A 72,089-nucleotide genomic window follows, 5' to 3' on the forward strand; every position below is an offset into this window, starting at 1 on the left:
TAGTCGGGTGGTCGGGGTGTAGTCGGATGGTTGGGGCTTAGTTGGGTGGTCGGGTGTTAGTCGGGTGGTCGGGGGGGTAGTCCAGTGGTCGGGGGGAGGTAGTTGGGTGGTCGGGGGTGTAGTCGGGTGGTCGGGAGTTTAGTCGGGTGGTCGGGTGGTTGTTCGGTGGTCTGGGGGCTGAGTTGGGTGGTCAGGGTGGAGGTAGTCTGGTGGTCGGGGGGGGGTAGTCGGGTGGTCGGGGGGGGGCTAAGCGAGTGATCAGGGGGGTGGTCGGCTGGTTGGGAGGATAGTCGATTGGTTAGGGGGGTAGTTGGGTGGCGGGTGCTTATTCGGGTGGTCGGGTGTTTAGTCGGGCGGTTGGGGGGGTAGTCGGGTGGTCAGCCGGGTGGTTGGGTGGTCAGCCGGGTAGTCGGGTGGTCGGGGGGTGGTAGTCGCGTGGTCGGGGGGGTAGCCGGGTGATCAGGGGGGTGGCTGGAAGGTCGGGGGTGTAGTTGATAGTCGGGGAGTTAGTCAGTTGGTCGAAGGGGTAATCGGGTGGTCGGCGGGAAGTAGTCGGGTGGTCGGTGGGGTAGTCGGATGGTCGGGGGGGTACGCGGGTGGTCGGGTGGGTAGCAGGGTGGTCGGGGGGTAGTCAGGTGGTCCGGGGGTAGCAGGGTGGTCGGGGGGTAGTCGGGGGGGTTGTTGGGTGGTCAAGGGGGTGTTAGTCGGGTGTTCGGGGGGTAGTCGGGTGGTCAGGGGGGTAGTTGGGTGGTCGGGGGGAGGTAGTCTGGTGGTCGGGAGTTAGTCGGGTTGTCGGGGGTAGACGGGTGGTTGAGGGGGTAGTCGGGTGGTTGAGGGGTAGTCGGGTGGTCGGGGGGTAGTTGGGTGGTCAGGTGGTAGTCGGGTAGCCGGGGGGTAGTCCGGTGGGTAGTTGGGTGGTCAGGGGGTGTTAGTCGGGTGTTCGGGGGGTAGTCGGGTGGTCAGGGGGGTTAGTCGGGTCGTCGGGGGGAGGTAGTCGGGTGGTCAGGAGGGTAGTTGGGTGTTTGGGGGGTAGTCAGGGGGGTATTTGGGTGGTCAGGGGGGTTATCGGGTGGTCAGGTGATTAATCGGGCAGTTGGGTGGCTGGTAATCAGGCGGTCGGTGGTTAACCAGGGAAACGTGGGTGTTTGGGGGTTAGTTTAATGGTCGGGGGTGTAGATGGGGTGCCAGGGGGGCAGTCGGGGTGTCGGGGGGAGCTAGTGTGGTGGTCAGGGGGGTAGTGGGGTGCTTAGGAGGGGCAATGGGGTAGTTGGAGTTGTAGTCGAGTGGTCGGGGTGTAGTCGGGTGGTCAGGCGGTTAGTCGGGTGGTCGGTGGGTAGTTGGGTGGTCGGGGGGCTAGTTGGGGGGTCGGGTGATCGGGGGGTTAGTTGGGTGGTCAGGGGGGAGGTAGTCTGGTGGTCGGGTGGGGGGGGTAGTTGGGCGGTCGGGCGGTAGTCGGGTGGTCGGGGGGATAGTCAGGTGGTCGGGGGGAGGTAGTTGGGTGGTCGGGGGGGGTAGTTGGGTGGTCGGGAGGTAGTCAGGTGGTCGGTGGGGTAGGCGGGTGGTCGTGGGGTAGTCGGGTGGTTAGCCAGGTAGTCGAGTGGTCGGGGGGAGGTAGTCGCGTGGTCGGGTGGTAGTCGGGTAGTGGGGGGTTGTCGGGTGGTCGGGTGTAATCGGGTGGTCGGGGGGTAGTCAGGTGGTCGGGGGGGTAGCATGGTGATCAGGGGGGTAGTCGGGTGGTCGGGGGGTTAGTTGGGTGGTCAGGGGTGGTTAGTCGGGTGGTAGAGGGTGTAGTCGGGTGGTCGGGGGTTTAGTCGGGTGGTCAGGGGGTAGTCGGGTGGTCAGGGGGTAGTCGGGTGGTTGAGGGGGTAGTCGGGTGGTCGGGGGGGTACTCGGGTGGTCGGGGGGTAGCAGGGTGGTTGGAGGGTAGTTGGGGGGGTAGTTGGGTGGTCAGGGGGGGTAGTCGGGTGGTTGGGGGGGTAGTTGGGTGGTCGGGGGTGGTGGTCAGGTGGTCATGGGGGTAGTCGGGTGGTCGGGGGGTAGCCGGGTGATCAGGGGGGTAGTCGGGTGGTCGGGGGGGTTAGTTGGGTGGTCAGGGGTGGTTAGTCGGGTGGTAGAGGGTGTAGTAGGGTTGTCGGGGGTTATTCAGGTGGTCAGGGGGTTAGTTGGGTGGTTGAGGGGGTATTCGGGTGGTTGAGGGGGTTGTCGGGTGGTCAGGGGGTAGCAGGGTGGTTGGGGGGTAGTCGGGGGAGTAGTTGGGTGGTCAAGGGGTGGTAGTCGGGTGGTTGGGGGGGGTAGTTGGGTGGTCGGGGGTGGTGGTCGGGTGGTCATGGGGGTAGTCGGGTGGTCGAGGGGTAGTCGGGTGGTCGGGGGGGGTAGCTGGGTGATCAGGGGGGTAGTCGGGTGGTCGGGGGATTAGTCGGGTGGTCAGGGGGTAGTTGGGTTGTCAGGGGGTAGTCGGGTGGTTGAGGGGGTAGTCGGGTGATCAGGGGGGTAGTTGGGTGGTCGGGGGGTAGCCGGGTCATCAGGGGGGTAGTCGGGTGGTTTGGGGGATAATCAGTTGGTTGGGGGACTAGTTGGGTGGTGGGGGCTTAGTCGGGTGGTCGGGGGGTTAGTTGGGTGGTCGGGCGGTAGATGGGTGGTCGGGGGGAGGTAGTCGGGTGATCGTAGGGTAGTCGGGTGGTCTGGGGGGGTAGCCAGGTGATCATGGGAGAGTGGTCGGGTGGTCAGGAGGGTAGTCAGGTGGTCAGGAGGGTAGTCGGGTGGTCGGGGGGTAGTCGGGGGGGTAGTTGGGTGGTCGGGGGGGTTAGTTGGGTGGTTGAGGTGGTAGTCGGGTGGTCAGGGGGGATTAGTCGGTTGGTCGAGCGGGTAGTCGAGTTGTCGGCGGGAGGTAGTCGGGTGGTCAGGGGGAGGTGGTCAGGTGGACGGGGGGGTAGTCGGGGGATAGTCGGGTGGTTGAGTGGGTAGTCGGGTGGGTGTTGAGGGGTTAGTCGGATGATTGAGGGGTTAGTGGGTTGGTCGGGGGTTAGTTGGGTGGTCAGGGGGTTAGTTGGGTGGTCGGGCGGGTAGTCGGGTGGGTAGTCTGGTGGTCGGGGGGTAGTCTGGTGGTCGGGGGGTAGTTGGGTGGTCGGGGGTAGTCGGGTGGTTGAGGGGGTAGTCGGGTGGTCGGGGGGTAGCAGGGTGGTCAGGGGGGTAGTTGGGTGGTCGGGTGGGTAGTCGCGTGGTGGGGGGGGGTAGTCTGGTGGTCAGGGCGTAATTGGTTGGTTGGGGGGTAGCTGGGTGGTTCGGGGGATAATCGGTTGGTTGGGGGGTAGTCGGGTGGTTCGGGGGATAATCGGTTGGTTGGGGGGATAGTTGGGTGGTGGGGGCATAGTCGGGTGGTCGGGGGTTTGGTGGGTGGTTGGGGGTGTTAGTCGGGTGGTCGGGGGGTATTTGGGAGGTCGGGGGTTAGTCGGGTGCTCAGGGGGTCGTCGGGTGGTCGGAGGTTTAGTCGGGTGGACGAGGGGTAGTCGGGTGGTCGGGTGCTCAGGGGTGTAGTTGGGTGGTCAGGGGGCATTAGTTGGGTGGTTGGTGTGGTAGTCGGGTGGTTGTCGGGGGGCTGGTCGGGTGGTCAGTGGGGGTTAGTCGGGTGGTCGGGGGGTAGTCGGGTGGTCGGGGGGTGGGGTAGTCGGGTGGTCGGGGGGAAGTAGTCGGGTGGTCAGGAGGGTAGTCGGGTGGTCAGGAGGGTGGTCGGGTGTTTAGGGGTAGTCAGGGGGGTAGTTGGGTGGTCAGGGGGGTTAGTCGGGTGGTCAGGGGATTAGTCGGGCGGTTGTGTGGGGGGTAATCGGGTGGTCGGTGGTTAACCAGGGAGTAGGTGGGTGTTTGGGAGTTAGTTTATTGGTCGGGGGTGCAGCTGGGGAGCCAGGGGGGCAGACGGGGTGTCAGGGGCGGTGTAGTGTGGTGGTCAGCAGGGTAGTGGTGTGCTCAGGAGGGGCAATGGGGTAGTCGGGGGTGTAGTCGGGTGGTCGGGGTGTAATTGGGTGGTCAGGGGGTTAGTCTGGTCGTCGGTGGGTAGTTGGGTGGTCAAGGGGACGTAGTCGGGTGTTCGGGGGGTAGTCTGGAGGTCGGGGGTTAGTTGGGTGGTTGTGGGGTAGTCGAGTGGTTGGGAGGTATTCTGGTGGTCGGGTGGTAGTCGGGTGGTCGGGGGGTATTCTGGTGTTCGGGGGGTCACTTGGGTGGTCGGGGGGTAGTCGAGTGGCCGGGGTTTAGTCGGGTGGTCAGGGGGGGGTAGTCGGGTGGTTGGGGGCTAGTCGGGTGGTCGGGGGGGAGGTAGTCGGGTGGTCGGGGGTGTAGTTGGGTGGTCAAGGGGGGTAGTCAGTTGGTTGGGGGGTTAGTCGGATGGTCGGGGGGTAGTTGGGTGGTCAGGGGGGTTTAGTCGTGTGGTCGGGGGGTAGTTGGGTGGTCGGGGGTGTAGTTGGGTGGTCAGCCGGGTAGTCGGGTGGTCGGGGGGAGGTAGTCGGGTGGTCGGTGTGGTAGTCGGGTGGTCAGGAGGGTTAGTCGGTTGGTCGAGGGGGTAATCGGGTGGTTGGCGGGAGGTAGTCGGGTGGTTGGGGGGTAGTCAGGGGGTAGTTGAGTGGTCAGGGGGGTTAGTCAGGTGGTCAGGGTATTAGTCGGGCGGTTGTGTGGGGGGTAATCGGGCGGTCGGTGTTTAACCAGGGAGTAGGTGGGTGTTTGGTGGTTAGTTTATTGGTCGGGGGTGTAGATGGGGAGTCAAGGGGGCAGTCGGGTTGTTATGGGGGGTAGTGTAGTGGACAGGGGGTAGTGGGGCGCTCAGGAGGGGCAATGGGGTAGTCGGGTGTGTAGTCGGGTGGTCGGGGGGAGGTATTCGGGTGGTCGAGGTGTAGTCGGGTGGTCCGGGAGTTAGTCGGGTGGTCTCTGGGTAGTTGGGTGGTCGGTGGGACGTAGTCGGGTGGTCGGGAGTTATTTGGTTGGTTGGAGGGTGGTCAATTGGTCGGGGGATATTCAGGTGGTCGGGGGTTAGTCGTGTGGTCGGGGGGTAGTCGGGTTGTCGGGGGGTAGTCGGGTGGTCAGGGGGTAGTTGGGTTGTCAGGGGGTTGTCGGGTGGTTGAGGGGGTACTAGTGTGGTCGGGGGTTAGTCGGGTGGTCAGGGGGTAGTCGGGCGGTTGAGGGGGTAGTCGGGTGGTTGAGTGGGTAGTATGGTGGTTGAGGGGGTAGTATGGTGGTTGAGGGGGTAGTATGGTGGTTGAGGGGTAGTCGGGTGGTCGGGGTAGTCTGCTGGTCGGGGGTTAGTCGGGTTATCAGGGGGGTAGTCGGGTGTTTTGGGGGATAATCGGTTAGTTGGGGGGCTAATTGGGTGGCGGGTGCTTAGCCGTGTGGTCGGGGGGTTAGTTGGGTGATCGGGGGTATACTCGGGTGGTCAGGGGGTAGTAGGGTTATCGGGGTGTAGTCGGGTGGTCGGTGGGATAGTCGGTTGGTTAGGGGGCTTAGTCGGCTGGTCGGGGGGTAGTCGGGCGGTTGAGGGGGTAGTCGGATGGTCGAGGGGCTAGTCGGGTGGTTGGCAGGAGGTAGTTGGGTGGTCGGGGGTTAGCCGGGTTATCGGGGGTTAGTCGGGTGGTCGGGGTTAGTTAGGGGGGTAGTTGGGTGGTCAGGGGGGTTAGTCGGGTGGTCGGGGGGTAGTTGGGTGGTCGGGGGGGTTTAGTCATGTGGTCGGGGGGTAGTTGGGTGGTCGGGGGTGTAGTTGGGTGGTCAGCCGGGTAGTCGGGTGGTCGGGGGTGGTAGTCGAGTGGTCAGTGTGGTAGTCGGGTGGTCAGGAGGGTTAGTCGGTTGGTCGAGGGGGTAGACAGGTGGTCGGCGGGAGGTAATCGGGTGGTTGGGGGGTAGACAGGGGGGTAGTTGAGTGGTCAGGTGGGGTTAGTCGGGTGGTCGAGGGGCTAGTCGGGTGGTTGGCGGGAGGTAGTTGGGTGGTCGGGGGTTAGTCGGGTTATCAGGGGGTTAGTCGGGTGGTCGGGGTTAGTCAGGGGGGTAGTTGGGTGGTCAGAGGGGTTAGTCGGGTGGTCAGGGGATTAGTCGGGCGGTTGTGTGGGGGTAATTTGGCGGTCCGTGGTCAACCAGGGAGTAGGTGGGTGTTTGGTGGTTAGTTTATTGGTCGGGGGTGTAGATGGGGAGCCAAGGGGGCAGTCGGGTTGTTATGGGGGGTAGTGTGGTGGACAGGGGGTAGTGGGGTGCTCAGGAGTGGCAATGGGGTAGTCGGGGGTGTAGTCGGGTGGTTGGGTGGAGGTATTCGGGTGGTCGAGGTGAAGTCGGGTGGTCCGGGGGTTAGTTGGGTGGTTGGGGGGTGGTCGAGTGGTCGGGGGATATTCAGGTGGTCGGGTGTTAGTCGGATGGTCGGGGAGTAGTCGGGTGGTCGGGGGGTAATCGGGCGCTCGGTGGTTAACCAGGAATAGGTGGGTGTTTAGGGGTTAGTTTATTGGTCGGGGGTGAAGATGGGGAGCCAGGGGGGCAGGCGGGGTGTCGGGGTGGGGTAGTGTGGTGGTCAGGGAGATAGTGGGGTGCTTAGGAGGGGCAAATGGGTAGTTGGGGGCGTAGTCGGCTGGCCAGGGGTAGGTAGTCGGGTGGTTGGGGGGTAGTTGGGTGGTCGGGGGGACATAGTCGGCTGGTCAGGGGGAAATAGTCGGGTGGTCGGGGGGTAGTCGGGTGGTCGGGGGGGTAGCCGGGTGATCATGGGGGTAGTCGGGTGATCGGGGGTGTTAGTTGGGTGGTCAGGGGGGGTTAGTCGGGTGGTCGAGGGTGTAGTCGGGTGGTCGGGGGGTAAGTCGAGTGGTCGAGGGGCTAGCCGGGTGGTGGGGGGGAGGTAGTCTGGTAGTCGGGGTGGTAGTCGGGTGGTCAGGGGGGGGTAGTCGGGTGGTTGAGAGGGTAGTATGGTGGTTGGGGGGGTGGTCGGGTTGTTGGGGGGTAGTCGGATGGTCTGGGGGTAGTCAGGTGGTCGGGGGGTAGTTGGGTGTTCGGGGAGGTAGTCGGGTGGTCGGCGTGTAGTCTGGTGGTCGGGGTTAGTAGGGTGGTTGGGGGTTAGTCGGGTGATCGGGGGGTAGTCGGGTGGTCAGGGGGTAGTCGGGTGGTTGAGGGGATAGTCGGGTGGTTGAGGGGGTAGTCGAGTGGTTGAGGGGGTAGTATGGTGGTTGAGGGGTTAGTATGGTGGTTGAGGGGGTAGTCGGGTGGTTGGGGGGATAGTCGGTGGTTGAGGGGATAGTCGGGTGGTCGGGGGGTAGTCGGGTTGTCAGGGGGTAGTCGGGTGGTTGAGGGGATAGTCGGGTGGTCAGGGGTTAGTCGGGTGGTCAGGGGGTAGTCGGGTGGTTGAGGGGGTAGTCGGGCGGTTGAGGGGATAGTCGGCTGGTTGAGGGGGTAGTATGGTGGTTGAGGGGATAGTCAGGTGGTTGGGGGGATAGTCGGTGATTGAGGGGGTAGTCGGGTGGTTGGGGGGATAGTCGGTTGGTTGGGAGTTAGTTGGGTGGCGGGGGCTTAGTCAGGTTGTCGGGGGGTTAGTTGGGTGGTCGGGAGGGTAGTCGGGTGGTCGGGGGGAGGTAGTCTGGTGGTCGGGTGTTAGTCGGGCGGTTGAGGGGGTAGTTGTGTGGTCAGGGGGGTTAGTCGGTTGGTCGAGGGGGTAGTCGGGTGGTCAGGGGTAAGTCGGGTGGTCGGGGGGAGGTAGTCTGGTGGTCGGGGGTTAGTCGGGTGGTCAGGGGGTAGTCGGGTGGTTGAGGGGGTAGTTGGGTGGTTGGGGGGATAGTCTGTGGTTGAGGGGATAGTTGGGTGGTCGGCGGGAGGCAGTTGGGTGGTCGGGAGTTAGTCGGGTTGTCGGGGGCTTAGTCGGGTGGTTGGGGGGTAGTCGGGTGGTTGGGGGGTAGTTGGGTGTTCGGGAGTTAATTAGGTGCACAGGAGGTAGTTGGGTGGTCGGGGGGGGTAGTTGTGTGGTCAGGGGGGTTAGTCGGTTGGTCGAGGGGGTAGTCGGGGGGTCGGGGGTAGTCGGGGGGTAGTTGGGTGGTCACGAGGGGGTTAGTCGGGCGGTTGGGTGGGGGATAATCAGGCGGTCGGTGGTTAACCAGGGAGTAGGTGGGTGTTTGGGGGTTAGTTTATTGCTCGGGAGTGTAGATGGGGAGCCAGGGGGGCAGGCGGGGTGTTGGGTGGGGGGGGGGTGTAGTGGGCTGGTCAGGAGGGGCAATGGGGTAGTCGGGGGTGTAGTCAGGTGGTCGGGTGGAGGTATTCGGGTGGTCAGGGGGGTAGTCTGGAGGTCGGGGGTTAGTTGGGTAGTTGGGGGGTAGTTGAGTGGTCGGGGGTTAGTCGGGTTATCAGGGGGTTAGTCGGGTGGTCTGGGTTAGTCAGGGGGGTAGTTGGGTGGTCAGAGGGGTTAGTCGGGTGGTCAGGGGATTAGTCGGGCGGTTGTGTGGGGGTAATTTGGTGGTCCGTGGTTAACCAGGGAGTAGGTGGGTGTTTGGTGGTTAGTTTATTGGTCGGGGGTGTAGATGGGGAGCCAAGGGGGCAGTCGGGTTGTTATGGGGGGTAGTGTGGTGGACAGGGGGTAGTGGGGTGCTCAGGAGTGGCAATGGGGTAGTCGGGGGTGTAGTCGGGTGGTTGGGTGGAGGTATTCGGGTGGTCGAGGTGAAGTCGGGTGGTCCGGGGGTTAGTTGGGTGGTTGGGGGGGGTATTCAGGTGGTCGGGTGTTAGTCGGGTGGTCGGGGTGTAGTCGGGTGGTCGGGGGGTAATCGGGCGCTCAGTGGTTAACCAGGAATAGGTGGGTGTTTAGGGGTTAGTTTATTGGTCGGGGGTGAAGATGGGGAGCCAGGGGGGCAGGCGGGGTGTCGGTGGGGGGGGGGGGGGGTAGTGTGGTGGTCAGGGAGATAGTGGGGTGCTTAGGAGGGGCAAATGGGTAGTTGGGGGCGTAGTCGGCTGGCCAGGGATAGGTAGTCGGGTGGTTGGGGGGTAGTTGGGTGGTCGGGGGGGTAGCCGGGTGATCATGGGGGTAGTCGGGTGATCGGGGGTGTTAGTTGGGTGGTCAGGGGGGGTTAGTTGGGTGGTCGAGGTTGTAGTCGGGTGGTCGGGGGGTAGGTCGAGTGGTCGAGGGGCTAGCCGGGTGGTGGGGGGGAGGTAGTCTGGTAGTCGGGGTGGTAGTCGGGTGGTCAGGGGGGTGTTAGACGGGTGGTTGAGGGGGTAGTCGGGTGGTTGAGGGGGTAGTATGGTGGTTGGGGGGGTGGTCGGGTGGTTGGGGGGGTAGTCGGGTGGTTGAGGGGGTAGTCGAGTGGTTGAGGGGGTACTAGTGTGGTCGGGGGTTAGTCGGGTGGTCAGAGGGTAGTCGGGCGGTTGAGGGGGTAGTCGCGTGGTTGGGGGGTAGTATGGTGGTTGGGGGGGTGGTCGGGTGGTTGGGGGGTAGTTGGGTGATCGGGGGGTAGTCGGGTGGTCAGGGGGTAGTCGGGTGGTTGAGGGGGTAGTCGGGTGGTTGAGGGGGTAGTCGAGTGGTTGAGGGGGTACTAGTGTGGTCGGGTGTTAGTCGGGTGGTCAGAGGGTAGTCGGGCGGTTGAGGGGGTAGTCGCGTGGTTGAGGGGATAGTCGGGTGGTCGGGCGTGTATTCGGGTGGTCAGGGGGTAGTCGGGTGGTTGAGGGGGTAGTCGGGTGGTTGAGGGGATAGTCGGGTGGTCAGGGGTTAGTCGGGTAGTCAGGAGTTAGTTGGGCGGTTGAGGGGGTAGTCGGGCGGTTGAGGGGGTAGTCGGGTGGTTGAGGGGGTAGTATGGTGGTTGAGGGGATAGTCAGGTGGTTGGGGGGATAGTCGGTGATTGAGGGGATAGTCGGGTGGTCGGGCGTGTATTCGGGTGGTCAGGGGGTAGTCGGGTGGTCGGGGGGTAGTCGGGTTATCAGGGGGGTAGTCGGGTGGTTGGGGGGATAGTCGGTTGGTTGGGAGTTAGTTGGGTGGCGGGGGCTTAGTCAGGTTGTCGGGGGGTTAGTTGGGTGGTCGGGAGGGTAGTCGGGTGGTCAGGGGGAGGTAGTCTGGTGGTCGGGGGTTAGTCGGGTGGTCGGGGGTAGTCGGGCGGTTGAGGGGGTAGTTGTGTGGTCAGGGGGGTTAGTCGGTTGGTCGAGGGAGTAGTCGGGTGGTCAGGGGTCAGTCGGGTGGTCGGGGGGAGGTAGTCTGGTGGTCGGGGGTTAGTCGGGTGGTCAGGGGGTTGTCGGGTGGTTGAGGGGGTAGTTGGGTGGTTGGGGGGATAGTCTGTGGTTGAGGGGATAGTTGGGTGGTCGGCAGGAGGCAGTTGGGTGGTCGGGAGTTAGTCGGGTTGTCGGGGGCTTAGTCGGGTGGTTGGGGGGGTAGTCGGGTGGTTGGGGGGTAGTTGGGTGTTCGGGGGTTAATCAGGTGCACAGGAGGTAGTTGGGTGGTCGGGGGGAGTAGTTGTGTGGTCAGGGGGGTTAGTCGGTTGGTCGAGGGGGTAGTCGGGGGGTCGGCGGGAGGTAGTCGGGTGGTCGGGGGCAGTCGGGGGGTAGTTGGGTGGTCACGAGGGGGTTAGTCGGGCGGTTGGGTGGGGGATAATCAGGCGGTCGGTGGTTAACCAGGGAGTAGGTGGGTGTTTGGGGGTTAGTTTATTGCTCGGGAGTGTAGATGGGGAGCCAGGGGGGCAGGCGGGGTGTCGGTGGGGTTGGGGGGGGGGGCGGGTAGTGGGCTGGTCAGGAGGGGCAATGGGGTAGTTGGGGGTGTAGTCGGGTTGTCGGGTGGAGGTATTCGGGTGGTCGGGGGGGTAGTCTGGAGGTCGGGGGTTAGTTGGGTGGTTGGGGGGTAGTTGAGTGGTCGGGGGGTATTCTGGTGGTCGGGGGTTAGTCGGGTGGTCGGGGGTAGTCGGGTGGTCGGGAGGTATTCTGGTGGTCGGGTAGGTAGCCGGGTGGTTGGGGGGTAGTCGGGTGGTTAGGGGGTAGTCGGGTGGTCAGGGGGTAGTCGGGTGATCATGGGGGTAGTCGGGTGGTCGGTGGGGGTTAGCTGGGTGGTCAGGGGGGGTTAGTCGGGTGGTCGAGGGGCTAGTCAGGTGTTCAGCGGGAGGAGGTCGGGTGGTCGGGGGTTAGTCGGGTTATCAGGGGGTTAGTTGGGTGGTTGGGGGGATAGTCGGTTGGTTGGGGGTTAGTTGGGTGGTTAGTCGGGTAGTCGGGGGGTAGTCGGGTGGTTGGGGAGTAGGCGGGTGGTTGGAGGGGTTAGTCGGGTGTTCAGGGGGTAGTTGGGTGTTCGGGGGTTAGTCGGGTGCTCAGGGAGCAGTCGGGTAGTCAGTGTGGGGTAGTGGGCTGGTCAGGAGGGGCAATGGGGTAGTCAGGGGTGTAGTCGGGTGGTCGGCTGGAGGTATTCGGGTGGTCGGGCAGGGGGGTAGTCTGGAGGTCGGGGGTTAGTTGGGTGGTTGGGGGGTAGTTGATTGGTCGGGGGGTGTTCTGGTGGTCGGGGGTTAGTCGGGTGGTTGGGGGGTAGTTGAGTGGTCGGGTGGGAGTCGGGTGGTCGGGGGGAGGTAGTTGGGTGGTCGTGGGGTAGTCGGGTGGTCGGGAGGGTGGTCGGAAGGTCGGGGGTGTGGGGTCTAGTTGGGTGGTCGGGGGGGTTAGTCAGTTGGTCGACGGGGTAGTCTGGTGGTCGGGGTGGTAGTCAGGTGGTCGGGGGGAGGTAGTTGGGTCGTCGGGGGGTAGCAGGGTGGTTGGGTAGTTATCGGGTGGCCGGGGGGTAACAGGGTGGTCGGGGGGAGGTAGTCGGGTGGTCGGGGGCGGTAGTCGGGTGGTTGGGGGGAGGTAGTAGGGTGGTCGGGGGGGTTAGTCGGGTGGTCAGTGGGGTAGTCGGGTGGTCGGGGGGTAGTCTGAAGGTCGGGGGGTAGTCGGGTGGTTGGGGGGTAGTCGGATGGTTGAGGGTGTAGTAGGGTGGCGGGGGGGGTTAGTTGGGTGGTTGCAGGGGTTAGTCGCGTGGTCGAGTGGTAGCCGGGTGGTCGGGGGGGTTACTCGAGTGGTCAGTGGGGTAGTCGGGATGCCGGGGGTTAGTCGTGTGGTCGGGGGTGTAGTCGGGTGGTCGAGGGGTAATTGGGTGGTCAGGCAGGTAGTCGGGTGGTCGGGGGGTAGTCGGGTGGCCGGGGGTGTAGTCAGTTAGTCAGGGGTAATTGTGTGATCAGGGTGTAGGCAGGTGTTCGGGGGACTAGTCGAGTGGTTGGGAGGGTAGTCAGGTGGTCGGGGGGAGGTAGTCGGGTGGTCACGGGGGGGTAGTCAGGTGGTCAGGGGGGTTAGTCAGAGGCCCGGGGGGTTTAGTCAGGTGGTTGGGGGGGGGTAGTCGGGTGGTCGGGGGGGTTAGTCAAGTGGTCGGGGGCTAGTCGAGTGTTCGGGGGTTAGTCAGGTGGTTGGGGGGACGTAGTCGGGTGGTCTGGGGGGTAGTCAGGTGGTTGATGGGTAGTCGGGTGGTCGGGTGATTTAGTCGGGTGGTCGGGGGGGGGTAGTCGGTGGTCGGTGGGTAGTCGGGTGGTCAGTGGGGTAGTTGGGTGGTTGGTGGGTGGACGGGTGGTTGGGGGGGTTGTCGGGTGGTCGGTGGGGTAGTCGGGTGGTTGGTGGGTAGTTGGGTGGTCGGGTGATTTAGTCGGTGGTCGGTGGGGTAGTCGGGTGGTTGGTGGGTAGTCGGGTGGTCGGGGGGGTAGTCGGGTGGTCAGTGTGTAGTCGGATTGTCGAGGGGGTAGTCGGGTAGTCGGTGGGTAATTGGGTGGTTAGGCGGGTAGACGGGTGGCCAAGGGTAGTCCATTAAGATATCCATGAGAATAAGCTAACAATAGGGGATAAATTCTCGGCACGGTATAACTCAAGTAGATTCCCCAGAACTTTCTCAAATTATTATTGGCTAAAATTCAAGGTTACCATATTTCTGTTGTTGATGATGAACTTCCACACACACAGCAGAGGCTGCCCCATGTGATCATGTGCATGGCTGCCATCACTATTCTTATATTGCTGCAGCTAGTTAAAAAGTTGCTTTCTTGGACTGAGCAGGAAACTTAGATGATTAAAGATAAAGATGGCAATGTAATTGGGGGTCCTCAACAACACACTCCCACATTTTCTGATAAACCCTTTAGGTAATTGCTCCATGCAGGGAGGCAAAGCAGCAATGCACCTTTTAGCATTTGAGGGAGCTTTCTACAACAACAACAACTTGTATTTATGTAGCACCCTTAACATATTAAAAACATCCCAAAGCACTTCACAGGGGTGTTAAACAACATAAAAGAGTTGTACAAAACACTTGTTAGCAAGCACCAATGGGGTGAATATCGTCTGAACACCCAAAAAGATTTGGTTGCTAATGAGGAAGAAATTGGCTGACCTCTAGAAAGCTGCCATGGTAAAACTACCCAACAATTTCTGGTACCAAATGGCTGTCTGGGGCCAGATTTTTGCAGAGGAGGTATGAATTGGCAGGTGGGCTCATTTCCTTGTTGTGAACCCAACCCCAGTGCAGACTGAGAACTGATTGGGAGCATTGTCGAAGCGGAAGTCTATGGAACTGGGTTGGGTCTGCCAGCCAATTAGTAGCCGGGGACACAGGAGTGGAGGTGGGGCATCAGGGAAGCAGGCCATGCTGTGGTCTGACTTGGCAGCCATTGCTGTAACTGCTGCCTGGGAATGATTTCAAAAATGGAAAACATCTCATCTTTAACTCGCCAAGGCAGATGGAGGACTGGAACCCGGGATAAAGTAAGAAAGTGTTAGTGTTGTTAAAATTTGTTTGCTGTTCAATAGATTTTCATCAATATTTCCATTTCTTTAAATCACATAAAACTTTTTCAACTCTGCCAACCCTGTTTCAGGCAGGCTGGAGCTGATCCACTTTACATAGCTCCCAATGGCTGCCTGCTCCCATAAAAATCTTGGGATGTTGTACTATGGGATGTCTTAACTGTAGACTAAAGGGTTAACACCAGAAGCACATGATGCTGATGTAATAACAATGCAACACCAAATGATAGAGTAACAGATCTGGAGGGAGCAGAATTTTTGACTGCCTGCTGAGATCCCAATGTGTACAGAGTAGTTGTAAATAAAGAGTAATAGTTTTAACAAACTACAGTCTCAAACAACTTATTTTGGGAGAATAGACAAGTCTCAAAGAACACTGAACACATGACAAAACGTGGTGGCAGTGGACAGTGAGTAAAAGACTCAGAAATAAAACTTCTAGAAGTAGTTACAGACCTAGCAATTCAAGGGATCCATAAATGAAGGCAAAGGAACAGATTTGAAGCTCCCCAAAAAGATGAAGCATTGCGGGTACAGCAGATGCAAGCTGAGACATAGACCCAGAGTCTGGACAGCAATGAACACAGACAAGAATCAACAAGCAACACCTGTGAAGCAGCAATTATTCCAGGGCTTGATACAAGCATGGAGCCCACACTACCACTCCCAGAACCATTCCAGAGTACTAAAGGGTCACTATAGGCTCAGCATTGGGACAGCTGGAGAAATAAGTTTTCCAGATTTAGAACCACTTCTGATTTGCACAAAAAAAACAAAAGGATCAGGTCAGTACATTGCTCTATGCAGTTGGAGCTATTGCTGACAATGTAATAATGAGGCAGGGAGTCAATGAACCTTCAGCTTCTTATGAAGAAGTCCTGCAAGCATTTGATTCATATTTCAGCATTCACAAAAATTTAATTATAGGAGGGGCAAAATTTAATAAGTGAAAAGGAAAACCAGATGAGAGCATGGATTCGCTCATCAACAATCTATAGCGGCTGGCAGAAAATTGCAACTGTAGAACATTGAGGGAAAAATTGATTCATGATTGTATAGTAGTTGGGGTCTGAGATGAAGTTCTATCAGATCGCTTGCAAACGAAAGAAGATTTAACATTAATCAAGGCAGTCCAAATTATGAGACAAACTGAGCTCAGAGAGCAAAATAGAGTGTTTGTTCACCGAGAAGGTGAGGTCTCATGATAAAAATGAGTGAAGTTATTCAGTACGTAGGCCAGAAGAGAGAAAGCGCGCCAAAGCAGGATCCCGCCAAAACAGGGAAAAGTGCGCCAACCGCCATCTTGAAATGCTCTTGGTGTGGTGGGAAAAACTTGCACAAGTGGGAAGAATGTCCAACAGGGGGAGCAGAGTGCCACAACTGTGGAAAGTAGGACATTTTAAAATGTCTGCCAAGCTAAAACACAAATAGTCTGCAAAAGAAAGGAAAAAGCATTAAAGCCAAATCACATACAAGAGGTGGAAGAAGCAGAAAAAAAGGGAATAATTTTCCATGGGGAAGTAAATGAAATGGAAAATAAATACTGGAGTATTAAACTTGAAGTGGATGGACACCCCACAGTTAAAAATTAGACACAGGGACAGGAGTTTCTGTCTTACCCAACAAAGTAAAATGACTTAAACACATTACACTAGAGCCTTCATCCATCAGATTATCAGGTCCAGGTGGGACTACACTAAAAGCGTGGCAAAAATGAAGTACGAAGATAGAGAAATCATTGAACCATTTCCTGTCATCCAGAGTCAAGAATCTTCTTCACGATGCAGGAAGGTATTCCATAAAATTGAAGCTAACCTATAAAGTTGATGAAATTACTGATGAGCATTACAGCAATACATTCAGGAATGAATTTCCAAAGATTATTTACAAGCTTGGGAAAACTGAAGACCGAGTACTACATTACTCTAAACCATTATAATAAGCTAAGTTGCCTGACACTGAGGAAAGTCCTTCACCCACGCTTAGACAAGGTCAAGGGGGAAATTGAGAACATGCTACAACAAGGGGTTATCTCATCTGTAACTATGCTAATAAAATGGTGTTCAGGAATAGTCACAGCCCGAAACCCAAACAGCTCTGTTAGAATCTACATGGGTTTATCACAACTAAACAAATCAGTGGAACATGAGATCCATCCAATAGCCTCAATGGATGAGAATTTTGCCAAACTATCCAAGAGTACTTAATTCACCAATCTGAATGCAAACAGTGGTTTTGGCAGTTGCCCCTGGACAAAGAATCCAGACTGCTGACCACTTATATAACACCATTCAGTCATTATTGCTTTATTAGATTACCATTGGGAATTGCATCTGCTCCTGAAATTTTCCAGGGAACAATGTTTCAAACCCTAGAAGGCTTGGGAGAAGTAATATTGACAGCGCACTTGTACGTGGCTCCGTGAGAGGAGAGCGTGACCATAGATTTAGAGCAATCCTGAGAGCCTAACATGGAATGAAAAATGTGAGTTTGCCAAACCTATGATTAAATTTCAAGGTCACATTGTGCAAGCTTCTAGAATAACAGTTGACCCACAAAAAACAGAGGCAATCAGTGAGTTTCCACAACCCAGGAATATTATTGAATTTCAGAGATTCCTCAAAATGGTCAACCAAGAGGCAAGTTCCTGCCAAATCTGGCAGAAGTCAATGAGCCTCTGAGACAACTGTTGAGACAAGATCAACAGTGGCAGTGGAATATGGACCAGAAAAAATGTTTTTGAGAAAATCAAAAATCTTTTAATTTCATCTGAAATTTTAGCACATTATGACCTAGAACTACCAACCATAGTAGCAGCCGATGCATTGTCTATAGGTCTGGGTGCAGTATTATTTCAAGCACAGAGAGAGGGTAAAACTAGACCAGTTTACCACACCACAAGGTCACTCACAGACACAGAGGAAAGACATGCTACAATTGAGAAGGAAGCTTTGGCAGCAACGTAGACATGGGAGAAATTATCTGACTGCATGATGGGATTGCGGTTCAAAATTGAAACAGACCATAAGCCACTAGTCACTCTTCTGAACAGGAAAGAGATAGCAAAGATGCCGTCTAGAATCCAGTGGTTCAGATTAAGAATAATAAGGTATGACTCCATAATAGAGTACGTTCAAGGGAAGTACCAGACTACAGCAAATACGCTATCGAGGATACCAGTTGAACGAACCAATTTAGAGGATTTACATTTCATCGAGTAGGTGGAATCATATACATCTCTCATTACTCAACACCTACCAGCTATTGCAAAGAAGTTGCAGGAAATAAAACAAGCACAGCAGCAAGATGACAAACATGTCCAAATAAGAAAATGCTGTCTGGAAGGATGGCCAGACTATACTCCTAACAATCCAGTACTACTACAGTACTTCAAACAGAGAAAGGACCTCACAATCATTAATGATCTCCTAGTTTTTAATGACAGAATAGTAATTCTGTGAACTCTTCAGCTTGATATTCTTCAAAGACTTCACCAAGGTCACTTAAGGATAGAAAAATGTCGAGTGAGAGCCCAGCAATCAGTCTGGTGGGCAGGCATTTCTTGTTCTATAGAAGAAATGATTCCCAATTGTCTTATGTGTGCAGTCAACAGCAAAGTGAAGGAAGAACCACTATCACTGTCTACTTTTCCATCAAGGCAGTGGGTGGACCTGGGAATGGATTTATTTTATATTAAAGGCAAGATATTTCTTATTGTTACTGATTACTACTCAAGGTGGATTGAAGTGAACAGATTGCACAGCCTCACGGTGGAGGCAGTCATTCAACCACTGAAGGCAATTTATGCATCTCATGGCATTCTGGACTTTGTAGTGTCAGACAATGGTCCACAATTTGCCAATGAATTATTCCAACATTTTGCAAAGGAATACGGATTCATTCGCATAATCAGCTCAACTCATTATCCTCAGGAAATTGGAGACGCTAAGAGAGGTATGCAATGAAAGAGAATGAAGATCTTAATTTAACTCTTCTGAGTTACTGAACAACACCGCAACAAAATGGGTTCCCACTACCAGAGTTGTTGATGGGAAGGAGTTTGAGAACACAACTCCCAGCTCTGCAAAAGAAACTAAAGCCTAATATTACCTTGAACAACCCAGAGAGGGCAAAACAGCGTGAGGAAGAAAAGAGAAACAAACAGGTTCGTAAATTTAATTTCAGGCACAGAGCACGAGACTTGTCCGTGCTGAAGCCTGGGCCGTGAGTATGGATTCATGACCAACAGAAAGAAGGCATAATAATCGAAAAAGCTCCACAACCGAGATCATACAGGAAATGTGACAGACCAGGGAACCACAAGGAGAAACTGCAGTGCCTTAATGTCTTTGGAAAGAAAGCCAATGAAAACTTGGGGTGACTACTCAGGTCCTGATGGAGATAAAGAAGAAGAAATAAGACAAATCTGTACAGCCACCCAGGAGAAGGATGCTCACACCGACAGAAGGGGAAGTGCGGAATGTCCTCCACCTCAGAAATAGAACAAAACAAGATCAGGGAGATTGGTCAAGGAACCTCAGAGACTAACCCTGTGAAGTCTGAATCCTTTGGGCGAGATGTAGGAGGATGTATATAATTGGGATAAAGACTTGAGGGGAGATTTATAGTAAAGGGTTAACATCAGAAGCACATCATGCTGATATAATGATGATGTAACACCACATGACTGAGTAACAGAGATCTGGAGGGAGCACAAGTCCCAACCTTGTGCGGAGGTCAGAGGTCCAAATATGTATATAGTAGCTGTAAATAAAAAATAGTGGTTTTAACAATCTGCAATCTCAAGTAGCTTATTTTGGGAGAATAGATAAACCGCAAAGAATCCCACCTAAACCTCAAACACACGATGAAACATTAACAAGCTCTTTAATTAAATAACTGGGCACATCAACAGGCAACTTCACTTATCCACTCTTTCCCACCTCTGCGAAGGTTGGCAGGGTCAGGAATGGAGCCAAAGGTCTGGCATGCATTTATTTAGTCGCCCGACTCCATGCCGACCTGATTTAGGGCACAAAAATCTGGCACCTGAGTATGCATGTCGTAAAGTGTTTCCTCCTAATGTGTTTCTCTGCTACTGCTGCCCAATGAAAACACGCAGACAACCTTATAGTAAGAATCTGAGGGCCCTTGACAGTGGAGATGCTGAGAGGATATTTCCCCTCACCTAGAACTAGGGGACACAGTTTCAAAATTGAGGGAGATGCCCATTGAAGACACAAATGAGGAGGAATTTCTTCTCTCAAAGCGTTGTTAACCTTGGAATTCTCTTTCTCTACAACACTCAAAAATCTCAACACCAAAGCAACCCAAAGCAATACATATTTGGACCTCTGCACAATGTTGGGACTTCTGCTCCCTCCAGGTCTCTGTTACTCAATCATGTAGTGTTAAACCATCATTACATCAACATGATGTGCTTCTGATGTTAACCCTGACTGGCACTCCATCCACCACCTTAAACATTCACTCCCTCCAACATCGTCGCACAGTGGCAGCAATGTGTACCATCTATAAGATGCACAGCAGCAACTCACTTCAACAGCAGCTTCCAAACCTGCAATCTCCACCACCTAGAAGAACAAGGACAACAGACGCATGGGAATACCACCACTGCAAGTTCCCCACCATCATCCTGACTTGGAACTATATCTCTGTTCCTTTACTGTCGCTGGGTTAATATCTTGGAACTCCCACTCTAACAGCACTGTGGGTGTTCCTACACCACATGGACTGCAGTGGTTCAAGAAGGCAGCTCACCACCTTTTCAAGGGCAATTAAGGATGGGCAATAAATGCTGGCCTAGCCAGACACACCCATATCCCATGAATTAATAAAACAAAATCATAACTAAAATATCACTTGCAAGGGCTCCTCATCCTGGTTTCATGCCATTACCTCTGGTGTTCCCCAAGGGGCTATCCTTGGCCCCTTCCTCTTTCTTCCTAATTCATTTTATGGGATGTGGGCATCATTGGCCAGGCCTAATTTTCCTTGAGAAGGTGGTGGTGAGCTGCCTTCTTGAACTGCTGTAGTCCCTGTGGTGTAGGTACACCTACAGTGCTGTTAGGAAGAGAGTTCCAGGATTTTGACTCAGCAATAATGAAGGAACCGTGACATGATTCCAAGTCAGGATGGTGAGTGGCTTGGACGGAAACTTCTTGGTGGTGATGTTCCCATGCATCTGCTGCCCTTGTCCTTCTAGATGGTAGCGGTCGTGGGTTAGGAAGGAGCCTTGGTGAGTTCATGCAATGCATCTTGTAGTTGGTGCACACTGCTGCTACTGTGCATTGGTGATGGAGGAAGTGAATGTTTGTGGATGTGGTGCCAATCAAGTGGGCTGCTTTGTCCTGGATGCTGTCAAGCCTCTTGAGTGTTGTAGGAGCTGCACTCATCCAGGCAAGTAGGGAGTATTCTGTCACACTCCTGACTTGTGCCTTGTAGATGGTGGGCAGGCTTTGGGGAGTCAGAAGGTGAGTTACTCATCACAGAATTCCTAGCGTCTGATCTGCTTTTGTAACCATAGTATTTTTATGGCTACTCCAGTTCAGTTTCTGGCCAATGGTAATCCCCAGGATGCTGATAATGGGAGATTCAGCTATGGTAATGCCATTGAATGTCAAGGGGGTGATGATTAAGTTCTCTCTCGTTGGAGATGGTCATTGCCTGGCACTTGTGTGGTGCAAATGTTACTTGCCACTTGTCAGCCCAAGCCTGAATTTTGTCCAGGTCTTGCTGCATTTGGACATGGCTACTTCGGTATCTGATGAGTCACGAATGGTGCTGAACATTGTGTAATCATCAGCAAACATCCCCACTTCTGACCTTATAATGGAAGGAAGGTCATTGATGAAGCAGCTGAAGATGGTTGGGCCAAGGACACTACCCTGAAGAACTCACCAACATGCTGCCGCTTGGCAACATCACCTGAAAGCACAGCATTAACTTTCACACATAGGCTGAAGACACTCAGCTCTACCTCACTTCCACCTGACTCCTCCACTGTTGCTAAATTATCAGCCTGTTTATCAGACATCCAGTACTGGATATGCAGAAGTTTCTTCCAATTTAATACTGGGAAGACTGAAGCCATTGTCTTTGGTCCCTGATCCAAATTCCATTCCCATCTCTCTTCCTGGAAACTTTCTGAGACTAAACCATATTTGGCCTCAAGATGAGCTGCTGACCACTTATTCAAACCATCGTAAAGATTGTCTATTATTATTCAACTTCATCCCTGGCTCGGCTCATCTGCTGCTGAAACCTTCATTCATGCCTTGTTACTTCTAGATTTACCTATTTCAATGCACTCCTGACTGGTCTTCCACATTCTACCCTTTGTAAAGTTGAGGTCAGCCAAAATTCTGTTGCCCAACTCCTAACTCACACCAAATTAATTCACCTATCACCCCTGTGCTTGCTGAGCGATATTGGCTCCTGGTCAAGCAATATTTGAATTTAAAATTCTCATTCTTGTTATTCGAGGTGGATGGTAAATTCCAATCTGCCCAAATCCCAGAGGGAAACTTGAAGCAACTGCCGCAACTATTTGCAATTTGTACGAGATGTGGGCTTTGAATTGAGTAAAAAGAAGGCCACCAAGTCTTATAGGTGTCTTACAAAACTAAATTAAACCTTTATTAATAGAAGAAATAATTTTAAGCATGTACATAGATCTATAAATTACTACTATGATAACTTCTAAATTTCCTAATTAATCTAAACCCCAGTTACATTTCCATTAAGGCAATAGTAAGTCACATAGATTTTAAAATACCCAGGCAAAGTAACACACAACACCCTGAATAGTTGAATTCAAAGTGAGTTTTTCTCAGCTTCAATTCCCTGTAGACAGTAGCTTGAGGCTTAGATACTGGAGGCTTTTCACACTTGTGTTAGATATTAAAATACCTTCCCTTACACATAGCCTTCTCTCCTTTATACATATTTTCCCCTTTGAATGCAAATTCCCATTGGTTTACTATGTCTTTGGACTTTACCTCTATAGTACCAATTTTACCAATAATCTTTGGGAAAAATAAACACACTGTTTCTTAACTTCGCCTGGCTAGGTGTTTCCTGGCTAATATTTCACCCCTTCTTTTGAACTCAAGCTAGCCTGGTTTATTTAAAAATGCAAATGTTCCCTTTATACCTTACCTTATAAAACTTCCCCCTTGTTTACCTACTTAACATTTCAAACCTATCTTATCTTCTGATACGTCAAAGTCTTCAGATCAGCTATCTTTAATTCAATTAAGTCACATACATACATGTACACATACACACACACACACACACACACACACACACACACACACACACACACACACACACAAACAGACCCCACAATTACTCTACGATAAATTCCAATAACATTATGAAAATTATATCTTCCTGACATCCTTGTTTTGAAATCTCTCTATGTCCTTGCCCCTACCTATCTCTGTAATCTCCTCCAACCCCTTATGATGCCATCTAACATATCATTGTTGAAGGCATTGAAAAGGAGGGGCTTCTGTTAATTTATTTCTCTTCTTTAGAAAATAGGGTTCAGTGTATCTTCCAACCACCCATTATGTAGATCTAGAAGTTGTAGCAGACAGCCGGGGTAAATTCTAAGGCTTGGTCATGTATTCCCACGGTTTCCAGCTTCAAGAGGCATTCATAAGGAATTACATAATATAAATTTGATTAACTCAATATATGTGGATTTTCCCTAAACCCCATGATTCTCTTGATCTGGTATAAAGCCAAAGCTTGTACTATGGATTCATCATGAGAGTAGAATCCAACCTGTTCCTTTACTCTGCAGGCCTTCAAAGCATCTGATCTACATGCCCTGAAAACCTTAGGAACTGTTGATATCCGCGAGATTCTTTAGCCATTTTTATGCTCACTGGGCTCCCCATCCCATTGACAGAAACTGCACTTGCACTCCTGAATACTGTGGGCATGGCTTCATCGAACAGCATCCTATTCACCAGGCTTAGGAAAGAGAGCTCAAAGTCAAACCAGTCACACTCCCTTTGCCATATTCCCCCTTTGCCTGGTACAGCAGTCAAACACTGGCAGCTTGGCATGTATGTGTTACCTCTCTGAATATTATGTCACCCTCCAGTACATTTTAGAGCAACCTCTGTGGCATTTCATATCACTTAGTCTTTCCGGTGCAATTCCGGTTGCCCTTTTACAATGAGCCAGCACAGGGCCCATGTGGCATGGCATGTGCAGCAAAAAACTGTGGTAAATGTAGTGATCTCAGAAACCTGACTGCAAACAAGGACGGCTGGTATGTACAACTTAGCAATGCTGTGCCTCCTCAAACTGACTCAAACTTAGAGAATTAAAAAGTATTTTGCAATTCAACTTTTTAAAACAGCTTACGTAACTCTTCCCTATCCACCTTTCCCCAACTGTGAGGCCTGTCAGGTGATCTGCCTCCGGTACCAATGCCACAATGTAACCAGATGGAGAGAGGTCAGACACAGGCAGTAAGGGCAAATCGGCTGACAAATTTTCTTTCCCACTATCGCTTTTCTTGTGCTTGTCATCTCACTCACACAGAGTAGCTGCAACTTGCCCTGCGAAAAATCACAGGCATGCAGCTGCCTCCTGCTTCTAAGTAACATTCTGACCAGCATTTAAAAAATATTTTATAGCGCTGACCATGTGACCCATTACTTTGAAAATTTAACTCCCTCTTTTTTTGGCATCTTAGATTGTTTATGATGGTTTATTCCTTACAGTGCAGCATATCAAAATGTTATTGTTTTTTTGCGAGGCGACAAGTTTCAGGCATGAAATACTTGCTTAAACCCTGTCGGATATATATGATGTAATGACAAATACAGGATTCACTTGCAAATAAATGTCTGATCCTCCTTATCTGTCGTCAGGCACCTGTCCAATCCCACAATCACAAAGAACCCACATGACTGCATGTGTATTTGAGTTCTATGCACAGAAATGAATCTTCGGATGGGTCGCTTCAAAAGAAAGGCCTAGTAGTATGGACATGCATTTGTTTGTGCATGCACATAAACCCCAGTACATGTACAGGACATTCTGGGGCAACCTCAAAAGACACACCAAGTTGTGCTGGAAGCTTAAATCTTTGTCAGTAAACAACAACACTCGGTACACAACACTATCTGTTGGTGTGAAGCATTGTTAGAATTTGGGGGTATCTGAGTGAATTAACCCCTTAACCCTTTTACTCAAGTTCTGAAATGATTCAAAGTGTTACATCTATCATGACACTGATGATATTTTATGCTGATAAATAAAATGTGACACATGCTAATGTCTGAGCAGTAATATCAAAGCACAACAGCATTACCATTATGCCCCAGAAAGAAGCATGATCTTCACATGGCCACAAGTGGTCATGTCTCAGGCACTGTCACATCAGTCAATGCACCATGTGCACATGTGGTCTCTCTGCCAGCCCATCCTTCCGCAAATGGCCAAATACCCCTACATCTTAAGTGCTTAAAGCATCTTTTCTTATCCTCTTGCTATACAGAAACATCTATGGGAACCAATTTAATCCAATCATTACCTTGCTATGTTTTGAGGTGCTCAGTTGCGAGAGATGCCACATACCATCTGCCCACCCATACCAGGTATTACAAATTCCAGATTTTATAAGATTGTTATATTTTAAACTGTCTCTTGTACTTCAAGGTAAAATGCAGCGATGAAGCGACATATGTGATCTCCCGCTAACTCTGCCCAGCAACAGGCCAGGTGGCCTGGTTACCACAGGGTCAGGAGGCCCAGGTCACGACGCAATAAGAGCAAGGTGTAAAGTTTTCACACATGAAACAAAGGCAAAAGCATCTGGAATGGCTGTAGGTAGACTTCCTGTTTCAGAGACTTTGAACAGAGACAGAGAGAAAAGATGCTGTGATCTGTGGAGAGTAAAGGCTGTCTGCTCTGTTAGCTACCAGACAGAATGCTGGGAAAAGTTGATACGCTACTCAAACAGAAGGAACCCACAGCAATTCAAGGACACTGGAAGATTTGCCCTGACAAGGCCAGAAAAAGAAATCACCAGAGTGGACATTACTGCTGAAAGATGGTTTGGGAATTTTCAGAAGACTGAGGAGGGGTCCTTCAAGGAGAGGACAGATTGCTGAATGTTATAACTCGGCAAAATGGGGAGATGTAAACTCATTGGAAGCTGGGATGACTTCAGATTGTTTCCTTAAAAACTGTAATCCTGTGGAGAGCAAGCTGTAAAGTATATATGCCACGTGGGGTTATCGGTTGTTTTAAGATATTAATAAGGGTTATCTTTTCTGTAGTTTAGAGTATTGCTTACTTAGTAATGCTTACTCGATGTTGGTTTTAGCTTGTTCGTTAAAGTATAAGTCCTAACACTTGAAACGTTGTTGTGCAATTCTTTTAAGTTGGTTTACTGGGAATTCAAATAACTTTTTTAACGTATTGGTCTCTATGAGAATCGTATCGCAGGTCAGCGTCTCATGATTCCTGACTTAATTTACTTTTCCCTACACTCAGACACTTATCAGCATGTTGACATTTCAATGCTAGTGGCTGGCCAAAACAGGGAAAACATGGTGGCCTTGGTACTCAGCTGTCCCTTCTAGGATTCAAATAGGGTGGCCATTTACGGTAGTCAAGAATACCAGACACCAGACCAGCAACGCTGTGCTGCCAGGAGAAAAGACTCATCACCAGCGCACCACACACAGAGGTGATGTCATCACAGGCCTCCTATCCATCAGCCTGTGTATGGCCCTCAACTAAATGAGAATGACCATGCAAATAACAACAAGGAAAGGAACATGCACAGGTGCTTCACTGCAGCAGAGCGGTCAGTGTGAGGTACAGAGATGATCCTGTTCAGGGCAGTGCATGAGTACTTGCATTGTTAATTACCCCAAAATAAAAATACCAGACATAAAGGCATCTGGTACCAGACAGTGGACAGGTCAGCTGAAAACTGGATTGATGGTATAAAACCAGACAAATGGCCACCCTAAATTCAAGACACTGTTGCTGTCTGTGCTGCTTGAATCTCTGGGATTCTACTAAAGCGTTTAGCTCTTAGCTCCCACACAGCAGCCTGTCTGTTGCATACTTCACTTGAATTTCTGTTGATGTTTATCTTTTTATCATTCGGTTTCTTTTAACCATTTGGGGTAAGTATAACAGTTGGTCAATGAAAGTCCAAAGCACAGTTCCACGTTACCTTTGTGCCACTTCTAGCCAGGGCAAGCAGGAATTAAAATATAGTTCAACATAAGCATTATCATATCACAGCTAATGTTAGTTACCATCAGTCAGTCATAATTTTTAAGTTAACTCTCAATTATTAGTAAGAAAACCTGGTGTAGGGATTTCCCAGGATTCTTGCAGTGTTGATGGTTGGAATGTAAGAAACTGCACATTGATTGTGTAGAGCCTCTTTCTATTCGTGTAGGCATTGTACCTGTATGGCCTGGATGGACTTGGGAAAATCCAGAAATGGGAATTGGGCATCCTTGGCATTCTGCTGTCGCTGTTCTGTGGGAAAGAAAAGGAAAGTGTTAGAATTCCAAACTCTGGTTGAATCCTATTCCCTATTCATAACATGATCTCTGATATGTAAAATTGATCAATAAGAACATTACAACTTCAAAAGTACTTCATTGGTTGTAAAGTATTTTGAGGCATCCGGTGGTTATGAGCAACACCATATCAACGCAAGTCTTTTTTTTCCCTGTTTAATGTGCTAATAATTTATCTAGCCTTCCTGAGGCCCCAGTGCAAATGTATCTATGGCAATTTGTCCTTCCCAGGTTCTGAGGAAAGAGGTTAAGACTGCAGCTCTCTCAATGATGCAAGCTCTGGATGATGCAGGCAGTCCTCTCCTGCTCAAAGGTTATGAAAGCTTTGATATTAACTGCTCTTCCAAGAATGTACCATGTAACGTGAAAATCTGGCCTTTGGAACATTGCCTGTTTTTATTTCAGAGTTCCAGCATCTGCAGTATTTTTCTTTGAGAAATTGCAGTGTCTGCCTGTGATTTAATTCACATTGTAAAAGCAGGTAGAGCCCTGCTTGTATTCAAGGCTGCTGTTGTGTTTTGCTCTCCTCTAAGCTCAGCCTCCAGGAAGGACAAATTCAAATTACAGCATAATGAGGCATCCCACAAATGGTCAGTTTTTCTTCTCCAGTCTTGCATAATGCTTTGCTTCAAATCACTAATTTGTACATACATGGCCAATCCTTAATCATCACCAGATCAAATTCAGGAATTCCCTAAATAACATCAACACTGGAACACCATCAGCACAAACAATGCAGTGGATCATGAAGGCAGCCCACCACGATCTTCTCAAGGCAACCTGGGATGAACAATATATGCAGCCTCATCAGCATTTCCCACATCCCAGTAGAAGTTTCCACAATTCATTTCTTGTAATTTTTCTTCTTTCTCTGGCATGATATTTGCAGCCAAGAATGTCCCTTGAAATATCAAGAAGTTAAGATTCACAGACAGGGAATGCATATTCTGGCATAAAGATCCCAAGTTTTAGGACTGGTGATCAAAACCTTGGTCAATGACATGGGTTTTAATGAGTATCTTAAAGGAGGAGAGGAAGGCAGAAAGGTGAAAGTTTAGTGAGTGAACTCCAGTGCTTAGGGTCCAGGCAGCTGAAGGCATGGCTGCCAATGATGGGATGATTAAAATTGAGAGCCCAGAATTGCAGTAGTATGAGATTTCAGAGGATTGTAGAATTAGAGGAGGTTACAGAGATAGGGAGGGGTGAACCCACTGAGGGAACCCACTCACTCACACTAAATACCATTCACCCATCACCTGCTGTACATGCTGACCTACTCTGGTTCCTGTTTGAGCAACAACACCTCAATTTTAAAATTTTCACCCTTGTTTTCAAATTTCTCCATGGCTTGGTCCCTCCTTTTCTCTGTAATCCTCTTCAGCCCTACAATCCTCCAAGATATCTGTGCTCCTCTAACTCTAGCCTTTTGAGCCTCCCTGGCTTTCCAATTGTGTGTGACCAGATGCAAAGGGTCCTTCACATGGAATGAGTATTGTGGGAAGTTGCTGTGATGCATCCATCCTCATGAGTTCTACATTCCAGAGTTGTTTAATGAAGATAGTCAACTGAATGGTAATGACCCAACTAAGAACTGCAAGGATAGTTGATGAGGAACATCACAAGGTACATTCCTCAATGAGTTCTGATTGAGAGAACCATAGTAGTCCTAAAAAAGAAGCTATTTTTGCTTTGACAGATCAGAGGTCTGCAATATGGTCTTAGAAGTGAGGGGTGTGCTGTAGCAAGGAGCGTGGTATGATAAATAGACATGGATTATCGACTACCATGCAAATATGAAAGGAAGGTTTTCACTTGTATGGTGCCTTAGTATATCTCTTGGAAACATCTAAAAATGTTTCACATGGAATTAATTACTTTTTAAGTAGACATATTATTATGTTTGAAAATATGGCAGTGAATTAAGAGTCCACAAACAGCAAGCAAAGTGACTGCCCAATTAACCTGTTTGGCAATTTTGGTTAAGGAAAAGATAATGAGATGGGATCTTATCGTCAGCACACTCAGATATATTACGCTTGGGCCTCTCATCCAAGTCACTGATATAGATTGTAAATCGCTGAGGCCAAGCACAGATCCTTGTATTTCCTAAACGTGATCTGTTATTCCTACACTGTTTTCTATCTATTAACTAATCCTCAATACATGCTAATATATTACCCCCAATTTTATTAGCCCTAATCTTCTGTGACAGTCTCTCCTGTGGCACCTTACTGAATGCCTTCTGAAAATCCAAATACACTACAATCACTGGATCCATTACCTACCTTGCTGTTACACCCTCACAACACTAACAGATTTGCCAAACAGTTTCCCTTTCATGAAACCATGTTGACTCTGCTTAATCATATTGTGGTTTTTCAAGTGGCCTGTTACCATTCCCTTAATAATAGATTGAAGCATTTTCCCTACTACTAATGTCAGGTTAGATGGTCTATAGTTTTCCTGTTTTTGCTTTCCATCCTTTCTTGATCAGCAGGGTTAAATTTACTATTTACTTCTAATTCATGTGGATCATTCTAGAACCTAGAACAAGGGAGGAACGATTCTTATAAGGATAAATTCATGTGTCTGAAGAGGAAGTCAAGACTAGAACAAATAGCAATTTGGCCAAAATCAAGCAGTTTGTTCCCAGAAGGGACAGAAGATCCCTTTGTGAAGCAGCGCTAGGCAGACCACATCGATTTCTCCAGCAGCAAACAGCTGCCCGGCATGCGTGGCATTCCTCATTGATATCATCACTGCCCACCCTGAGAATCGACGCAAAGCTAGGCCGGGATTTTCCATGCCTGCCGGCGTTGGGCATGTTCGGACAATATGGTGTGATCGGTTTCACAAAGGCATGAAGCCAGTTTGCAATCGTCCGCTCAGCCCACGGACGGCGGGCTGCGTTCCCCACCATTGGACATCAGGAACCTCATTGTTATACATCTGCATATTATTATTATGGCTGCCAGCCGGAATCGTGCCCTGTCCCCTGCTGGATCGTCCAGCCACGTCAGTGGGAAAACAGGCCGATGTGTTTCACAACAGCATATAAAAGGTGTGCACTCGGGCTGCACTTTAAGGGGAACTCGGAGGTGAATGCACAGTAACGTTGCGCAGTGCTCACTAGGGTCGCCGGTTGGACTTCAAGATTGAGGGATGTTGAGGATGCTGGCGCAAGGGCAACTTGGGGAGGGCATGGGGGTGGGCAAAGGCAGTCTTTCAGTTGAATGTAGAGCACAAACATCTGGGATGGGGGGTAGGGTGGGGGAGGAAAGTGGCCATGCATTAGGGACGCCTTATATAAAGTGACCATTCCTCTGCAACTGAGACAGTTCAAGCACAGCCATTGATATGATTGGAGTCATGCTTCTAGCTTATCTGCACACTCAAGCAATGCAGTGTCATCAAAGTGCCACCAAGTGCTCCATTTTCTCGAGCACAGACTGCAAACTAATGAGTGTTTTAGTGAACTGCAGAACTGCTGGACAATGGAACACATTGTACAATCTCCTCGCTAAAGCTGGCCATAAAGGAGTCACTGGTGGAGGCACTCACAGCTCCTTGCAATGTCATCATCCAGGTTTGGACCAGTATCCCCCATGGTTCAAGCTAACAGTGTAGCCTTACAGTGTGGGTTAGGAGAATGTCTGTGCCTGAGCTGAGAGCACAGCATGCAGTGCAATGGGCAAAGCTGAGTGGGACGGAGATGGGTGGGGTTTCAGGCAGTCATACAGCACACTAATCTCTGGCTGTCCAAGTGGTGACAAGCACTCTCCGGGAAGTGTTAAGGGGCCTTCATACTTAACCAGGATAGGTTCTTAGTACACCCAAGCTAACCAAGTGTCTCCCTTTTTTATCCTGCAGGAGGAGTACACAAGATCATGAAGCCTGGTGAACTTACAGAGAGTGAAAATGACATCAGAGAGAGCGACTGAGGCACCTGACTGTGCAAAGGCAGGAGCAGCACCCTCAGGAAGAAGGGGCGGCTAGGGGTCCTGCACACACCGCCGAAGAGCCACAGCGAGCCATTGCTGGTCAGTGCTTAGCGACACCCAGGGTGTATAGCTTTTCATTCCGACATATGACCAAGAACCAGTGTCGCTGAAGACTGCGCATGTCTAGGGCATGTCCTGCATGAAGGGCATCTGCTGCCAGTGGCTGTGAAAATGACCACGGTGCTTAATTTCTATGCCAGTGGCTCCTTTCAGGTCTCCACAGGTGACGTCTGTGGGATCTCACAAGCCTTCACCCACAAATGCATCCATAAAGTCACGGATGCCATCTTTGCGATGGCACACAGCTTTGTGCATTTCGCCCGGGACCAGGACAGCCAGCATGCAAGAGCAATTGGATTTACCCAGATCTTGGGTTTCCCACTGGTGCAGGGTGCCATCGACTGCACTTACATGGTGCTCAGATCTCCACCACAGCACATGGTGAACTATATCGACTGCAAGGGCTTCCATTCGCTGAATGTGCAGCTGATGTGCAACCACCACAAACGCATCCTGCAGGTCTGCACATGGGTTTCCAGGGAATCTCCATGACTCCTACATCCTCAGTCGGTCACAGATCCCTGATGTATTCCAAGGTTCACAGAAGCTGCAGGGATGGCTTCTTGGGGGCAAGGACAGAGGATGTGGCTGATGACACCTGTGTGGCGGACTCAGACTGCTGTAGAGTGAAGGTATAATAAGGCTCATGCAGCAACTTGCATCTTGGTGGAGCAGACCATCGAGATGCTGAAGATGACATTCCAGTGCCTGGACCGGTCTGGTAGAGCCCTGCAATATAGTCCACAGAGGGTGTCACACATCGTCATCGTCTGCTGCACCCTTTACAACCTGGCACCACAACGGGGAGAGGAGCTTGATGAGGAGGAGATGGAGGAACTGGAGTTCTCATCTGATGAGGAGGTCGCTGCTGGGGATGAAGGTGAGGAGGTCCTCGGAGGCAACAATGACAGGGATGAGGTCCTCACACTGGCCAGATGAGGCAGGTGCACTCGGGGGAGCCTTCATAGATGCTAGATTTGTAGAGGATGATGACGACATTCAGTGAGGAGACCCCATAGATCCTCATATTGCATCTGTGAACATTTGACTCCAGTCTGGCTTATGGCAGCGCACATACCCTCTGAGATAAGGTTCCTGTCATGGAGACACAATGGAGGCCCTAATAGTCACTCTATTCCAGGAAGATAATGACAACATGCAGTAAGGACACTCCTTAGATCTTCACACAGCCTCTGAGAATGTCTGACTCCTGTCTGGCCGAGGGCAGCTCACTTGCGCTCTGTGATCAGGGTCATATCATGGAGATGCAGCCAAGAAACTTCAGAAGCATCTGATCCTTTGACAGCCTTCAGCACCTGATCCCTTCAGGAGCACAGAATCGTGGTCACAGATGCTGAAGAGGTGGGGGCCAGCCCCACCTTAAAGGTGCTGAGGGCACACAGAGAGGATGACAGAACTCTGTGACACCTGCCCATGACATTCTGGCAGCAATGACAAGCACCAGCGAAGTGCAGGCATCAGTAATATGTCCAGGGAGTGTCAGGTTGGACCATCACTTTGGTCTGAAGGCTGCACAAAGCACAGGGAAGAGACCCTGAGACACCTGCTTTTATCTTGTGCAGAACGGTTTCACATCTCAGTGACACCAACACTGCTCATTAGGAGAAGGAGCCATAGCCAGGGAGACATTCTTGGAAGTTTATTGACAATAGCAAACAGTACGTACAAGTGATTAATGCCAGTTCCCAGGCTGTGCAACTACATCTTCCTAACCTTCTTAACCCTGCTTCCCGGACATCCACAGTGGAAGTGAAGGCAGCTTGCTGACTGCAACGCCCTATCTGTGATGACCTTGACTGGTGTCCTCTGGAAGGTTGAAACTTGGAGGGCCCTGGCCTGCTTTTGGGGTCCCGCTGTGACACTGTGGCACCCTCCTCGGCCTGTGGAGCTGGAGCTGCTGAGATCAGAGGAAGAGGGGATTCAGATAGGCTGGACACTCCTGGAGTCACCTGGAGGGAAGGACAGGTGGGTGGGGGACACTTGCTGATCCTCCTCCCTGTGGGTGCCCAGGAGCCCCAGGTTGAACTCTTGGGAAGAAGGGGTAGCTGGAGTGAGATCAAGCTTCCCCACACCTCATTTGCTTATACGCTGTTGGAGGCCAACTATGGCATCAATAATGAAGTTGAGCCTGCGCAGCAGTGCAGGAGCGATTTACACGCTGTTGGAAGCCAACTATGGCATCATTGATGGAATTAAGCCTGTGCAGCAGTGCAGGGCCAATACCCTGGACCAAGGTCTCCATGCGGCTGCCATCCTGCTAGTGTTGACCTCAGTGTGTTGGCATACCGATGCTATCACCTCAGCCTGAAGGCGGATGGACTCCTCCATCGTGTCTTGAAATCTGAGGAGCACAGCGGACATCCCTTCCTGATGTTCCCGAGCTTACCTTTGCAGCTCCAGCAAATGTGAGATGACCGAGTCCAGAGGCTCGTCATCGGACTCGGACTCAGCAAATTTCTGGCCTCCAGCCGTCCTCCGAGCGCTGGATACATGGGAAGGCCCTGCTGCCGCCTGCTGTGGATAAGACAGTGTGATGTGCTCACCAGATTGTGATCCCGAGGCTACTCTAAAGCTCGGTCCCACTGAGGTGTGTGTCTCTGCACTGGTGGAGGGTGTGAGTGAGTGCTGTGACGAGACTTCAGGGAGTGTGCCTCCAGATTCCTCTGCAGAAGAGTCATCGGGGCTTGATTTCTTTGGGTCATGGATTCTATCGGCTGTTTGGCAGATGTGCCTGCGAAAGCAAAAGGAGAAAATTAGTGCCTGGCAGTGGCCTGTGAAAGAGGACACATCACTCACGGCATGGTTGTCTGATGGATGTTGCACTGCTGGATCCTCATGAGCAGTGCCGACTTCACCATCAGCACAGGGCTGGTCCAGATCACGGCCAGCCAGCTGGATGGCTCTGTTTTCAAAGTCCATGAGGACCTTGATTCCGGGCATTCTGCCACTGGTCTGCGACCTCTACTCTTGTTGTGTGCCAGCTTGTCCTGCATGGATAGAGATGGAGAAAGTGTAAGCAAGACGCCTGCCAGGCCAGATGATAAGTATGCCTGGCCTGTGTGGGTGGTGAGTGGTCCCATGGACAGTATGAGGATAATGACGTTGTGTGTGAGAGAGAGTGAATGATGATGTCCTTTGAACTGGCAGTGCATAAGATCCATGTGAATGGGTTTGAGAGTATGTGAGTTGAGAGTGATGAGAAGAGTGACTTACGCTGGCAGAATGGAGGAGATCATTCATCCTCTTGTGGCACTGAGTGGCTGCCCTCTTTTGAAGGACATTGGCGCTGACCACAGCTGCCACCGTCTCCCAAGCCTGGCTGGTCACACCGCTACCCATCTGTGGCCAGAGCAGGGGTAGAGGAAATCACGGCAGGCCTCCACAGCATCCAAAAGGCATTCCAGTGATGTGTCGCTACACCTGGTGGCTGCTGTCTTCTTGCTTTTTGTAGACATCTTCCCTGTAGTCATGGGCTGGAAGTACTGAGATGTGTGTGCATGACTGGACTTCAAATATGGCACCTGGCATGCTGAAGTGGCGAGGTGGTGACGTGGGCCTGGAATGACAGCCTGCCCGCCAAGGAAACGGCATGTTTCCCGGGAATGCATAAGTAATGTGGCGGGTTTGGGATGATACAGTGTCAAAATCCACCAACGCTGCTGGCAGATAAAGTGTTGTTTTACATTGCTGCCGCACTTAGTGCAAATCTGGGGCGATTCTGCCTCCAGGATCAGTTGTGGGCAATCAAATCTCTCCCACAGAGAATTTAACAGCAACAATAGAGCATGAGCAACTAAGACCACATCAGGGAAAAACATCAAAGAGCTTTAAATTAAAAGCATTCGTAACAAGGCACAAATAGAAATAAATGCAGTTGACCTTGTAGCCATTACTGAGACATGGTTACAGCATGAACTAAATATTCCAGGGTACATGATTTGTAATGATAGGCAAAATGGAAAAGGAGGCAGGATGGCCCTGATAATCACGATGAGACAGACAGTGGAAAAAAAGGATTTTAGCCTGGAAAAATCAGAATATGGTATCAATATGGGTAGGGCTACAATATAACAAAAGGCAGAAAACACTGGTGAGAGTGGTTCATAGGACGCCAAAGTAGTCATTATGTTGGTCAGAGTATAAATCAGGAAATTAGAGGAGTTTGTAACAAGAGTAAAGCAATAATCATGGGAGAATATAATCTTCATATAGGCTGGGCAAACATAATTGTCATAAAAAGCTTGGAGGATGAGTTCATGGCATGTATCCAAGCCAGTTTTCTAGAACAATATGTTGAAAAATCACCTAGGGACCAGGCTATTTTAGATTTAGTCTTGTGTACTGAGAGGAGGTTAATTAGTAAGCTTATAGTAAAAGATACTCTGGGGAAGAGTGATCTCAGAGTAGGCCTAAATCACAACCTTTTGACTCAAAGGTGAGGATGTTGTAAAGAAGAAGACAGAGTAAATCTCCTCAATCCCACTTTTAATGGGACCCTTTAAATAAAAGAAAACTTCTTGTGGAAATGGTTGTGTTGTATCAACAATGATGGGAACATGCTATGGATAAATTATCTGGGCAAAATATCACACTTTGAATATTGTGCCATGAGCATGAACACATCTGAACAGTGTTACTTGATCCTGTGAAGCAGGATGATGTTTGGAAGGTCATGTTGGAAATCAAAGCCAACAAAAGTACGATAAATCATCGTGTTATTTATCAAGCCAGCTGACAAAAATACAGTTCAGTGGAATTTGAGGGATGGAAACCAGAGATTGGGAGTGCTGGGAGTGAAGCCAATCATGTTTCTGTGATCTCATCACAAAGTACAGATCTGAATCAATTTTTTTTCAGTCTAGTGATCCTCTGGGGTCCTACCAGCCTGCCAGGGTGAAATGAAGCTGTTTAATTCAGCTAAACAGCAATTTAACAATATGGTGATTGCTAAGATGCCACAGAACCTGATAATATTATAATAAAGTGAAGTGTAAAGAATTTCACACAGCTAATGTATAGGGGAACTGATGCACCATCACAATACCAAGCTTCCAACTTGGAAAATCTTATGAATCTGAAGACTCAAGTGTAGAACTGAAGTTACTATGATTGGGCTAGAGATTCAGGGACAACTTTTGGATCCTGTAAGCTTACGGTCATCACAGAACTTTTATTCTTTTTGAGACAAAAATACACCATTAAACTAAATAATGAGAAGTGCGAATCATTCAGAGATTATGGTACTACCCGCAAAGTGATGGTGAATTGGAAGGGCTGCAACTCTCGGGTTTTCCATTATTCAATAACCAACAGGTTTAGGTATGATAAACTACCTATTTTGAATGTTCAAAAGCATTTCCATACTGCACAAAGTAGTTTACAGCAGCATCATTTGAATGTGCAGGAGCTGTGCAGGACCTAGAATTGGACGCAATAGGCAGAATTTCATGGGTCCCACCAGCAGCTTTATAGGCGGGGGGCTGCATAAAATTCACTGGGTGTCCTTCCCACCACCTACCTGCCCACAATGACCTGTCAGAAATTTTATGGGGGGGCAGGCGAGGCCCAAGGTGATTCACCTACCCTCATCCCAACTGAAGCCAATATTTGGCCACAAGGGCCACTTGTCTCCCAGCTGCAATTTTGAGGCTGGTGGGAAGAGGTCACGGATGGGGTGTTGGGTGGAAGCCTAGTAGGTAAACCCACGTGGGCCTTGGGTGGTTAAATGGAGGGGTTGGGCGGGGGGGGTGGGGGGGGGGGGTGTGCCTTCATCACTGGCCCCTTTCATGATCAGGAAGACCTCCCTAAAAGACAGTCCTTGGAAAAGCACAGCCACTGAGCACATAGTTCCTGGTTTAGGTGGTGGGAAGAGAAGTACACCTCGAAGACCCATAAACATGTATGAAGTTGCCTACTGAGTGCTCTCTTTCTCCTTTCTCTACTGGAAACTCTCTGCCCCATCTTCCTCTGATGCGGTGGTCCAAGGGGAGCTGCAACCATAACCCCCAATACTGGGAGCAAGTGGTGTACTCAGAGGCCTTAGAGAAGAACATGATGCCTTAAAAGCAGCCAGCAGTGCTCCCTGTTGGCTTCAACAGCTTCTCAAAGCTCCTCCAACAACACAGTACTTCCACTAGCTCTACAACAGCAAGCAGATAGTCAAAAGCACCTCACCTGCAAGCTGGATGGTGAGGTGTTTAAATAGTGTTGGTGGAGAATGCCTCATGCATGTTCAGCCAAACATGTTTAAAGAGAGGGTGTAAACAGAAGCAGTGAGGTCCAAAACACAAGGTCAGGCAGTAAATCAATGTTAATGCTGACTGACATCATGTTCTGCACATTCCACACACTTCTGAGACACCAACGTTATCTCCCTTAACTGTGTGATCACCTGGCATGCGTTGCACTGAAATCCAATAGCACCAGTGTTACAGAGTTGAACTTTGCAGCCACATTCTCTCCTGCTCAAGGTTACCACAAGAGCAGACCTCAGGTCTCCTACAATCCAGAGTGCAGTTTTTACTACCTCATATTTAGTTAAGCAATCTTGTTTGTAACAGTGCACTGTAATAGTGAGCCCTTGTTGCATATACCAGCTGCTAAAATTTTGCACATACCACCTTGTGCATTCTTAAGCTTTCAAAGAAGGCGGACTGAAAAGCACCCAACCAAGACAAGGTGCAATTGCTTATTTTAATTAAAATACATGAATGGGCTGAATATAGTTTTCAAAGTGATATCTATAAATCTCTGACTGACTCCACCAGCTGATAAACTGGGCAGGGAAAAGGAAAATGAGAGACCTGGAGTTGCAGCTTTGGGAAAGACAATAACGCAGTGCTGTGCTGGACATGTTGGAGAATGCCAACAGGGGAACTTGATATAGCTCATTAGCATAGCCCTTTATTACCTGCACAACGTATGACATACTGATGGTCTAATTGTAAATAGTATGAAAAACTTAAAATGTTGATTAACCTTTGATGTTCTTGTGTATTCTTCTATCAGTATTAATGAGTGGATTGTTTATCTGTGGGTGTTATTAGTATTTTATTGAGTAAATGAGTATTGCAGTCCTGTTCTCTGTGTGTTTTGCTGTAGTAGCTTTCTCGCGTTAGCAACGGGCATTGCTAACTGTGGTGTTACTATGGTTACAGCACGGATTGGATGCTTCTTGACTACCTCCTGATAGGGTCAAAAGAGAGACTGTTAATGAGATTGAGCCTGAATGCGTCTGTAAAGAATTTTACCCAATCTAGCAGAACTTGGTCTCCTGCAGGTGTTGAACTGGGTGTCCTTTATCATCATAAAATACACAAGTTCATTTTTCAAAGCTCCCTTCCCTGAATCTCAAACATTTTTATGGTGCCAATTTCTAGCTGACAATTTACAAACAAAATGACTTGTTGCCAACATGAGAACGTGCTTTACTCATATATGAATGCAGACTACTGAACACTATTGAATTCTCCTGTTGTGCAATGTACTGCTGCAGCTCAATGTCTCCCCCCTCAGGGGTCCTCTCTTCTAAATTACTTCCCAGGGTGCAGTGCACAGCAGAACTATGCTCTAATTAATAGGGATTTAGTCCAAAACTGATTTTTGACAAAATAACATGCTCGTCGAAATTCACCAGCTGCTATTTTGTAATTAAAAGCACCAGTGAAATCTGAATTTAGTTATGGGGTAGGGGTGGGGTTGGCGCTGCTGTAGAGATACAGTACACAATATGTATTGAGCCCCGACTGCCAGCAGGCCAGAATGCATGTTTAATGCAAATTATTGGTTGCTCTATTTGAGCTTCTCTCTCTGCAGGAAACATTCAGGAGAAGTTAAAATATAAAGGCAATGCAATTACTATAATAATATTGCAGAGATCAGTGGCCAAACCTTCTTCTGGGACTGGGAATACCCAACCTGCACAACTTTTGCACCTTGCAAACTGCACACCCGACCCATGTGTGACTTCACACACTACTTCTGTCTTTTCACACAGGAGTCAGGTTCACATTTTGTGGGCCACAATGGAGTGCATGAGGAGTGTGGGTGTGGTGGAAGGTTGGTTAGAAGGCCTGCCTCAGTTCTCCAACATAGCAGCAAGCTCCCAACGTTGTTAAGGGTCCCCTAAACTTTACCCCTCACTCACCTCCCACGCCAGCACATGCCACCCTCAGACCACTGATGCCATTCCATGGTACCACTATGTCCCTCCATGTATCCAGCATAACCAGTCACCCAGTATGCATTATATATATTCCTCAGGAGCCATGCAATAGCAATGGGAATTATTTTAAAATCGTTGGCAAAACATTAAACTTCTAACAATCAAAGAAAACCCTGAATGCAAACACACTATTGTGAACAAAAAAGTCCCAAGGAAAAAAAAACTTATAATCCTTCAAGTGCCTATTAGCTTTGTAAATAAACAAGAAACCACATCAAAGACATATATACGCTCATAAGAGTTCTAATATTTCTAAGATCACCTGCTGAGTTGAAGCTTTTGAAACCTAGCCAAGCATTTGTAAGGGTGTAATTGTCATAGGAGGAGCTACCAGTTCAATTTATAGAGGGGATGTTCATTTCCATTTCAAAGCAGAGTGCCTATCAATCAATGGAAGGGAGCAAGTGCAGATCATTTTTTTCTGCCTTCAGAAGCAGCTTTCTTTTTTACAGCAAGATCTGACATTCCAATTAAATCAGAATACATAAAACCTGACAGCATAGGACATATGTTTACATTTACACTATAACATAGTGCTTTCCTCATTGGAAAAGTGCCATAATGCATGTGAACAAATACACAATGCTGGTCAATGTAAGAGCTAACTTATCTTTAAAGGACAGATCCCTATGATGAATCACTGCATTAAAAACACATCTACAGTATAATACAGCTTCTAAGTGTGACATTTGAAGGTTTGAAAACATTTTACACTTACCTTTCAGAATGTTCCCAACTCCTCAGCAGGCTTCCCTCAGTGGTCAGAAATTCTCCAAGGAGGTGCTTTTTTTTAGGATTTATAAATCCTGCATAAACACAGGAAAATAGTATCCAGGAGAAAATACAATTTTCCCATGGCTCTCACAATGGGGACCCCGACCTCAGATGAGGTGCATGTGCATGTTGCACCCAAGGTCTTCCCAATCTGCAAAAAGGCTACACATGTGGCGTGAGGTTGGGAAAGCAAGGGAAATTTGTTTTTCCAGAAAAAAACAAAGTTCACCATCTTGTGACCCAATTCCCACCTTCGCAGGGAGACAAGAATCTGCCCGATATCTCTACTGCCTGCCCTTCTGCACTAATGGCTGTACTGACTCACGTGCATTTAAACACACCTCAATGAAACCTGGAAGTTAATATGTTGGACCTGGGTTGTGGAAAAGATTATTTTTTCACTGAATTTTACTTCATACCTGATTCCAACCCACCTGCTCTTTCCTGTTAAGTTCCTTCGCTAACTGTTTGGTGTTTGGCTGTAATTTAAAAGCTGGCTATGGCATGTGTGAATGGGCCAGTCTGGGTTTTGTGCATTCGTGGCTGAATCACAAGGCTGAACCCCACTTCATGCATTTCTGTAGATTTTTAAACAAATAACCTGCCCCAGGTCAGTTTTTAAAAAGGCAATAAATGGCTCTCTGTATGTTCTACATCTGCTTGCCACAGAATGTTTTCCTTTGAGCCTTTGACCATGTTCATTATCTGGGGTGTTTGGTAGGATCAGTCATTGAAGAAATAAAATCAGAATGTGTGTGTCAGTGAGATGTGTTATTCTATCACCAGCCATGTGTAAGCTCCCTGTCCCTCCATTTCCAACTGAAAGGGTTCTAGATATGCCACTCATCTCCATGATGCCCTCTTCTTTATCAATGAACTGTTCAGGTGGGCCACCCCCAGGCTTCTCTCTTGCACTTTGCTCTTTCTTCCAAGAGGGGCAAAAGCAAACTTGTGAGTGAGTGAAGGTGAGGTTTTCACCTGATGGATGCAGTGTATTTAGTGCAGGGGCCAATGAGACAAGTACATTGCATTTTATAAGGATTGGAATGGGTGACAATGAAGAATGGGTAAATGGAGAAATGAAGTGTTTAGAAAGCGAGGGCTGAGTGTGGTAGAGTGGGTGTGAGAACGATGTGATGGAGTATGCTTGGAAAGACAGAGTGAAATGGATGGACAGAGGGGGATGGTGACTGTGGGCTTAAACCACAGGATGTAGATACATCAGAAAATGAAATCACTTTTCCTAACCTTGTGAGGTCATTAAATTGCTTCCCTCACTTCATTCAAGACATAAGAACAATCCTTCTGCTGCTCACCTCCTCAGCTACTTCCAACTCACCATCTTAATGTGAGCTGCAGGTTTCTTCCTCAATTTGCTGGAAAAAAGTATATCCCTCCTGTTCCTAACTGCACCCAGCACTAATTCCATGATTATTACACTTCATTAAACTTGGGTGCAATCATTGCTCTCTACACATTCATACTAAACATCGCCTGGCTGCTCCAAATCCCGGTTCTATATTGGCCCTTTAAATATAGTTATGATCACGTCATAAAGGTGTGCAGCATGCCTGCTGTGCCTCTGGGAGTTGCAAAATCTGGAAATCAAAATGTATTGCCTCTATCAAGCTGAAATAAGAGAAACCCACATGCTTGATTTGACTTCTGGGTTTCACCCACACAATTCCACACAGTGGTTGGAAGCCCACTTCGCATTAAGATCAGGGCTTTACTGTCCTGTTTTCCTTCTTTGTATTCCCTGGCAGCTCATCCTGAAACCAAATTGCCTGCATGGTCACCCTAGTAACAATCAGTGTGTTAAACTGACTGTGTGTGACCGTGTGTATTTTAATGCAGGAAAGAAAGTTATTCAGGCTGGTTTAGAGGGGACCTTGATGCATTCTGTATTTCATTTCTGTATATAGTTTTGTAACTTCACTAAGGTTAACCTCTGTGACAGAAATTAGATAATGACTCTGATCTGAATAATTCATGCATCTACACATTTCTCCTTCATGTCTGCACATACCTTTGACTTCACCTTCAGTCCCTGGGATTGTCTGGAGTGTTCAGTGCTGCACTTTGTCAGTTTACATCAGCCTGTTTCTAATGAAAGGGACACAGCAATTCTGCATTTGGGAAAAAGCTGAAAAAGCTTTTGTTTTTGCTCTGAGTGTAGAAATAAAAGTTCTTTGTGTCATTATTGTTGCAATTACATCATGGCCAGAATTTTACATTTGGCATGCGGGCGCGCGCCCAACACGCTGGAACGTAAAATGATGTAGGTTGACGTCGGGCGTGCATCCCGATGTCACCGCACACCATCACGCTATTTCGCTAGGCAGGCATGCAATGAAGACGGAGGTGCACCCGTCATTAGTTAACAGGCCAGTTAAGGCACTTGAGGCACTAATTGTCTGTGATTTTATGCGGCCCATGCAATTTTCAGGGTGTTGCACGGACGCAGCAGACAGGCGGGTAGGCCACATTTTCAAAAACCTCATCCACGGGCGGGATAAGAGGATGAGTGGGCTCGCTAATGTGAGTTGTTTGTACTTTAGCTTATAACTTGCTGCTGCTTGCTTGTGTGAACAGGATGACTTCATTTAGCTTCAGAGTGGTTTTGACAGAAATAAGAGGCTTCAGTTCAGGACTCCAGAGGAGTCATACCACTTGGGGCCTTCCAGGTATCAGACAGCCTTCCCTTACACTGGGAATGGGGATTGTGGTCTCCCCTGGAGGCACCTCCTCTGAGAGGGAAGGTCTAGAATGGGGAGGAGGCCAGATGTCCCAATGCAGCTTCCAGAGGAGCGACCTGTGGGAGGGCAGGCACAGGCACAAGGGGCGCAGGGCCAAGAGGAAGTCCAAGGTGGAAGGGACTGCAAAAGACATCACTATCCTGCTGCAGGCAGTGATGCAGCTACCTCAATATGTCTGAGGTGAAATGTCGAAGGAGGATCCTCCTCTCAAGGGAGACAGTCACTTCCATTTGTCAGATGATTGGGCCTGAGATCAGCTCCCACTGTGTGGGTGGACACCCCATGCCAGTGGTGCTGAAGTTCACAGTGTCCCTCAATTTCTATGCCTCTGGCTCTTTCCAGGGGTCAGTGGGGGATCTGTGTGCAGTGTCCCAATCAGCTGTCCACAGTTGCATCAAGCTGGTGACAGAAGCTCTGTTCAGGTGGGTATTGACTTTCATTCACCACCACTCGGACTAGGCCAGCGAGGCAGAGCGAGACAGAGATTTCGCAACAATTGCTGGCTTCTCCCGTGTCCAGGGTACAATCAGCTGCACAAATGTGGCCATCAAGGCACCAGCAGGTGAGCCCGGTGCCTTCGTCGACAGGGAGGGCTTCCACTCCATGAACGTGCAGATAGTGTGTGACCACAGGATGCTGATTCTACAAGTCTGTGCAAGGTACCCAGGCAGCTCCCATGATGCTTACATCCTGAGACACTCCCTGGTGCCAAAGCTCTTCAGTCCTCCAGCCCAGCTGGGTGGATGGCTGCTGGGTGACAAGGGCTACCTCCTCAAAAGGTGGCTCATGACGCCTCTCCGCCAACCAAGAACAGAGGCCAAGCAGTGGTACAGAAGGATCCACGCCTCCACAAGGGCAGTGGTAGAGGGAGCCATAGGTCTTCTCAAGATGCGCTTCCGATGCCTGGGACATTCAGGGGGCGCACTCCAATACTCCCCAGATCATGTGTCACTGATAGTAGTTGCATGCTGCACTCTCCACAATCTGGCTCTGGAAAGGGGGGACGCAGTGGAGGAAGAAGATGTTGATGCAGCTGCTCTGGCAGTAGACGATGAGTCCAGTAGTGAGCCCAAGGACAAACACGGTCAGGAGAATAGACTGAGGGGATAGACGCTGACCTGGGCAAGCTCCAGGGCAGCAGGGACACCTTTTGATCCAATGACCCTTCAGCTAGCCTACCAAATAAGAACCACCACTACATGCCAGGGCTGCAGGCTCCATATTCGATACCTGACAGGAACATTTGCTTGGTGAGCACCTTGCACAATGTGCCATTTCAATAAAGTTCAATGATAAACAAGTCACTCATAACATCATGGGTTACCCTGCACCTGCAGAACTAATGAAGCATCCAGAGACTTGTTGAAAACAAACACATTTAATGGTGTGGTGCCTGGCATACATAACACAAATTAAATTGAAAGGTGTTATCCATCACACCTAACAATAAGTAATGTAAAAGTGGGGGAAAAAAATGTCACCAGAGATAAGCCCATGTTGTGTTTAAGGTGCTTTAAGTTTTTGCTTGTGGGTGCTACATTTAGTTGCTGCCCCTTCAATGGTACCGGCATTAGAGACAGCCTGCTCACTCTGCTGTCCTGTTGGCCTTGATGACCTTGGCGGGCGTCATCTGGCCTGTGGAGCCTGTGCTGGCCCTGCCTGCGGCCAGTGCCACAGCTGGCATCTCCCCAGTGGCCACAGCCTCATCGGATGCCACAGTCACTGGCAGAGGGGCGGAGGAACTGCTGCCCTTACCCAGAGTGCCATGAGAGGAGCCCGCAGAGACGACAGGCAGCTTGTGTGCCAACGTGCAGTCACTTTGGACCTCCTTGCTCACCATTGATGGATGGGCACCTAGCTGGGATACTGGGTGCCCAATCCATCTCCCATACTGACACTGACCACCTGAGGTCATTGCCAGTGTGAGGGCTTGCAGTTCCGAGCTCATCCCCAGGAACCCCTGATTCAGCTCCTGGGGGAGCCTCTCCATGAGAGTCGCCACTTTCTCCATGGATGAGGCAGTGCGCTCGGCCATAAGGGTCTTGCATTGCTCATGCTCCGCACAGAATTCTCTACAACTGACACCAGGGCACGCATTCCCTCATGTATCTCCACCAGATCCTCCCACACACCCTGCTGGACATCCAGCATCTGTTGCCTCAGGGACGACTCCAGAGGCCCATCATCAGCCATCACCTGAGCATTGTCCTGGTCCCCAGAAGTCCTCTGAATGCACCTCAAGCAAGTGTGAAGCGCCCTCACCACAGTGCATCAAGATACTATCTGCAGCCGATCTAATGCCCACCGAGGTGGTAGTATCTGCTCTGATGCCTGCCTGGCTGAGAGGGTGTGATGCAGGAGCGTTTCTATGGTCGCTGTCCTCTGGAGTCAGTGGTGGGCCTTCAGGCTCCTCACCCCGATGGGCTTCTGGTGAACCTGAAAGGAAAACAAGGACATCATTAGTTGAAGTCATTACACTGTTACTGTGCTTGCCTGGCACCCGGATCACGGTGCCCTCTTCTTTCCATTATCAGTGGGGATTCCATGTTCGAGGCTCACATCAATATAGAGACAACAGTGGAATGTTTGCTATTATAGAAATTCTGACCTCAATGCACTGCACTCTTACCTCCCTGTGGCACCTCAACCTCACCGCGGCTGGTTGACCTAGGCGCATGGTGTCTCTCCAGCTCCAGTACCTCCTGCTCATAACTGCTCAAGGTTAGAAGGTGGGGCAGTCCTCTGCCAGTCCACAACCTTTCTGCATTGCTGTGGGGAGTGCCTTCTCCTGAAAGGAGAGAGAAGCATTGATTGGTCTGCCTTGTACCTGCACTGCCATTGCAGCCTGGCCAACGCCACCTGAGGAAAATCTCGCAGGTCTCAGCTGATTCGTGACTCTAGAGCTGCAAGAGACTCATTCCAAGCAGCCAGGGCTCACCCCCTTGCCCAGATGCTGCCTCATTGACATTTGCCACTCACACTGTAAGAACTCTGAGGTCCGGTGGGAAATGGGGGGGGTGGTGGCGGGAGGGGAAGCTCATAACTGCTGTGCTAAGTGACCCATGCCAACATGGTACTCACCCTTCCCGATTACAGGAGATCACTGAACTGCTTCCGGCACTGCACCCATATGTGCCCCACCACATCAGGGGAGCTCACTCTGCCACCTCCTCCCAGGCATTTTTGGCGAGGTGGTGGGGGAGTCTCCACCCCCCGTCCCTGGGGACAAGTATATCTCTGCATGCTGCCACCTCCTCCAGGAGGGTAGCAAGGCACTCATCGGAAAAACGCAGGGCCGACTGCCCCACTGACCTGCCCTCCCGCCTGCCGTGTTCAGCACTTGAATGCTCCATGACGAAGTGCGTCTGCTTTACTGGCAGCCTTCGCATGGCTGCTGCTGCCGCTTTTGAATCGGCCGCCAGGTCACCATTGGGCCCGGTGGGCATTGAGCTCCCACCCCTTCTCCCTGTTGCCGCTGTTGCGTCTTACGCTGGGCGGGCTTTAATTGGCCGGTCGGTGTAAAATGGCGGCACGGAGCCGATTGTGGGTGGCGATAGGCTTCCCGACCGGCCCTGCCCGCTCCTGCCAAGCCCACATGCCGAATGTAAAATGTTGGCCCATGAGTTGTTTGAAATAAGATTCATGTAATCCTGACACATGGTAAGGTTTGCCAAACACTCATTCTGAACTCAAACACTCTCTGAAATGCAGAACCACACCCACTTGCCCACAGATATACAAATATATTCATATTCACTCTCTCATCCCCTCGCTCACTCATTCACCCAGTTGCACTCAAAAACCCCTGCACACACAATCGCACATTCACACACACATTAGTGTAGAACAGTTCTAATTGACTCGTGCTATATCCTGCTTGTGTTTTCATATGCTGAAGTCACTAACACTATAGCGCCCCCAGGACAGTCACATTGCAGACCCTGCTGTACTCAAATGCTATTCTGTGATTTTATTTTCTTGAATTGCAGCCTAGGGAGAGGTAAACTATAGAATTGCATTAACACTTATTCCAACATTGGTGCAATTCCATTGTTTTATATGGCTTGGAGGACAGATGATGTGTCCTATAGGAAACTAAGAGGTTTCTCAAATCTCCCCTTCACAACAAGGAAAATTAGTTTGGTTTTCCTTGAGGTGCCAAGCTCTCTAACTTCTGTTCCCTGAGGTCCCTGGTCCCTGTTCCTCATATCACCTGAAGCAAGATGCAGCACTCAGCATCAACTTCTGAAGCTGACAAACCATTCCTTATGCAGAAGGTCAAATGTAAAGGCCTTTCTTGACAAGAGCAGCCTGTCCCTTAGACAAGTAGCACTGAAATAGCAGTTCTAGCTTAGCCTATAGTTTTGATGCAGCAGCTTTCCTTGTGCTAGAGCAGGAAATCTGAGTGCAGAACTGTCTGACATTCATTTTCATACTATTTACATTGCTGATCCCTTTTATCAGACAATATTTGGGCACTGAACCCAGGAAAACTGTCTCCAATATTCTAACTGTGGCCTAATAAGTTTAGCATTACCTGTTTGTTTTGTACTCTATGCCCTTATTCATAAGAAACTGGGATCCTGTATACCTCTTTTACAGCCCTATCAACTTGTCCTCAGCAAGATTTGTGTATCTAAAGGTCTTCCAGACCTTTTTAAAATGTAACATTTTCTGTATATTTTATCTACTTTTTCTCCTTCACATTGCTCCACGTTAAATTTCATCTAACACCTTTCTGCCCAATTTAATGATGTCCAGCCGGAGTCACTTTTATTCATCTTTACAATTAATCACACACTCTATTTTTGTCCCAACTATACATTTTAATATCAAGCTCTCAAATGTTGCATCTATCTGCTGCTTTTTAAAGTGACTGGTCAAATTAGCTGCTTCACTCCAAATCTCAGTCATGTATACTTTTATTTGAAGCCTGGAACATTGTGAAGAAGCAACAGCAACTCTTAGGTTTTACAGGGTTGACTCATCCCAAGATCAAATCAGTGAGTAAACTGCATGTCAAATGGGAAAAAAAGGGCATTTTTCTGTTAATTCCTTTTCCTATTGTGTGTGGATTAGCCAGTACTGATAACTGCCAGCTCCAGCAAGCTGGATGCTCATTGTACAGGTCACTGAAATGATAAGTGTCTCATAATTGAAGCACTTTAAGCAGAGCAGAGGGTGTGATGATAGCCCAGGGCCAGATGGCATGAAGGAAACAGCAAGAGTAAAGTTGGCAGCTGTCAGCCTCTGCATGTGCTTCCACTGCAACGTTCTATTCTGGGTGACAGACTGACTATGCATTTTTAGCCCTTTTTGTGCTAATTCCTTCGGAAAGGTTCTAGCAACAGCAAACCTTATCCCATGCTTAAAAGCAAAACAGCACAAAAAATTCATTTTTTCTGAAAGTTTGAGAAAAGAACGGTGAAGGGCCAAGGCCAGAATCTTATGTCCCGCAGGTGGGTGCGCACCCGACCCGAACGGGCATGAAATCGCGCCAGCGGGTGAGCGCCCTGGCGTCATCACACACTCTCGCGATATGTCGCTCGGCGGGCACACACAAAAGCCAGAAGAGCACCCACCGACAAGTAAGTGGGCAATTGAGCCCATTAACGTCCCAATTGTCAGCGATTTCTCATGGCCCGTCCAACTTTACAGCTGGTGGACGGGCCAATCAGCCAGGCGGGCTTTAGATTTTTGGTGAAACCTCATCCAAGGTCGGGATGAAACCTTCGTTGGGATTTAAAATAAAAAGAAATATCTGGGGATTGTTTCTTTTATGAGGTCTGCTTTCAGGTGCTTGATTGTGATGCAAGGACATTTTTTTTGCAGCTTTTTAGAGCTTTATTGTATTATTTGCAGGTCTGCAGCTCCCTGAGGCAGCTGTCTGCCTTCAGGGCGCTCTCTCGAAATGTTCACCTGCACCCACAATGAAATTCGGTGCCCCCAGCAGCAGTGCTGAGCCTTTCTCCAGGTACGTTTCACACTGGCTGGCCGTTAATTTGCCAGCCAGCATAAGATCACGGTCGGGGGGAGCTGATCACAGGTGGAAGCGCATTTTGTGTCCGCTTCTGGGCCCGCCAATTCTGCATGCCCAACAAGCAAAAAATTCAAGCCCAAGTCTCACACTATAGAACACAAATTTGGGAATAATAGGGGAGAACATGAGATAAATCAAATGCAAAGCCATGCTTGGGGTTTTAAAACCGTATATTGTTAAAGGAAACAAAGACAGAGGAAGGTAAGGAGTTCCCCACTTGGCTCAAATCAACTATTTTCTCTTAGAAATTCATTGTAGTATAAAAAAAATCCTTCTATTCAATCTATAGGGCTTGGAGGATTAATATAAAGCATTGGCTGGCACTGTGGATGCTGATACAGCACCTATCTCCATCGCATTCTACAGCAAGAGAAAAGCAGTGAATGATGAGTACAATGTGTACACGTCAGCATAATCCTAACCTGAAATGCGGAAGAAACATCATCTCATGCACAAGTCTGTGTCATATGCATGACAAATAGTCAGCCTATTTTGTCTTTGTTCTGGGGCTCAGGTTTTGATAATTGACAGAAAGTTCCACTTTTATTAATCCTTCCTATACTCGATAAAATGCATTTTAAAGCTTTCCCAAATGCTGTTTTTTTTATTCATTCATGGGTTGTGGGCTTCGTTGCCTGGGCCAGCATTTATTGTCCATCCCTAGTTGCCCTTGAGAAGGTGATGGTGAGCTGTCTTCTTGAACCGCTCCAGACCCTGTGGTGTAGGTACACTCACAGGACTGTTAGGGAGGCAGCTCCAGGATTTTGACCCAATGACAGTGAAGGAACGGCAATATATTTCCAAGTCAGGATGGTGAGTTCCTTGGAGAGGAACTTCCAGATGGTGGTGTTCCTATATATCTGTTGCCCTTGTCCTTCTAGATAGTAGTGGTCGTGGGTTTGGAAGGTGCTGTCAAAGGAGCCTTGGTGAATTCCTGCAGTGCATCTTGCAGATGGTACACACTGCTGCTACTAGTGCATCAGTGGTGGAGGGAATGAATGTTTGTGAATGTGATGCCAAGCCTCAGAGCACCAGGAAATATTCTATACTCAGATCACTGACACCATCTAACTACCTTAGAATCCATCTGTGAAAATTAATTTGGTCTTTATGACTCCCAAGTATTTTCACTCATGGACTCAGGTTTTATTTTGTTCATAGGATGTCACTGGCTTGGCTAACATTTAATGCCCTTGTTCAGAGGGCATTTAAGAATCAACCACATTGCTGTGGGTCTGGAGTCACATGTAGGCCTGACCAGGTAAGAGCAGCAGAGTTCCTTCCCTGAAGGACATTCGTGAACCAGATGGGTTTTTATGACAATCAGCAATGGTTTCATGGTCATCATCAGACTTTTAATTTCAGATTTCTATTGAATTCAAATTTCACCATCTGCTGTGGTTGGATTCAAACCTAGGACCCCAGAGAATTACCCTGAGTCTCTAGAACACCAGTCCAGTGACAATACCACTATGTCACCACCAGGTCACATCATGAATTCGATAATAACTGTTCTTAAACTGAATGCTCCTCTAAGAACACAGATCCTTGTTCCACAAACCTGTGCAATTTTCGCATCCCTTTTCTCACCTCCTGTGAGGGTGCTGTGTCTCGCTAGATTATGGATTAGGAGCACCTCTGCTCCTTTATCCAAGTGGGTATTTTTCTTGTGCAAGACTGGTGTGTGCCAATTGGCTTAGTCATCAGGGCTAACATGCAAGGGCTAAAAATGTGTCCACGCCATTATTTGGGAAAGGCAGTTGCAATTCGTGACCTACCCTCATTTACCTGATTATAGCATAGTGCCAAGCATCTGCCATGCTGGTAGCTGCCTCTGTGCTCAGCAGGAAGCCGAGCAGCGTTTGCTAATAACGGCGCAGTCAGCTTTCTGTTTTTAAAGGCAGTCTCTACATCTTAAAGGAAAGCTGCATTAAATTACAGGAGGCTGCTGCAGACTACTATTCCTGCAATTCTAATAAGGAAAATGGAATATGAGGGTAAAGAGGGTGCTCCAGGGCCACTAAATGAGCAGAGCAGAGCCTGCAGGGACAAAGACATCTGTATCACCTGATGGAGATGGTTCTCTGCATCATGGGGTTGGCTATGACAGAGCTTGTGGCATCCAGCATTGCTGAGAACATTTAGGATATGATATGTTCCCACCTTTTGCTCTTTTAACATACAGCTGGTCCTTACCCTGAGAGCTGGCATGATAAGCAAGCTGTAGATAATGTCACCATGGATCTCTTGTTTTCTCCCCCCTCCCCTCCCCTCAACCCAACATTCCTTTCCCCTTCTGATTTTCTAATTTCAAACATCCAAGAACATCCACCTGCCCAATGGCAACAGCCCTAGGAGTGAGAGAGAGCAGCAGCACAGCGGCGATGAAGAGGCCTTGAAACTTGATCTGACAGTCACAGTTACCAGCTCGGTGGGCTCAGTGCATGGTGAGTCATGAGGCATGGGGGGGGGGGGGGGGGGGGGGGGTGCTGCAGCCAGGCCATGATGAAAGGATGGTTTGTGTGCCAGCTCATTGGAGGGCAAGGTCACACATCAGTTCTGCTAGATGTGACTCAGAGGAGAACATCGATGGGGCGACATACAGGAGAATCCAGATGAGGATGCATTCTAAGATACTGGGTTCATTGGGACTGGCCCACCACACAGCCTCCAGTCACTGTCAAGAAGCATGGAGGAGGCCAGCTCCAACTTGGCAGAGGGCATCATGCACAGCTCGGCAGCCTCTGCTCCATTTCTCTTTTGTGTTGCAGATCCAGAAGCACTGTAACTGCTAACCCCAAACCTGTTGGAGCCTTTTAAATGGACAGATCACCATAACCTCTGCCCTCCCCGTGAGGATGCAGCAACACTCCGTGCAAGATCCAGGAAGTCACCTTAACACTTCCAGAAACACTCCACAGACTTGGTAATAGCAGAAACTATTCAACATTACCTCACCTGCATGTTGGGTGCCTGGCCCTTTAAATAATACCTGTATTGGACCCCTCTTGCAGCCGAATGCTTTAGGCTTAGTGTCATGGGCAGAACATATGTGCACTCTTAGTACCCACAATGAGTATGTTTTGTATGGGAAGAGGTGTATATTTTCTTACCCCTTGGAGTATTTATTCTAATTAAACAATTCAGCAGCAAGCTTTTGTATGTTTAAAAATAAAGAAATTAATTTATTCTCACAAATTTACCCTGAATTAAACACAACATCAGACACACTTGTCCTCTCACACATAAAGAATAGATACAGGTAACAGTCATGCACTTCTACAGGTCATAGGTATCTTAGTATCTGGTTTACAATCTCTCGTCTCCATTGTGGCAGACCTGTAGTTTCTTGGGTATGTTGATGCTTTGAAGTTGAAGAGAGAGTCTTGTAAAGTGAAGGGTTCACAGCAGGTTGTGAGATTTCTTATAGTTTAAAAGCTAGGAGGTTTGTTCTCAGACAAACTTTCTTAGGAACAGGTTGGGGGGTGGGGTGTTAATCCTTCACTCTGTTATCTCCCACTTTCAAGGTATTGCTGCTAATTACCTTGGCTGCTTGCTGACTTGCAGTTAGTTCGTGGCCTGGCTTCCTGACCAACAGATGGCTGATGACTAACAGGCAGCTATTATCTGATTTTTAAAAGCAGACATAAACATGGCCACCCCAATGTGGCTTTTCATAAATTCAAGTCCTTTTCCATAAAGGGGGCTGATGTTTAAGTTGATTTTATATCCTGTGTTGTGGGTTAACACTTCTGAGGATTTGAGACAGTCATCATGATACAATGGGACAGTGATAGGAGCCATTCACTTCCATCAGCCACAAATTGAGTTTCAATCTTTCCTTTTGTCCAGTATGAGACATGTAGAGAGGCAGCATGGTAGCTCCATAGTCCTTTGTGTTGGCCCATCCTTAAACAAAGAGATGTGCGAATTCCCCAGATGGCTGTGGATATCTATATTTAATTAGGTGACTTTGACTTGCTACTCTCTGTAGCTCAAATGCCAAAGATCACAAGATTTGTTGTAGTCATCTTAAGAGCTTGTTTGTGTCCAGATTTTAAAATATTTGATTGAAAGCTCATAATATGGGAATGGTATTGGTTAGTAACAAGCGAATTAGCCCAGTGAATCTGTATGATCCAACTTTCTGATGTAATTTGGAGGAGGGAGTAAGGGTGAAGGAGGGATTAAGGGCAGGACTATCCAGGTGAACATGCAAAGGAGGGGTCTGTGGAGTCAATGACTGCCCCCTGGGGAGAAATCTGAGGGTGGGTGTGGTAAGAGGGAATGGTGATTATAAGAGGGAGCAGACGGAGCTGGAAGGGTGGGTGGGTGAGGGTGCATCGGTAGCGGTAGAAGGTACGGTGAGGGTGGTACAGAAGGCTGTGGAGGCCAGGTCATTGAGTGTATTTAAGACCGAGATAGATAGGTTCTTGATTGGCAAGGGGATCAAAGGTTATAGGGAGAAGGCGGGAGAATGGGGTTGAGAAACTTATCAGCCATGATTGAATGGTGGAGCAGACTCGATGGGCCGAATGGCCTAATTTCTGCTCCTATGTCTTATGGTCTTATGGTTGGTGGGGACTCAGAGACAGATGCTGACGATCGGGGTGGTAAGGAAAGGGTCGGGGAGGTCAATGGGGATGGGGATGGGATTCTCAGGAAGGTGGCGAATGTGCATGTTCATCCAGACATCCTGGAAAGACAAGGGTTTGCGTTGGTAGGTGACGGTGGGGAGATGGAAGGTAATGCCAGGGGAGTTGACAGTGATGGGGGAAAAGACATGGGTGATGTGGGGAGGGGAAAGGATGGGGAAGCTGATCAGAAACTTAATGACTACCATGTTTGTCAAACTGAAAGTAAGTGGAGCCTTGTGTTCGACAGGCGCAGGTGCTGCAGGGGAGCACGGTCAGTGGGTGGGCAGAGGTGCAGATCAGCTCAGATGGACAACTGAAAGAGAACCCCAGCAGGAAGCATTGAAAATGCTCAGGATAGTGAGGTGAGTGTGATGGAGGAAGGCTCCGGGTGCACGGGAGAGTGCTTGCACTAGGCTCCAAAAGGCCCTGCCACATACACATTTCTCCCTCTAAAATCACTTGCGGTCTGGCTGCATGCAGCTGAACTGTTAGTGGGGGCAGATGCAGTGGAAGGACTCACAAAGCCTGTCAATGAAGCTGAAAGACAACATTACACATTATTCAGTGAAAGTGAATATATTTTCAGATAATAAAGTGACAAAATATGTTCACCCGTGCAATCACTTGTGATCAGAATTTCTTAACTTTTCTCATCATCATAATTGGAGGTAGAGGCTGCTCAGACTGTCAATCTTCTCTAGTATCACTTCCACTGGAGGTACAATGGTAATCTCATGTGCGGTAGATAGGTCTGACCATTGGGGACTTTCCAGGACCTGGAATGACGATGGATAAACCTGCTTCACAAAAGGAAAAGAAAGATCACAGGTGAAATCAGAGTCATAAATACTCTTCAGTGTTTGAGGACTCAGAACAGTGCTGTTCTGTGCTGGTCTTGACATTTTCCACTGGCTGGAGAAGATTGAGGGCTATGCAGGGTTCTCTGCTCAGAAGGGAGAAAGGCTGATTGCAGATGACACACAGGGGAGTTGAAATTTAAAAACAAAAAACTGCAGATGCTGGAAATCCAAAACAAAAACAGAATTACCTGGAAAAACTCAGCAGGTCTGGCAGCATCGGCGGAGAAGAAAAAGGGTTGATACAAAAATCTAGTTGCTGAAAGGAACAAAACTTCTTCAAGGTAGGCATTTCTTGAAGAGGAGTGGCAATTCTGTTTTTGTTTCGGATTTCCAGCATCCGCAGTTTTTTGTTTTTATCTCTGTGTTTAATTGACTGCCACTCCTCTTCAAGAAATGCCTACCTTGAAGAAGTTTTGTTCCACTCTGCGACAAGATTTCCGTATCAACTCTTTTCTTCTCCACCGATGCTGCCAGACCTGCTGAGTTTTTCCAGGTAATTCTGTTTTTGAGTTGAAATTTGTTTGTCACCATGCCTCAATTGTTCAAGGATCATGCCAGTGACCTGGAGTCGGACTCCCCCTGCTACATACAGTGGACTGTCTGTCATTCAAATCCAAAGGCCTTGGATCCATGGTTGTTAGTCTGACAGAACATGGTGGCACCTGAATCTAATTTAAAATTTGTTAGATGACCATTTACCAGGATGTCAGCTTTCCAAAGAACTACAATCTTTGACCTGTGCATCTTCTGGGACTTCGGTCTCACCCTTGTGAATTACCTTTGGGATATCTGTGAGGAGCTGGCATTTTGACTTGCACAGTTTACCAAAGTGTCCCTGTCTGTTGCAGTGGAAGCATCAGGCAGTACTCGCAGGACATTGATCTCCCCTGTGAGGGCGCTTTGCGCCGCAGTGCTGGCAAGGTCACTCTGCTGGGCAGTTCAGGAATTGATTTCCCTAACTTGGGTGGTCCCTGCATTTCTGTGAACTGATGTGGTGGATTGAGGACTGTTTTCTGCTCCAAGTAGCGTTCTCTCCCCTGAGGATGATCCTGTGTTGCTCATGTAGATCCGGTAGTCGAACTAGCTGGATTGCCTTGTCTAGGGTAAGATCATCTTTAGCTTGTAGGAGGTCAGAGAGTGAATTGTCTGCAACACCCACCACGACTCAGAATCGAATAATCTCAGACTTTAACTCACCATATTCACATCCCTCTGCCAGCCTGTAGGGATTAGTTAATGAAGGAATCCACAGTTTCCCCAAGAAGCTGAACTCTCTTATGAAATTGAACTCTCTCCAGTATTTTATTGGATCTCAAGTTGAAATAGACATTGAAAGATTACAAAACATCATCAAATTTGGCAGATAATTCATCAATTGCTTGTCATGCAATGATGGCATCTGCTAATAGCCCAATCAGCCCAGGCATAGGACATGACAACGGCAAACCGAGCCCTGTTGACCCTGCAATGTCCTCCTTACTAACATCTGGGAGCTTGTGCCAATATTGGGAGAGCTGTCTCACAGACTATTCAAGCAACAGCCTGACATAGTCAAACTCACGGAAACATACCTCACAATGTCCCAGACACCACCATCACCATCCCTGGGTATGTCTTGTCCCAGCGGCAGGACAGGCCCAGCAGAGGTGGTGGCGGCACAGTGGTATACAGTCTGGAGGGAGTTGCCCTGGGAGTCCTTAACATTGACTCCTGACCCCATGAATTCTCAAGGCATCAGGACAAACATGGGCAAGGAAACCTCCTGCTGATTACCATGTACTGCCAACAACGCCCCCACCCCACCCCACCCCCCCGCCACGGCTGATGAATCAATGCTGCTCCATGTTGAACACCACTTGGAGGAAGCACTGAGGGTGGAAAGGGTGCAGAATGTACTCTGGGTGGGGGACTTCAATGTCCATCACCAAGAGTGGCTCGGTAGTGCCACTACAGACCAAGCTGGCCGTCCTAAATGACACAGCTGCTAGACTGGGTCTACAGCAGGTGGTGAGGGAACCAACAAGAGGGGAAAACATACTCAACCTTTTCCTCACCAACCTGCCTGCCACAGATGTATCTGTACATGACAGTATTGGTAGGAGTGACCACCACACAGCCCTTGTGGAGACAAAGTCTCTCTTCACATTGAGAATACCCTCCATCGTGTTGTGTGGCTCTATCACCGTGCTAAATGGGATGGATTTCAAACAGATCTAGCAAGTCAAGACTGCGCATCCATGGGGCGCTGTGGGTCATGAGCAGCACCAGAATTGTACTTGAACACAATCTGTAATGTCATGGCCCAGCATATCTCCAACTCTACCATTACCACCAAGCCAGGGGACCAACCCTGGTTCAGTGAAGAGTGCAGGAGGGCATGCCAGGAGCAGCACCAGGCATAGCTAAAAATGAGGTGTCAACCTGGTGAAGCTATAACACAGAGCTACTCACATGTCAAGCAGCATAAGCAGCCAGTGATAGAAAGAGCTAAGTGATCTCACAACCAACGGATCAGATCTAAGCTCTGCAGTCCTGCCACGTACAGTCATGAATGGTGGTGGACAATTAAACAACTCACTGGGGGAGGAGGCTCCACAAATATACCCATCCTCAATGATGGAGGAGCCCAGCATATCAGTGCAAAAGAGAAGGCTGAAGCATTTGCTACAATCTTCAGCCAGAAGTGCTGAGTGGATAATCCTTCTTGGCCTTCTTCCCCAAGGTCCCCAGCATTACAGATGCAAGTCTTCAGCCAATTTGGTTCACTTCATATGATATCAAGAAATGGCTGAAGGCACTGGATATTGCAAAGGCAATGGGCCCTGACAATATTCTGGCAATAGTACTGAAGACTTGAGCTCCAGAACTTGCCGTGCCCCTAGCCAAGCTGTTCCAGTACAGCTACAATGCTGGCATCCACCTGGCAATGTGGAAAATTGCCCAGGTATGTCTTGTACACAGAAAGCAGATCAAATCCAACCCAGCCAATCAGTCTACTCTCTATCATTAGTAAAGTAATGGATGGGGTCATCAACAGTTCTTTCAAGTGGCACTTGCTTAGCAATAAACTGCTCATTGAAGGTCAGTTTAGGTTCCGCTAGGGTCAATCAGCTCCTGACCTCATTATAGCCTTGGTTCAAACATAGACAAAAAAGCTGAACTCCAGAGGTGATGTGAGATTGACTGCCCTTGACATCAAGGCAGCATTTGACAGAGTGTGGCATCAAGGAGCCCTAGCAAAACTGGAGTCAATAGGAATAGGGGGAAAATTCTCCACTGCTTGGAGTCATACCCAGCACAAAGGAAGAAGTTTGTGATTGTTGGAGGTCAACCATCTCAGCTCCAGGACATCACTGCAGGAGTTCCTCAGGGTAGTGTCCTAGGCCCAACCATCTTCAGCTGCTTCATTAATGACCTTCCTTCCATCATAAGGTCAGAACTGGGGATGTTCACTGATGTTTGCACAATGTTCAGCACCATTCACGACTCCTCAGATACTAAAGCAGTCCATATCAAAATGCAGCAAGACCTGGACAATATCCAGGCTTGGGCTGACAAGTAGCAAGTAACATTTGCGCCACACAAGTGCCAGGCAATGATTATCTCTAACAAGAGAGAATCTAACCATTGCCTCTTGACGTTCAATGGCATTACCGTCAGTGAATCCCCCACTATCAATATCCAGGAGCTACCATTGACCAGAAACTGAATTGGACTAGCCATTTAAATGCTGTGGCTACAAGAGCGGGTCAGAGGCTAGGAATCCTGTGGCGAGTAACTCACCTCCTGACTCTCCAAAGCTTGTCCACCATCTACAAGGCACAAGTCAGGAGTGTGATGGAATATTCTCCACTTGCCTGGATGAATGCAGCTCCTACAACTCTCAAGAAGCTTGACACCATCCAGGGCAAATCAGCCCACTTGATTGGCACCACACCCACAAACATTCACTCCCTTCACCACAGACACACATTGGCAGCAGTGTGTACCATCTACAAGATGCACTGCAGAAACTCAACAAGGCTCCTTAGACAGCATCTTCCAAACCCACAACCATTACCATCTATAAGGACAAGGGCACCAGATACATGGGAACACCACCACCTGGAAGTTCCCCTCCAATTCACTCACCATCCTGACTTGGAAATATATCGCTGTTCCTTCACTGTCACTGGGTCAAAATCCTGGAACTTCCTCCCGAACTGCACTGTGGGTGTACTTACACCACATGGACTGCAGCGGTTCAAGAAAACAGCTCACCACCACCTTCTCTAGGCTTTAAGGATGGGCAATAAATGCTGGCCCAGCCAGCGACACCCACATCCCATAGTTGAATTTTTAAAAAAGTTATTCTTCCTCAGATTTTTTATTGAGTCTTGCAGCAACGCCGTGTCTTAAAAATCTTCTCCTCCAAAGACTCCAATCCTGTGCCTGGTCTGGGTCATAGATGAATTCCAGTTGAGCTGAGAGTGTGGAACTGCAATCAATTTCTGAAGATTTTAAAAAGTGTAGGTATAGCTTTAAGAGTTTACAGGCTTCCAAGATGGTGTCACCGGTTACAGCTGAACAAAGGATCCTCATGCAATTGCCGCCTTTTGGCAGGCTTTTCAAAAAGGCGGTGGTGTGTTTCTGACTGAAGAAGGGGCCACAATGGTGGTTAGGTCGGCTGGCTGTCGACTTAATTAATTCGGCGGTATCGTGTAATGAGTGAGAGCTTGAACCTGGAAGCTGCGAGGTACCCGGAACAGACAAAATGAATTATTCATGATGATTATTCTTTTCTTCCCTGACCTGGGAGCCACACGCCAAGGCTCGGAATCGGGTTTAGTGACGAGTTGTTTTCAAATGGCCCTTCTGACTAATGACTTAAAAGAGGCTTCTCAGGGCTGACTATCCTGAAATTAAACATTTTATCTCACTCTTGCAGGCTGTGAGTGCTGCTTGCTGACGCTTCCAAGGGGGATGTAATGGAGTCTTCAGCTTGAGTAAAACTACTATCTTTCTTCTTTGCTTCTAGGCTCCTGTGTCTCAGGGGCTTTCTCTTTCTGGTGAATTTTCTGAGAGTTTTTTTCAGTTGGGAGTTAGGTTCAGTGCAGAATCCATTGAAGGTGTCCTTTTTCTTAGTCTCTCAGCATTCTTGTCAGGATGGGAGGTTTAACCCCAAGGCTGCCACTGTGAAGAATCCTGCTTTGGACACCATGAAGTAGGCTTCCAATCTGGAGTATGTTAACAGCAAGTCTTTATTAAGAACTCCCAAATATGTAGATATTTACAGTAGAAGGTACAGGTATGGAGCTGACACCATTCAAGGTCTTAACCCTGCCATCTCGAGACTGATGCTGGTTCTGGGTCAGGTGTCTTCTTACATCACTGTGTGGGTGGTACTGTACTTAGTCCCACATTAACCCTTCATGTACCACACCCTCCAACTACAGTCTGCTAATTTTCAGTGGGGGAGACTGCAAATGGCCTTGCAGAGAACCCTCAAACAGCTGTGGGTCAAACGGCCCTGCTTCAGATTGCACCATCAAAGCATGGGCAGCAGTATTTTGGCTGATGGACAACAGCAAGGAACTGGCTGAATGACAGTGATGGGAGGACAAATGCTCTCTTCCTGAGAAAGACAAGGAGATGTTTGCTCCATGAAGTCACTGTCTTTCCCCATGGGGTGGTGTCTCAGCAGTCCTAGTAACCTGTTAGAAGATTGCTGTTTCAGCCTGAAAGCTCCTTTGCAGACTGGTATCCATCACCATGTTGACAGCAGTCTGAGTCTGCTTGGCAGCAGGCTGACCATGCTTGAGAGCAACCTGAGCTTCCATGGCAACAAAATGGCCTTGCATGACTTCAGTCTGAGCTCCTGCTAAAGCACCCAGACATTAGGTCTTCTGACTGTGCCACTGCTCAGGTGTGCAGTCACTTGACAGCTGACTCAGCTCTGGCTGAATGCTTCAATCATTTAAATTTGCTGTCAGCACAAGGCATGTCCATTGCCTGTATTGGAAGCAATGGGTGCAGGTTAATCCTGAATCACAATCCATTTTTGGGCCCAGTCCAATTTTGTGGCCACCCTGTTTTCAGCCAATGTTCATAGAAAAGCATTTTCCAGCGGGGGTCACTAAGTATTTTGAAAACTTGGAGATTTATGTTGGACGTTCTAACGCGTTTTAAACTTGTTTAATGTGCCTCACTGAATTTTCAGCTCCTCAAAATTATAAGACCATAAGACCTTAAGATATAGGAGCAGAAATTAGGCCATTCGGTCCATTGAGTCTGCTCCACCATTCAATCATGGCTGATAAGTTTCTCAACCGCATTCTCCTGCCTTCTCCCCGTAACCTTTGATCCCCTTACCAATCAAGAACCTATCTACCTCGGTCTTAAATACACTCAAATTATGTCAGTTCAGGAAAAGAATTATTTTAAGAATTTTAGGCGGCTGGATGACAGACTAGTAAGATCCAGACTAAAATGCCTTGTTGTGCTAACCAAGCATTTCAAGATCAGTTACAGAACAAGTTAAATGTGAAAGAAAACTCCCGATGGACTGTACCATTCCATCAAGTACATCCAAGCTACATTCAACAAGGGTTGGCTATAACCCGTTCTCATGCTTGACTGTCTTTCAGCCTCATTCTTTTACTTCTCTGGCTGCTTCCCAAGTCATTTTAGAGTGTTTGGAGATACAATCACGCAAATGGAATAAGTTTCTAATTTCTGGCAAGAAATGAAAAATCTTTTCCAGTATTATATATTAATTACTATTACATGGATTATATGTACCCTATCCATAGATATGAATGAGTTTGACCTAAGCAAGTTATTTAACTTGGTCAACTGCAGCAACTTGCAAGGCTTCTTTGACAGCATCTTCCAAACCAGCTAGGAGGACAAGGGCAGCAGAACAGACAAACACCACCATCTGTGAGATTCCCTCCAAGTAACACATCATCCGAGCTTGGAATTATATCACTGTTCCTTCACTGTCCCGGAGCCAAAATCCTGGAACTCCCTCCCTAACAGCACTGTGGGTGTGCCTACACCACATGGACTGCAGCAGTTCATGAAGGTAGCTCACCACCACCTTCTCAAGGGAAATTAGGGATGGGCAATAAAATCCAGCCATGAATAAATTAAAAAATAGCATTGGGCTAGAGGGTTCCAATACAATTTTAGAGATCAGAAAAAAAACTTCTCTCACACAGGATAGAAGATATGTAGAATAGACTTCAAGAGAAAATAGTTAATTTGGATCAAATGAAAGCTTTACAAATGAAGCTGTTGAGAAGGAGAACTGAGGATTATGGAGCTGCTGTGATGATTTACACATTGGCCTTTGGGATTGAATTCAAATCCAATCAAGACTAATAGTATCAGTATTACTTGTTGTCTAATGTTTATAAGAATCCCATGTGAAATTACTTTGAATTATCAATCTAGTTGTTCACGTCCATGGGTCCCTAGAGAAAAACCGCTTATATTCAATCTAACTGATATCGTCCCTCAGAGAGGCCACAGAAATACAAAAATATCACTCTAGTACAGCAGAAGGTTCAGGCAGAGCAATAAATTGAAGCAGAGGAAAGGGATCTTTATTTTGTACCTAATGTGGAAGTGCTTACTGCTGGCACAAGTACAGCATTCCATAACCTTGCAAGCTCTCACCTTGGTAAGTACAATATTCCTCAAATTCATAGAGACTGAAATTTCTGTAACTTTCTCAACATTAAAAATAAGATGTGATTTTACAAATGATTCCTATTTATGATAATTTACATGAGGTCTCAGAGTCTGTATGACCTTGATCTTGACAGGAGCAGGTTACGTAGGTGGAGATAGAGGGTGAAGCTGCTGTCAGGAAACATGGGACATGGGTTTCCGTGCATGTTGTAAAGCTTTGACTTAACAGCCTGCAGTTTTGCTTTGACACGTTCTTCACCTGGAAGTCAGCCTAATTGACAGCCTTGGTTTCCAATCAGGTGAAGAGAACTCTGGAGGAGGCCACAGCTGCAGCTGCAGGTAAGTCACCAGCAGCTGCATGGGAATGTTGGGATGGGAAACATGGGGTAGGCTCTAAAGGTGTCCTGGCAGATCCTGGTCAACAGTCAGGAAAGGATTGGAAGAGGTTTGGAAAATTATAAACCAAAATGGAACATAGCTAGAAACATTTGAAGGATGGGATTACACCGAGACATGCCTTTGATGATGTCTAGTTTAATGGTTCCATTCACAGAAGCATGCTGAAATGTGGGTCTTTGAATGTGTTTGTCCCCAGCAAAATTAAATACAACAAATAAGATACTAAAATGCACCTCTTAACAACTTCCTACTTCTGATAAAGGAATTTTTTGGGTCAAGCCTAGCTATTCTCTTTGGTAAAGGTTTATTTTCTTCAATTCTGCTTATAGACACTTTTTTTGAGATAAAGTACAGGTTCCTTGATATGAATGTTTTTGTTTCATGCTTTCCTACTGCTGCATTTGGAAATCTTGGAAATAAAAAGGGGATATAGTTGAAGCATTGTGTTTCCTTAATCTAGGATTTTATAGTTGGTGTATTAATGTAACCTATGGTACTTTTTCTGAGTGAGTACAGGGCTTGGTTATGTTCTGTTACTTTGAAAGCTGTTTTAATTTTGATTACATTCTTATAGTCAAAGTCCCTTGTACAATAAACAGCCAAAGCAGGGTGAGGGGGTGGTGCGGTGGGGCGGTGGGGTGGTGGTTGAGGGGGTTGGTTAAATTTTCCACTATAGGGAGTCCACACCACTCCATGTTAGATCAGGTCAACATCTATGATGGAAAATGATAATTGACATTAATAATCAATAAATGCATTATAGATTTCAAACACCAAACTGCTGTCGACCTCCCATAAGGTCACAAAATTTAACTCTCCATGCCTGGTCCTGCAAATCACTTATTTGGCACCTCAGTTTTTTTTTTTGAATAATTATAAGAGTATAATTATATTTATTTCCAGGACAAGATTGTAAACCTTTTGGAGAGTCAAAAGAACAGTTCAAGCTTGAATGTATAGTTTGAGGTAATTACAAGATAAATGCTTAATGCATTCATATAACATTCTTCTGTCCACTATGCTAATGAAGGCATTATACAATTTAATTTAAGTGGGTTAACATCTTGTTAAAACGATGCATGGAGGGACATGAACAGATTTATGAAGTGCTTGTCCATTAATATAGTCATCAGAAATTTCTGTCCTGTTAAGGTTTTAAAAACAGAGAAGTGTTTGAAATAAATAGAGTTGATTAGGATCTAAAAGAGATGACAACAGGTTAATGTTTAGGTGAAAGCATTTCTTCCCATGCAACCGCAGAAGAAGCAACACCTGCCCCTTCACTTCCTCTCTCCTCACCGTCCAAGGGCCCAAACACTCCTTTCAAGTGAAGCAGCATTTCACTTGCACTTCCATCAACTTAGTCTACTGCATTCGTTGCTTCCAATGCGGCTTCCTCTACATTGGAGAGACCAAACGCAGACTGGGTGACTGCTTTGCAGAACACCTTCAGTCTGTCCGCAAGCATTACCCAGACCTCCCTACCGCTTGCCATTTCAACACTCCACCCTGCTCTCATGCCCACATGTCCATCCTTGGCTTGCTGCATTGTTCCAGTGAAGCTCAACTCACACTGGAGGAACAGCACCTCATCTTCCAACTAGGCACTTTACAGCCTTCTGGACTGAATATTGAGTTCAACAATTTTAGATCATGAACTCTCTCCTCCATCCCCACCCCCCTTCCGATTCTCCCCCCCCACCTTTTTTCTTTTTCCCAATATTTTATATAGATTTTTCTTTTCCCACCTAATTCCATTATTTTTAAATGTATTTCCATCCATTGTTTTATCTCTATCTTTTAGCCTTTTCTGATTCCTTCACCCCACCCCACCCTCACTAGGGCTATCTGTACCTTGCTTGTCCTGCTTTCTACCCTTAATTAGCACATTCCTTAGATAATATCACCACCTTCAACACCTCTTTGTCCTTTTGTCTGTGACATCTTTTGGTTATCTCCACCTATCACTGGCCCTCTATCCAGCTCTACTTGTTCCCCCCTCCCCACCTTAAATCAGTCTATATTTCACCTCTCTTCTATTTTTACTTAGTTCTGTTGAAGGGTCATTCGGACTCGAAACGTTAACTGTGCTCCTCTCCGTAGATGCTGCCAGACCTGCTGAATTTTTCCAGGTATTTTTGTTTTTGTTTTTAATGTTTGGGTGCATCTCTTCATTAGAACGTAGCTAAGGCCCTTTTGGTTTGATATTGATTCATCCTGCCTCCCTTGAAGATACTAAAAAATTTTTTTAAAGATTTAAAATAGTTAGATCAGAATCCCCTCAATCAAGATAATCCTCCACCTGAATCTAGATTGTCACAGAATACGGGACAACATGTGATTGTAGAATACGCTGTGGGATGAGTTTAATGGATTCTAAAAAACCTTCAGTTCATAAAATTTAAATTGATGCATCTAGAGTTAAATTCCCATTGCAAGGAACTAGACAGTAATTTTTTTTACTCCACCCCCCCAACAATCAGCAGTTAAGTAACTCTTTCGAGTAGAAACCCATTTCCATCTGTTTCAGATGAAGTTACATTGTTTCATAGTTTGCCATTGTGAGATTTGAACTCTTGATCTTGGGGTTACAAACTCAGTACCATAGCCACTTGGCTATTTAGGCCAAGCCATCAGCAGTTAAGTAACTCTTTTGAGTACAAACCCATTTCCATCTGTTCCTATTCAGATGAAGTTACATTGTTTCATAGTTTGCCATTGTGAGATTTGAACTCTTGATCTTGGGGTTACAAACTCAGTACCATAGCCACTTGGCTATTTAGGCCAAGCCATCAGCAGTTAAGTAACTCTTTCGAGTACAAACCCGTTTCCATCTGTTTCAGATGAAGTAACATTGTTTCATAGTTTGCCATTGTGAGATTTGAACTCTTGATCATGGGGTTACAAACTCAGTACCATAGCCACTTGGCTATTTAGGCCAAGCCATCAGCAGTTAAGTAACTCTTTCGAGTACAAACCCGTTTCCATCTGTTTCAGATGAAGTTACATTGTTTCATAGTTTGCCATTGTGAGATTTGAACTCTTGATAATCTTTTAAATGAAAACCAAATCAACAAAATTGGGATAAATCAGGCACAGCCCCTAATTCAGGTCAGCTGTAAAACCAAGAACAAAGTTTAAAGGAAACTTACAAACTTTAAATCAAAATGTGATTAAAGGGATCAACAAAACACCCCAGTCCCCGCGGTGCCCACCGAGCACGGAAGGCCTCGAGAGTGCCAGCAGACACCGCGTGCTCCTTCTCCAGGGACATCCGGCAGCGAACGTAGCCGCGGAAGAGGGACAAACAATCGGGCGGGACTCCCCCGTCGATCGCCCGCTGCCTGGACCTGTTAATGGCCAACTTGGCCAGGCCCAGGAGCAGGTTCATGAGGAGGTCCTCCTCCTTCCCGACCCCCTTCCGCACCGGGTGCCCATAGATCAGGAGCGTGGGGCTGAAGTGCAAACAAAACATCAATAAAAGGTTTTTCAAATAACTAAAAAGGGAGTGCAGCCTACAACACCCTATGTATACATGGTCCACGGACTCCACAAGACCGCAAAAAGGGCACGTGTCCTGAGAGTCCGCGAACCAATGCATCCTCTTATTATAAGGGACTGCTGCATGCAACACCCTCCAACCCAGGTCTCCGATAGAAAGGGGGAGGACACCTCCGTAGAGGGCCTCCCATCGGGGGCTTCCGCCGCCGGACGGCAACAAGGCACGCCAGGGCGTGTCCGGTCGACGGACAAGGGCGAGAAAATGGAAGGTGTGCAGCAGCAGTCCGTACAAAAAGCTCCTCTTTGCCGTGCCAAAAGGCACAGAGGGCATGTCCCCGAGGCGGCTCATATTGCGGGGCACCAGCACCCGAGGGAGGGTTCGGGGCTTGGGGCCAATGTGGAATTCCGTCCGAACAGGGGAACGCTCAGACGGAAGACCACCGCGCACCTGGGCCGCCTCAAGACCCAAAATAACGTCGGGTCCGAGCACGACCGTTCTCAGGTCTTGGATGGCATCGGCTGCGACCTGGACACTCACAGACGCGCGTCGCGCCAACTCCTGCGGGAGCATCCAGCCCAGTCCTCCGCCACCCAGCACGTCCCCGATTCTGGTCACCCCTGCGGCCACAGCCCTCCTCTCCGCCAACCACTGAAAAGGACGGAGGGGCGGATTCCTGAGCAGCGGCTCTCTGACGATAGCCGCTACTCCTGACGGGGGAGAGCTGCGTTGCGAGGCGACCACTTTCCAGACTTTGATCAGGTCCTGGTAAAAGACGGGCAACGCCTGCAAGGAGCCACCGAGGCCCAGCTGTTCTATAAACAGGAGCTGCACGTCATAATTCAGGCCGTGCACCTGACGGAGGAAATACGTCATCAGGGCACACCATCTAGGAGGAGGCTCGACGTAGAGGTATCGCTGCAGGGTCTGAAGGCGGAAAGTCGCCACCTGTGTGCGTAGGCACACTAGCGCCTGACCACCCTCCCTAAGCGGGAGACTCAGAACCTCGGCAGCGACCCAGTGCAATCTTTTGTCCCAGAAGAAGTCGACTAACAATCTCTGGATTCTTGTGACAAAGTCCGGGGGAGGGGTCAAAGTGACCAGCCGATACCACAACATGGCGGCGATCAGCTGGTTTATGACCAGAACTCGACCCCGGTAAGATAGCACTCGGAGCAGTCCTGTCCAGCGCCGCAGGCGAGCGGTGACTTTCGTCTCCAGTTCCTGCCAGTTTGCCGGCCAGGATTCCTCAGCGGGGCAGAGATGGACCCCCAGGTAGAGGAGGCTGGTCCTGCTCCAGGTGAAAGGCCTGAGCTCCTCGGGTAGGGGATCCATCTGCCACTGACCGACCAGGAGTCCAGAACATTTACCCCAGTTGATCCTGGCAGAAGAAGCGGCAGAGTAGACCTCCTGGCACTCGCGCATCCTCCGCAGGTCAGCCGGGTCACTAAACATAAGGAGCACGTCATCGGCGTAAGCCGAAAGGACCACCCCGATGCCCGGCCCGCGCAGAACCAATCCCGACAACCTCCTCCGCAAGAGGCGCAGGAAAGGCTCCACGCAGATAGAATACAACTGGCCAGACAGGGGGCAGCCCTGACGTACCCCTCTCCCAAAGCGAAGGGGCGCCGTCAGGGACCCGTTAACCTTCACTAGACACTCCGCGGCGGTGTACAGAAGTCGGATCCGGGCGACAAAATGCATCCCGAACCCGAAAGCTCGCAGAGTTCCGAGTAAGTATTCGTGATCCACCCTGTCGAACGCCTTCTCCTGATCGAGAGACAGGAAGGCGCTCGACAGACCAGCCCTCTGGGAATGGTGGATGATGTCCCGGACCAGATGGATGTTACCATAAATGGTTCGGTCCGGGACGGTGTAGGACTGGTCAGGGTGGATCATGTGGTCCAGCACGGTGCCGAGCCGAGAAGACATGGCTCGGGCGAAGATTTTGTAGTCCGTGCTGAGGAGGGAGACCGGGCGCCAGTTTTTAAGAAGGCGGAGATCCCCCTTCTTCGGTAGCAGGGCAATCACGGCCCTGCGCCACGAAAGGGGCATCTCCCCGGTAGCAATGCTCTCCCCCAGGACCCCCGCGAAGTCGCTCCCCAAGACGTCCCAGAACGCCCTGAAGAACTCCACGGTCAGCCCGTCTAGTCCCGGGGTTTTGCCCCTAGAAAGACCGTCGAGTGCGCCGGTCAGCTCCCCCAGACTTATAGGGGAGTCGAGCTTTCCGGCGCACTCCGGGCCGACCTGCGGCAGGTCCTCCCACAAAACTCTGCAAGCTTCCTCACTGGACGGATCCGGAGAGAAAAGGGCAGTGTAGTAATCTCGGGCAATGGCCCTGATGCCCTCCGGATCCGAGACAAGTGATCCGTCGTCGGCCAGCAGCGTAAAGAGCTGCTTACGGACCCCGTGCCTTTTTTCCAGTGAGTAGAAGAAGGGAGAGCCACGGTCCATCTCCTTAAGGAAACAGATCCGCGACCTCACGAACGCGCCCCGAGACCCGACCAGTTGCAGGTCCCGCAGCGCGCCCTTCTTCTCATCGTACACCGACCGCAGGGCCGGGTCCGCGTCGGGCTGACGGAGACGTGCCTCCAGGTCGAGCACCTCCTTCTCCAACTCCTCGACCCTGGATTTGCGTCTCTTTGTCGACCCCTTCGCGTACTCTTGACAGAAAACTCGGACGTGAGTCTTGCCCACGTCCCACCATAGCCTCAAGGAGGGGAAGCCTCCCCGCTTCCTTCTCCAGCCGGCCCAGAAGCGACGGAACGAGTCCAGGAACCGCTGGTCTTCCAACAACAGGTTATTAAAATGCCAGTACGCGGACCCCGTCCGAGCGCAGAACGAAGTGAGCTCCGCCCACACCAGACGGTGGTCCGTGCACGGAACCTGCTGTATAGAAGCAGCCGGAACGCAGGACACGTACGCCTTCGAAACGTAAAGGCGGTCGAGTCTGGACGCTCCGACTCCAGGTGACACAAAGGTGAACACGCTGGAGTCAGGATGGAGATTTCGCCAGACGTCCACTAAGTCGAAGGACCTAACCAGGTCCCGCAACTTACTCACACCTCGCGTGCAGTGCGGGGTACCGTGACGGTCCCGGACCCCGAGGGTGCAATTGAAATCCCCCCCGAGGACGATGCACTCGCCAGCGTCGATGGAGCCAAGATGAGTGGACACTTCTTCAAAGAAGCTCGCTTGCTACTGCGTGCCCAGGGGAGCGTACACATTCACAAAGTGAAGCACCGCCCCCCCCAGACGCACAGTCAGGTGCAGCAACCGGCCTGGCACCGGCTCCTTGACCCCCAAGATCTCCGGCTGAAAATGCGGGGCCAACAAGATAGCCACCCCGCCAGAATTGGAGGCTAGGTGACTCATGTAGACCCCCCCTCGCCATTCCAGGAGCCACGTGGCTTCGTCTCCCGGAACGGTATGGGTTTCTTGCAGGAAGCACAACGCATACTTCCCGTCCCTGAGGACCGAGAAGTTCTGGAACCTGCGCTGTGCGCCCCTGCTGCCGCGGATGTTGAGGCTGGCTATAGTGGTCTTCATTGTCAAAGGTACATCAAACCTTCACCTTAAGTCATTTAAAAAGAAGAAGAGGACTTTTTAGTCCTTCCTCTCCTTCAGGAGCCCAGCGAGAAACGTTTGGACCCTCCGCCGCGCGTTCCTATCCAACTCAGGAGACTTGAGAGCCTCGCGAGTGGACCAGAACACCAGCGGAAACGAATGCCACCGGTCCAAGGCCAACTGAACCCTGTCTCGGCGACCGCGGTGCCCCGACAAAAAGTCCCGGAGTTCCCTTGGGGGGATGAGGGGGGAGTCAGTAGAGGGCACCAGGGGATCCACCGCCTCGCTTGAGAGCGACTCCGCGTAATCCCCAACGCTCACCACCGACACCTCGTCCTCCTCCGGGTCGTCGCCTCCAGCTTCCGACCCCTCCCCCACATTGAGTATAGGGGCTGAGTCGGAGCTGCCAGCTGGCTCTATCTGTGCCTCGATCCCACCCCCAGGATCAAGGCCAGAGGAGTCCTCTCTGGTCTCCTCTAAACTTTTTGGGCCAGAGGGCAGCGGCAGTTCTGATGCCCGCTCTCCTCCCGGCACCGGGTCGTCCGGGGAGCTCAGGACAAGCTCCTGACCTAAACATAGGACGCCCGGTGTCAAGGTTTGGGAGGGAGCGGGAAGGCCCTCCTTTTCGCCGCCACCCAATGACGCATTTATATTTTTTAAATTTTCAAAGTTGCAGTCCCCCGACGAGCCAGAAGGTACCTCAGGGGTGTTAAGTGCACTGGAGATGGACACCACCTCAAGGGAGGTGCCCTCAGTGACCCCCGAGGGGTCCTGTTCAGGGGACTGCAGCAGACTGGTAGGGGGAACAGTGGTAGGGGTAGGAGTTTCGGGTTCCCCCAGAGGGCAGGGCGAGGTTTTACTGGGTGGAGACGCCACCACCTCTTCATCAGGGGAAGGGACACGCCCAACTTCTTCAGTTTGGGCGTCGCCCACTTCCTCCTCCGAAGCGTGACGTCTCTTCCGGGTCAGTCTGGGTGCTAGGGAGACCTCCATTTCCGAGGGCCCCTCCTCCTTGTCCAGCCCTGCCAGACACTCCACCCTCTGGGTTTTCCATGTTTGTTTCCCCGGCTCGGGGTCCCACGTCTTTTCCCCGTCGGCCCCGGGAGCACACGCAGGGACGACGCCGGGCCCAGCACTCGGCGCCTTAGCGCCCACGGACCCGGGAGCACACGCGGACAAGGCGCCAGGGCCGGATGATGTTTTTTCCCCCGAGCCTGTTTTTTCCAGGTGTTTGGGGGTTTGGCGCGTTTCAGGGGCCACTTCCAAATTTCGGTCTTCCTCCGTGCCTTCTTACGGCGCGGGGGCTCTCCCCCCGCCTCACCGGCAGCCGAGATGGCAGCTGCTGCCGGGGTCGCTTCCCCTTGCGGGGAGGGGGATGGAGTGGTGGCGGGGGGAGGAGGGGCGGTGCCAGCCGCGGCCGCTTGGGTGGGGCTCGTGGCCTTGGAGGCGGGGCAGTTCTTTCTTACGTGCCCCACCTCCTTACAGGCATGGCACCGCACACCCTCCGCGGTCCAGAAGACCCGATAGGCGGTCCCCTCAAAATTAACTGAGAAGGCTCCCTCCAGGCACTCCTCCCGGGCCAAGCGGACGAAAACTTGGCGCCGGAAGGAGTACACGTGGCGGAGGGCCGAGTCTCTGAGGCCGAGCGGGACTGGTGCAACCCCCGACCTGACCTCCCCCAGCTCATTAAGGTGGGGGAGGAGGAGCCCACATGGTATAAAGGGCGGGACATTTGAAATAACAATCTTCTGGGCGGTGGCCTCAAGGGGATCCACCGCCAGAAAAGTCCCGCCCACAGTGAGCCCCTTCTGCAGGGCGAGTTGCACCGCCCGCTCGGACCTCAAGAAAAAGATGGCCCTCCCATACATCTTTGAGGCCGCGACAATGGCTGAGGGGCCGACAACCCCAGCCATAGCCTTAACGCAGGCCTCAATAGTCATCTCAGGGTGAGCGTAGCATTTTACCCCGAGGGCCCTGGTGAGGAGACGGAATGGCGACAGGGCAGCGGGAGCAGCAGGAGCTGCAGAAGCAACCACCCCCGCATAAGTCTTTTTTGTAGGCCCTGCCACCGGTGACAAAGCCGCCTCCACATTAGCCCTCGAGGGCCCGGCCACAGGAGATGTTGAACTGGCTTTAAGGCCAGAGCCACGCCCACCCTGGGAAGGATTGGCCATTTTTTTTTTTAAATTATATATATTTTTAATATATATTTTTTTTTTTTATTAAATATACAATGTTCCTCCCTAGGGAGGGAGGTAGTAATAACCTCCCCCTTTTGTACAGGAGAGGAGAGGAGGGAGAGGAGTGAAGGACAGGGAGGCACAGGAGGGAAAAGGGAAGAGTCCAGGTGGGTGTCTCCAGTGAAAGGTGGATGTTGGGTGGGGTGTGATGATCTTCTTGCAGGGGGAGGCGATGTCTTCACCAGCCACCGCTGGCCTTACTGGGAAAGGGCTGGGTGGGGCGGGGGGGGTAGCAGAATGGTGGTTTTAACCACACACCCCCCTCTCTTCCTTCCCCAAACCTTCCTGCAGTCTTCTTTCCTCCCCCTACAAAACACAGTCCTTTATTGCCCCCACCTTACACAAACAATAATGTTGGACACCCACCTAGGATGTTGTTTTCAGACACAGTCCTGGCCTCCTGGCCTTCCTGTCCTGTAGCAACAGAAGCTGTTCTTCTTCTCTCCCTCTCTCTCCTTTTGCTCCACACGGGCAGGTCCAGCAGCTGCAGCAAACACCTTCAAGTGCAGGTCCAGCAGCAGCAGCAAACACCCTCAAGTGCAGGTCCAGCAGCAGCAGCAAACACCCTCAAGTGCAGGAGCAGCAGCAGCACACAGCAGAAGCAACAACCCCAAAGGCAGCAGCAGAAACAGTTGAAACACTGAGGAGCAGCAACACCAACACCACACACCTTCTCTCCTCAGTATCAGGAAACCAACTGAATCCACAATTACCTCCACGAGATCGTTAAGAAAATGAACTCTTGATACTCTTTTTTGAGTAAACCTGTTTCCATCTGTTTCAGATGAAGTTACATTGTTTCATAGTTTGCCATTGTGAGATTTGAACTCCTGATAATCTTTTAAATGAAAACCAAATCAACAAAATTGGGATAAATCAGGCACAGCCCCTAATTCAGGTCAGCTGTAAAACCAAGAACAAAGTTTTAAAGGAAACTTACAAACTTTAAATCAAAATGTGATTAAAGGGGT

The sequence above is a fragment of the Carcharodon carcharias genome, chromosome 10 (assembly GCF_017639515.1).
Source record: "Carcharodon carcharias isolate sCarCar2 chromosome 10, sCarCar2.pri, whole genome shotgun sequence".
In the NCBI taxonomy this organism is placed as follows: Eukaryota; Metazoa; Chordata; class Chondrichthyes; order Lamniformes; family Lamnidae; genus Carcharodon; species Carcharodon carcharias.